The 72,089-nt window shown below is 45.9% G+C and overlaps 1 long non-coding RNA gene and 1 other non-coding gene across 2 annotated transcripts; both read left to right on the top strand.

Moving 5' to 3' along the window:
- The first annotated feature begins 18,511 nt into the window (after positions 1 to 18,511).
- Positions 18,512 to 30,532, top strand: LOC114817939. The gene is made up of 3 exons (XR_003765776.2): positions 18,512 to 18,623; positions 20,495 to 20,607; positions 30,116 to 30,532. It is a non-coding gene; the product is annotated as an uncharacterized LOC114817939 (long non-coding RNA).
- A 36,546-nt stretch (positions 30,533 to 67,078) lies between these two features.
- LOC114818096 lies at positions 67,079 to 67,216 on the top strand. The gene has a single exon (XR_003765917.1). It is a non-coding gene; the product is annotated as a small nucleolar RNA SNORA7 (small nucleolar RNA).
- The last annotated feature ends 4,873 nt before the right edge of the window (positions 67,217 to 72,089 follow it).

Here is a 72,089-nt window from a genome sequence, read left to right on the forward strand (position 1 = left end):
TCTTGAATCCAATTTCTGCCTGTTGACAACATTGTTCTCATTTTCAATGAGTGCATTTTGACAAATTCCTCTTCCTTTCAGATCTTATATGTTGACCTTATTTTGCTTTCCAGAAGAGCAACTGCCATATACCTCTCTGAGAGTCCCTCATAAACGAGACACCAACATTCCATCCTCGACTCCTCCTCCTGGTACTGTATTCTCTTCCAGAGACATTTGAACTTCCTCTTTACCTAATTTGGTGTGTTTTGAAGAGAGCAAGGGGGTGGAGGAGATGTATTAATGTTATAGAGCAAATGGAAATTTTCTTGAAAGTTTTTATCTGCTTTTGTTATAGATTGCGGCTCATTGTGGCTTTGGGAAGAAAATGTTTGTATAATGTAAAAGGGGCTGCTTCAGAAAATGGCTTTTGGTTTGTCTAATTATCCCAAATTAGTTAGTTCAAACTACTTGTTAACACAGGGAGAAACAGTGACTTTTTAAAAATGAATAGAAATAAAAATAAAGGGACATACCTTCACTCAGAAGCCTCATTAACACTTTGAGTTCTCAATAATAATGTCTGAGGCCATGGCAGAGACCATTTAGAAAATGGGTCCTGTTGGTCAGCAAGAATAAATCTGATGATGAATTACATCATGATTCGGTTTGTCCTTGGGAAATCTCCCTACTATCTGTTACCAAAAAGACTCTAGACAGCCTTTCAGAAGAGATTTCTGTAGAATGCAGTCCACTTCGAGCTTTCCTGCATCTCACTATGGTTTCAGACCAAATTGCAACTCAGTAGAGTGTGGGCTTCCTGGTCAGGCTGATATATTATATAATAATTTTTTTTGTCTACCATTAACCCCTAATATATGACTGATTCAGCAAAGACTGTCTTTCACATATCTTCTTAAATGTGTACTCTTAGGGTGCAGTCATCTGCACACACTATACAAGTGTCCCATGCTTTCAAAGATGACTCTACAGGTGATGTATGTAAAAGATACAGAAAAATCCCAGAGAACCACACCGATATATTTGTATTACACTTGTTCTCGCAAAAGCTCGGTGTTGACCAAAGACCAGGTCTTTGAAAACCTGGCTAATTAGAGTGTCTTGACAAGTAGGAGTAGCAGCAAATTCAGCAAGATCCATAGGCAAGCTTCAGCAAGATCCCGTGATGGGATGGGTGATTGAGTTGGAGTTCAAGGAACCCTCTCTCACCCTTTCCCTGTCATTGTCAGTGTGAACTAGAACTGTTTGATTGGTCCATTCCTGTTCAACCTATTCTATGCTTTCATGAGTGAGAATGAAAAGTGTGCCACCACAATACATTTGTAATCTTCCAGGAAACTCTTCCAGCTCAGCAAGTTGAAAGCATCATCAATCTTTGATACAGTGGTTCAGGAACTTCCAAATGAAGATGACAGTGAGTTAGAGGCCTCACACCAGAAGGCCTGCAAATACTTATGAATCTCTTTGAAGATGTAGTGCAGCTTTATGAACTAACAATAAATCTGAAGAAAATATATTTAATGTATAATAATGTTGGTATTTGTTAAGCGTTTACTCTGTGCAGAACTCTGTTCTCTTCTCTGTTCTCTTAGAACTCTGTTCTAAGCACTGGAGGAGATACAGGGTAATCAGGTTGTCCCACGTGAGGCTCACAGTTAATACCCATTTTACAGATGAGGGAACTGAGGCACAAAGAGGTTAAGTGACTTGCCCACAGTCACACAGCTGACAAGTTGCAGAGCCGGGATTCGAACCCATGACCTCTGGCTCCCAAGCCCGGGCTCTTTCCACTGAGCCATGCTAATGTACCAGCCTACATCTGAGAGAGCTTGCATGCAACTAAAGGTTTTTATTGGCAGCCTGCAATTCAAGTCAGTCAATGAATTCTTCTACCTAGAAGTCCATTATTTAACAAGGCACTAAGCGAGAAAAAGATAAAATAAGTCAGAAATTCCAGCCTGGCCTTCAGAAGACTGCAGGACAGAATGTGGTAACAATGGGGTATCCAGTTTCAATCTTGTAGTAATGTCCAGTGCTCTGAAAGTCTGGGATACCTGGACTTGTTGCAAGTCCAGGTCACATTTCCAGAAACTGGAGCAGTTTCATTTATAAACCATGCTCAACATCAAATAGCAGGACTAGGTCACTCACAATGAGGCCTTGAACTGGGCAGCTCATCAGCACCTAAGCCAAGCTCACAGAACCCTGCTCAGATGGGTGGGTGGGACAAGTGATGTGAGTGGATGACAGCAGGATACCCGAACAACTGCACTCTGGGAAACTGGATGGAGGCACCCTCTACCCAGGAGGCCATAAAATTATTATAAAGATCTAAGGAAGCACAATCTCCATCAAAACAACCTCTCAATAGAATGTGGGAGAACACAGTAGAGAGAGAAGCCTGATGGATGGTTGGCTCTCCTAAAGCAGAGGCTTCCTTAAAAGCAGAACATAAAAAGGCAGTGTTGAAAATGGAGACAAGACAGATGTGGGATAAAGTAGCACAACAGGAATGGTGTAGCAATTTTCATCAATCTTCAGCCATGTGGGATCAATACATCACCTGTAGCATCATCTTTGAAAGCACGGGACACCTCTAAGAGTACACATCTAAGAAGATATGTGAAAGACAGCCAACTTCTTTGCTGAATCAGCCATATATTAGGTGTTAATGGTAGACTAAAAAAAAATTAGAGAACATAGCCTGACCAGGAAGCTCACACTCCCTACACAGGAAACTCAGAAACAACTTCCATCAGAGTTCTATTACCTAGGCATATAACTCTACTATTGACCAACCTTTCAAAGACAGATAAGGAACCTGAAACTTGAATCAGGAAGATCAACACATCCTTTAGAGTCTATTAGAGTGTGGTGAGAATGTGGTTTCAGGTTAAGTGTCTGCAGAGTTGTAATGCTCCCCAAGCTCCTCCATAACTGGGAGACCTTTACTTCCATCAGATGCCGCATTTGAATCTTTGAGCCATACCTTCAGGGTCACTGACGGGCTATATTCAAGATCAGATGGCAAAGTAAGATCACAAGCAATGAAGTCTTAGAATTGAAGCGGTGTGTGGAACCATAGTGCTGGGTGGGAGTAGGCAAGGAGAATGGTGGTTATTGCCGTTCCCACCAAATTAATCCTACAGCCTGATGGAGGTTTGTGAAAAGCCAAAAGCCTTGGCAACTAAAAAGTAGAGATTTCTGAGAAGCAAGAAACTAGAAGGAGAGCTGGGATCTTGTCTACTAACTTTATTGTAATAATAATAGTAATAACACTGTTGGTATTTGCTAAGTGCTTACTAATAATAATAATGTTGGTATTTGTTAAGCGCTTACTATGTGCCTAGCACTGTTCTAAGCGCTGGGGTAGACACAGGGGAATCAGGTTGTCCCACGTGGGGCTCACAGTCTTCATCCCCATTTTACAGATGAGGTAACTGAGGCACCGAGAAGTTAAGTGACTTGCCCAAAGTCACACAGCTGACAAATTGCCGAGCCGGGATTTGAATCCATGACCTCTGACTCCAAAGCCCGTGTTCTTTCCACTGAGCCACGCTGCTTCTCAGCGTGCTACTATGTGCAGAGCACTGTTTTAAGCACTGGGGTAGACACAGGGGAATCAGGTTGTACCACGTGGGGCTCACAGTCTTCATCCCCATTTTACAGATGAGGGAACTGAGGCACAGAGAAGTTAAGTGACTTGCCCACAGTCACACAGCTTACAAGTGGCAGAGCTGGGATTTGAACTCATGACTCTGACTCCAAAACTCGTGCTCTTTCCACTGAGCCACTCTGCTTCTCTCTCAAGCACTTGGTATAATGCCATTCATAGAGTTAATGCTCAGATAATACTACGATTGAGTAACTGAGTCACTTAGAAGTGAGGTGAAGTATTTCCAACCAAATCCCCAACCCAGTTTAACAGGATTACATAGAGTGAGTTTTAGGCTGAAACAACAGAAAATCTTGGGAAACCATTTCTTAAAAGCAGATTTTATTTAGAGAAGCAGTATGGCCTAGTGCAAAGAGTATAGGACTCGGACTCAGGGGACCTGGTTTCTTTAGTGAGCTCCTCCACTTACCTACTGTGGGACCTGGGGCAAGTCTCTTAACTTTTCTGTGCCTCAGATTTTTCATCTGTAAAATTGGGATGAAATACCTATTCTCTCTCCCTTTTAGACTGTAAGCCCCAAATGAGATGGGCTTGTCTGAGCTGATTATCTTGTATCTACCCTAGGGCTCAGTAGAGTCTTTGGCTCATACTAAGCATTTAACAAATGCCACAGTCATTGTTATTGATAAGATGAGATGGCCCACAGATAAAAGAGAAGATGGAGGAACATAAATCTGCCAAGGAGAACTTATACTAGGTGCCAAACTAGTGACCTCTGGACACTCCAGAACTATCAGGGGAGACCCAATCAGAAGGAAGAGGCAAGCACTAGCCAGCAGGAAAAAATTTTAACAGGATGTATGTACTGAGACAGAAAAGTAGTTTCTTGAGGCTTTCAGCTCTTGCACTAAAGGAGTAAAGTGTGGTCACTGTACTCTGGGACCCTGGATGGGATCAGTAACTGAAGCAGTCTAAGCGAAGTATTTCTTGAAAGCTGTTAAAGGGTCTAACCAGTTCCAGAGCTGAACTGGTTAAATCTAAGGTAAAGTGGTTCACAAAGAGCTCACAGTCTAATGCGGTTTTTCCCCACCCTTCTTGCCGTCCTCTCCCCCCCAGAAACCTACCACAGCTGAGGCCTGAGGACTTCAAGCTCCATCATGGGGAAGCTTCTATTCATCCTTGGCCGTTTCCTGATCCATTCACTCATTCATTCATTCATTCATTCAATAGTATTTATTGAGCGCTTACTATGTGCAGAGCACTGTACTAAGCGCTTGGGATGAACAAGTCGGCAACAGATAGAGACAGTCCCTGCCATTTGACGGGCTTACAGTCTAATCGGGGGAGACGGACAGACAAGAACAATGGCAATAAACAGAGTCAAGGGGAAGAACATCTCGTAAAAACAATGGCAACTAAATAGAATCAAGGCGATGTACAATTCATTAACAAAATAAATAGGGTAATGAAAATATATACAGTTGAGCAGACGAGTACAGTGCTGTGGGGATGGGAAGGGAGAGGTGGAGGAGCAGAGGGAAAAGGGGAAAATGAGGGTTTAGCTGCGGAGAGGTAAAGGGGGGATGGCAGAGGGAGTAAAAAAAGTATTTGTTAAGCGCTTAGTATGTGCCGAGCACTGTTCTAAGCGCTGGGGTAGACAGGGGAATCAGGTTGTCCCACGTGGGGCTCACAGTCTTAATCCCCATTTTACAGATGAGGGAACTGAGGCACAGAGAAGTTAAGTGACTTGCCCACAGTCACACAGCCGACAAGTGGCAGAGCTGGGATTCGAACTCATAAGCCCTGACTCCAAAGCCCATGCTCTTTCCACTGAGCCACGCTGCTTCTCAGCGTAGAGGGAGAAGAGGAGCTCAGTCTGGGAATGCCTCTTGGAGGAGGTGAGTTTTAAGTAGGGTTTTGAAGAGGGAAAGAGAATCAGTTTGGCGGAGGTGAGGAGGGAGGGCGTTCCAGGACCGCGGGAGGACGTGACCCAGGGGTCGACGGCGGGATAGGCGAGACCGAGGGACGGTGAGGAGGTGGGTGGCAGAGGAGCGGAGCATGCGGGGTGGGTGGTAGAAAGAGAGAAGGGAGGAGAGGTAGGAAGGGGCAAGGTGATGGAGAGCCTTGAAGCCTAGAGTGAGGAGTTTTTGTTTGGAGCGGAGGTTGATAGGCAACCACTGGAGTTGTTTAAGAAGGGGAGTGACATGCCCAGATCGTTTCTGCAGGAAGATGAGCCGGGCAGCGGAGTGAAGAATAAACTGGAGCGGGGCGAGAGAGGAGGAAGGGAGGTCAGAGAGAAGGCTGACACAGTAGTCTAGCCGGGATATAACGAGAGCCCGTAACAGTAAGGTAGCCATTTGGGTGGAGAGGAAAGGGCGGATCTTGGCGATATTGTAAAGGTGAAACCGGCAGGTCTTGGTAACGGATAGGATGTGTGGGGTGAACGAGAGAGACGAGTCAAGGATGACACCGAGATTGCGGGCCCGAGAGACGGGAAGGATGGTCGTGCCATCAACGGTGATAGAGAAGTCTGGGAGAGGACCGGGTTTGGGAGGGAAGATGAGGAGCTCAGTCTTGCTCATGTTGAGTTTTAGGTGGCAGGCCGACATCCAGGTGGAGACGTCCTGGAGGCAGGAGGAGATGCGAGCCTGAAGGGAGGGGGAGAGGGCAGGGGCGGAGATGTAGATCTGCGTGTCATCTGCGTAGAGATGGTAGTCAAAGCCGTGAGAGCGAATGAGTTCACCGAGGGAGTGAGCACTCCTCCTCACCATCACTGAAACTTGATTCTACCCAGAGGACGCAAGTCTCTCCTGCTGCTCTTTCCCAAGGGCACCTCATCTTCTCCCACTCCCTCAGACATAGAGGGAAAGGGGAAGGTGGTGACTTCCATCTGGTGCCCCAGTGCTGCTTTTGCACCATTTCACTTTCCCCTTCTCTTTCTTTCCCTTCCTTTGAAGCCCATATCATTTGCCTCTACCACCTACTCCACACACTAGAAATGGTCATCCACCACCCCCAAGGTCCGACCACCAACTTTCTGAAATATTTTGATTTTTTCTTTCATTCTCTTGCTTTCTTAATCCCCATGTTGATCCTTGGGGACTTCACTATTCATGTAGATATTACTGATGACCCTTATGCTGCCTGCTTTCTCCATTCCTCAATTCCACTGAACTTCCACTCCACCCCACCCCGCTCACTCACTGACTGGGACACATACACTCCGTCTCATTATCTCTAGCTACTACACAATCTCTACTCATCAATTGTAAAATCCTTCTATCTGACCACAACCTGCCTTCTCTCCCACACACCTCCTCTCCACAAATCTGCAGTGTTCCTCCACAAAGTTCTCCGAGTTTTAGCCCCCATCCAATTTTCTCCAGTCATCATGCCCCATTTAGCCACAATACCCAAACTACATTCCAATGATGTCCAAATTGATGCTCTCAGCAACCACTCTCTGTACTCAACTCAATTCATTTGCTCCTCTACCTTTCATCAAACCCATACCACTAACCAGCCCTGGATCACCTCTACCGTCCACCTCCTTCACTCTTGTTCACAAGCTGTAGACTGTCATTGGCAGAAATCGGGATATCAAACCAACTTCATCCACTTGAAGCTTATCCTTGCATGCTTAATTCCGTCCTCTCCTCCATCTGGCAAAATTATTTCTCCATCCTTATTGACACCCATGCCCATTGCCCTAACCAGTTGTTCCAGATGTTTAACTCCCTCATCAAACCCCCTGTCTCCCCCACTTCCCCTATTTTCTCCTAATGATCTAGCCACATAATTTATTGAGAAAATTGAGTCTATCCGACATGATCTCTCTAAAATCTCTCTGATCCTCCTCCTCTCCAGTTCCTCCCTTCTCCTGTCCCTTCTTCAACTCTCCCATCATACCCAGCATTATCTCAAGTGGAGATCTCCTGCCTTCTCTCAAAATCCATCCCCTCCACCTGAGCATCCTACCTCATCCCTTCATACATTATCAAAGCACCTGTCCCCTTTCTTCTTCCCTCCCTGACTACCATCTTCAACTGTTTGCTCTCCCGTGGTTTCTGCCACATTATTTTGAAACATGCTTATCTCTCTCCTAGTCTTAAAAAAACTTCTCCCTTGACCCCATGGCTCCCTCCAGTTATTGTCCCATTTCCATTCTACCATTCCTCTCCAAATTCCTTGAATAAGTTGTCTACATCTCTTCCAATTCTCTCCTTGACCCCTTCCAATCTCGCTTCTATCCCCTCCACTCCCCAGAAACAGCCCTCTTAAAGGACACCAATAATCTCTTTCTTGCCAAATCTTATGGCCTCTACTTCATCTTAATCCACCTCAACCTCTCAGCTGCTTTTGTCACTGTCGATCACCCTCTTCTTCTGGAAGTATTATCCAACCTCAGCTGCACCGACACTATCCTCTCCTGGTTCTATTCTCAGTCTCTTTTGCAAGCTTCTCTTCTACCTCCCACCTCCGAAGTGTGGGTGTCTCTCAAGGTTAAGTTCTATGACCCTTTCTATTCTTCATCTACACCCACTCCCTTGGAGAATTTATTTGCTCACATGACTTCAAACTACTTCCTCTATGTGCCAATACCCAAATCTACATCTCCTGTTCTCATCTCTCTCCCTGTCTGCAGTCTTGCATTTCCTCCTGCCTTCGAGGATGTCCTCCCATCACCACAAACTTAACATGTCTAAAACTGAACTTCCTATCTTCCCACCCAAACCCTATCCTCATGCTGACTTTCCCACCACTTGAAACCACAACACAATCCTTCTTGTCTGACCCATAATCTAGGCATTACCCTTGACTAATTTCTCTCATTCGACCTACATAGTCATTCCATTATTAAATCCTGTCAGTTCAGCCTTCACAACATTGCTAAAATCTGCCCATTCATTCATTCATTCATTCATTCATTCCTATTTATTGAGCTCTTACTGTGTGCAAAGCATTGTACTAAGCACTTGGGAGAGTACAATACAACAATAAACAGTCCCATTCCCTGCTCACAATGAACTTACAGTCTAGAGGTGGGGAGACAGACTTTAATATTAGTACATTACAGATATATACATAAATGCTGTGAGACTAGGAGGAGGAATGAACAAAGGGAGAAAGTCAAGACAACACAGAAGGGAGTGGGAGAAGAGGAAACGGATTCTTAATCGGGGAAGTCTTCTTGGAGAAGATGTTCCCTCAATAAGGCCTTGAATAAGGGGAAAGTAATTCTCTGTAGGATATGAGGAAGGAGGGCATTCCAGGCCAGAGACAGGATGTGGGCGAGCGGTTGATGGTGAGCTAGATGAGAACAAGGACTGGGGAAATATGTCCTGAGCACTTTTGTAGAAAAATGACCCAGGCAGCAGAGTGAAGTATGGAGAGGGTTAGGGAGAGCCAGGAGTCTGGGAGGTCAGCAAAGGAGGTTGATGCAGTAGTGCAGGTGGGATAGGATGAGTGATTGTATTACCATGGTAGCAGTTTGGATAGGAAGGAAACAGTGGATTTTAATGATACTGTGAAGGTTGGACCAACAAGACTTAGCAATAGATTGAATGTACGGGTTGAATGAGAGAGAGGAGTCCAGGATAACACCAAGGTTACGGGCTTGTGAGACAGGCAGGAAGAATGGTGGTGTCATCTACAGTGAAGGGAAAGTCATGAGGAGGACATCCTCTCCATCCAATCTGCTACCATGTTAATCCAAGAACTTCACCTACCCCATCTTGATTACTGTATCAGCCTCCTTGCTGACGTCCCAGCGCCCTGTCTCTCCCCACACCAGTCCATACATCATACAGCTGCCCAGATCATTTTTTTACAAAAGTTTTCAGGCCATGTTTCCCCATTCCTATGAACCTCCAGTGATTGTCTCTCCCAAGCACTTAGTACAGTGCTCTGCACCCAGTAAGCACTCAATAAATATGATTGAATGAATGAATTAATGAATGAATGAGAGGGCAGCAGGGAAGATTATGTCTTTTGGGGACAGCCAGGTTGCAGTGTTGGAGAGGAGGAGTGAACACATTAGCAGCTCAATGAATACATTATATGTGTTTATTGATGGGGTGGAGGAGCAGATTCAAGACTAGAGAGGCAGGAGCTCTCATGGGAACTATCAGGAAAGAACACTATGCTGGCAGTTGTTGAAAAAGTTAAGTAGAAAAAGAAAGCGACAACACTGAGCAGGTCTGGGATAAACCCTCCATGTGTAAAAGAGGGGAATGGAGGTAAAATGGCCTCGAGACAGGGAAGCTTGATGGAGAGTTTTCAATTACCTAGGAGGGAGAGGTAACAGAGCAGGCACTGGGAAGGGGACAGCAAAACTGAGAGGGACCAGGGATGACTGGGGATTTAAGCTGCAGATGCCAGAGTCAAGTTAAATTTGCAGTGCTTTTGGATCACCCTGCTATCTGCTGGTACCACCTAGGGACAATAATAATGTGGCTCATGCCAAGCACTGCATTATGCTCAATGCAAGAAGCAGACCCATTTTCTGTCTTACACAGGTTTCACATTATAAGGGGGTGAGAGAATAGGTATGTTAAAGCCCCATTTTTACAGATGAGACACAGAGTAGTTGTGACTTGCCCAAAGTCACATAGGAGGCACATGGGGAAGCTGCAATTAGAACCCACGTCTCCCGGCTTCCAGACCTGTGCTTTTTCTACTGTGCCTTGCCACCTTTTACCTAATGGTATCCAACTATGCAGCAATGTGAAATCTCTGCTTCATGGTACCTAACATTTATTCTGTCCTCTGTTTTGCTTCTACTATTTCTCCCCATGATTACTGCCCCTGCCCCCACCAAATTCCCACCCATTGCCCATTGAACTGATGAAATAATATATAAACCCAATTCCATCAACTCCTTTCCAGGATCATTTCTTAGGCGTGTCAGTTCACCTTCATAGCCTTTTGGACCATCTTACTGCATGCAGCACATGAAAGCAGGGAAATCTCTGATACAGTTTTGATCTTCTTCCACTGTAGGTCTCAGGTTTCGGCATCATGGATGGTGTGTGGCCTCAGTTTTCCTGGGGATTGCTATGCTTGTGTTGCTGGTCTACATTTCGTTTTTGGTGGTGAAAGGTAAGTGCTTCTGCCTGAGACACACCACAGCAGCTCTAGATTAATCTGTTTTCTCCTTCAATCTTGATCTTTTGGTCTTCTCAGTCAATTAATTAGTCAGTGGTATTTATTGAACACTTACTGTGTCCAGTGAACTGACTAAAATTAATTATCTTCCCTTCTTCAAAGCCCTACTGAGAGCTCATCTCCTCCAGGAGGCCTTTCCAGACTGAGCCCCCTCTTTCCATCTGGTCCCCCTTGCCTCCCCTCCCCGCGACCATCTGCTCTTCCCCCTTCCCCTTCCCTCAGCACTGTGCTCATTTGTATATATTATTTATTATCCTATTTATTCTGTTAATGAGGTATACATCTTCTTGATTCTATTTATCTTGATGATATCTTGTTTTTGTTTTGCTCTGTTTTGTCTTGCTGTCTGTCTCCCCTGTTTAGACTGTGAGCCCGTCACTGGGCAGGGACTGTGTCTATCTGTTGCTGAATTGTACATTCCAAGCACTTAGTACAGTGCTCTGCACATAGTAAGTGCTCAATAAATACTATTGAATGAATGATGAATGGGAAAGTACAAAGCAACGGAGTTGATAGACCTGATCTCTGCCCACAGAGGAGACAGACAGTACAATAGATTAGGGATAAAATGGATTAGAGATAGGGAAAAGAGTAGAGTATAAAAGCACTTGAGTAAGGCCAGTAAGTATTGGCCCCCATACTGAATAACCCCTAGCCCCTTTAGTGGAGCAGGGAACAGGGGGATGGTGAGCCCTGTTCTCTAGCTACAAGCCGCTGTCCTTCCCGGCACTGTGAAGGCCAGGAGACCAGTACCTGAGGTTACTGGGTAGGAAAGAGGGTAGGGACTGCTGGGGAGTGGGGAGAAGGAGAATAACAGGACAAGGGAAAGGGAAGACACAGAGAGAATTGTGGGGAGAGACTGGGATAGCAATGCCTAGTGGAAGTAGGAAATAGGCAACAAGACAAAGGCTGTTCTTTGCCACCTGGTGAGTTATCTTGTACCTACTTCAGCACTTAGTACAGTTTGGTACATAGTAAGCATTTAACAAATGCCATAATTACTATAAAAGGATCTGATTCTATCCCAACCCACTACGTTCAGAGAGCCTAGTGTTGTCATGGTGGAGGGAATCACCCAGGGGACCTGAGGCCTCAGGAGCCTGAGCAGAGCCGGAGTGACTCAGTCTCCTATGGGACCAGAGCTTTTACATTTCACATTCTCCCAAACACGGCAGGCGAGTCTTGAGCTCCAGGCTGAGCTGGTAGGATCTGAGAGCCGGGGGAGGAGGGCTCTCCTAGGATGGTGGGTCCTGAAGAGGGAGGGAGGGAGGAGGGTCATGTGGGACCAAGGATAGGGAGAAAGGGAAAGGGTGGGGGAAAGCTGTCTTGACCAGGCCTGCCCACCCCCGAGGAAATAGAGGGCAATATACTGAGATGCATCTCCTTCTCCTCTTCCTGTTCTCCTGTTCATTCATCTCCTCTTCCTCCACGACTCTCACTCCATGAACTCAGCTGATGCTGTCATCACCACCACCACCACCAGCCCCACCACCATCATCACCACAAGTAGTCACCACCAGCACCTCCACCACCATAATCATCATCACCACTACCACCCTCTTAGCTCCCCCCTCCACATCAGTGGCAGCAGCAGCAGCTCACTGCTGCACTGTGGATTGGCCTCAAAATGGCAGGAGTCAGACCCTGAGCTAGGCCACCCCCCTCCCCCCGGCCACTGAGGCCCATACTCTTGGCCTGGGAGAGGACGGAGGTGCCATTGGAGGCCTCCCACATGGGGAAGAGGTAGTACTCTCAGTCATAACCATTTCATGGGGTAGCCAACTCCCTTGCTGACCTAGAAACCATTCTATTTTGTCCCAAGCAAGCGCTCTCCCTACCCCCACCCCTGGAAACTCCTCCCACCACCTGCTTGCCCAGTCCCCAAGCAGGAGCATAGACTGGGGAAGATGAATAAACAGCAGATGATGTTTCCCCCTCCCCGCCCCACCAGCCTGAGGCTCTGGACTGCAGCTCTAAAACCTCTGCGTTAATCCAGCCCAGGGGCTTTACCGGCCATGCTGTCATTGCACAGGGCAGCCCAGGATCCTCATTCAAAATTCATTCATTCATTCATTCACTCGTATTTATTGAGCACTTACTGTAAGCAGAGTACTGTACTAAGTGCTTGGAAAGTACAATTCAGCAATAAAGAGAGACAATCCCTGTCCACACCAGGCTTACAGTCTAGATTTGGGAAGACAGACATCAAGTGAACAGGCATCACTGTAAATAAATAGAATTATACTTATGTTCATATATATATACAAGTGCTGTGGAGCATGGAGGAGGGTAGAGCAAAGGGAGCAAGTCAGGGAGACGCAGAGGGGAGGAGCTAAGGAAAAGGGGGGCTTAGTCTGGGAAGGCCTCTTGGAGGAGGTGAGCCTTCAGTAGGGCTTTGAAGAGGGGAAGTGTGATTATTTGGTGGATTTGAGGAGGGAGGGCATTCCAGGCCAGAGGTAGGACATGGGGCAAGGGTCGATGGCTGGACAGGCGGGAACGAGGCACAATGAGAAGGTTGATCAAGATGGATTCATGGAACTGGAAATATGATAAAGGTCCCTTTGAAGACCTAAATGGGGCCTTTATGTCTGGAAAATTTTCAGGCCTGGTCAGAACTCTGGGATCCACTGCCCAGGGGCACTGGCTGGTCTAGGTCAGATTCATTCATTCATTCAATCGTATTTATTGAGTGCTCACTGTGTGCAAAGCACTGTACTAAGCACTTGGTACAGTACAATATACAAGTACAATATAACAATAAACAGGCATATTCCCTGCCCATGACGACCTTAATTCCAAACCCAAGGAGTTCAGGGTTGAACATACTGGACCCACAATCCAGAGAAGGATCCTGGGAACCTAGACTTTGTTTCCCCAGATCCATAGCCTGAAGTGGGGGTGAAGGTTGAAGGAGAGAGGAAAGAAGGAGAATTTTTCTAAATTTTAGTCACGATTTCTTCCTCAATCTGCAAGTCAGTATTTCAATATTGCTTTTATTTTATCAACCTGCCAGAGAAACGAGCATGACCTAGTGGAATGAGCATGGGCCTGGGAGTCAGAGGACATGGGTTCTAATGCAAACTCTGCCAATTGCCTGATGTGTGATTTTGGAGAAGTCACTTAGCTACTCTGTGCCTCAATTGCCTCATCTATAAAATGGGGATTAAATGCTTGTTCTCCCTCCTACATAGACACATAGTAAGCGCACCCTTATTGACACCCATGCCCAGTTCCCTTGCCAGTTGTTCCAGACATTTAACTCCCTCCTTAGGCCCCCTGTCTCCCACCTCCAATATTCCTTGCCCCCAGTGACCTGGCTACCTACTTCGTTAAGAAAATTGACACTCAGTCACGAGCTCCCTAAAATCTCCCTTGCCCCTCCTCAGTCCCTCCGCCCTCCCACACCTTTTCAACTCCCCCATCTTTCCCAGAAGTATCTCTAGAAGAGATCTCCTGCCTCCTCTCAAAATCCACCCCCTCTGCCTGCGCATCCTACCCCATTCTTTCACACCTTATCAAAACACTTTCTCCTCCATTCATTCTTCCCTCCCTATCAGCCATCTTCAACTGCTTGCTCTCCAATAGCTTCTTCCCCACAGCTTTCAAACATGTCCAAGTCTCCCTTATCCTAAAAAAAAAAACTCTCCCTTGATCCCCAGCTCTCTCCAGTTATCACCCCAGCTCCTTCATACCATTCCTCTCCAAACTCATTGAGAGAGTTGTCTAAACCCGCTGTCTCAAATTCTTCTCCTCCAATTCTCTCTTTCAACCTCTCCAACCTGGCTTCTGCCTCCTTCACTCCACAGAAACCACCCTCTCAAAACTCAATGATATCCTTCTTGCCAAACCCAACAGTCTTTATTCCATCCTAGTCCTCCTCAACATCTCAGCTACCTTTGACACTGTCTGCTGCCCGCTTCTCCTGGAAACATTATCCAACCTCAGCTTCACTGACACTGTTCCCTCCAGGTTCTCCTGATCTCTCTATCCATTCATTCTCAGTCTCCTATGAGGGCTTCTCCTCTGGCTCCCCCCCCCCCCCCCAACTGTCGAGGGTCCTTCAAGGTTCATTTCTGGGTCTGCTTCTATTCTCCATCTGCACCCACTGCCTGGCAGAACTCATTCACTCACATTGGTTCAGCTACCACCTCTGTGTGGATGATACAACTCTGGCCCTGATCTCTCTCCCTCTCTGCAGTCTCTTATTTCCTCCTGCCTTCAAGACATCTACTCCTCCCATTAACTCAAGTTGAATATGTCCAAAACAGAATTCCTTCTCTTCCCAACCAAGCCCTGTCATCTTCCTGACTTTCCCATCAGAGTAGGTGACACCACCACACTTTCTGTCTCACAAGTTTGTAACCTTGGTGTTATCCTTGACTCCTCTCTCTCATTAAACCTACATATTTAATCTATCACTAAATCCTCCTGGTCCCACCTTATAAGACTGCTAAAATCCTCCCTTTCCTCTCCATCCAAATTGCTACCGTGTAAATACAATCACTCATCCTAACCTGCCTGCATTACTGTAACAGTTTCCTTGCTGCCTCTCCTCCTCCAGTCCATATTTCACTCTCTTGCTTGGATAATTTCTCTAGAAAATATTCAGGACATGTTTCCCCACTCAAAAAACTCCAATGGTTGCCCATCCACCTCCACATCAAACAAACACTCCTCACCATTGGCTTTAAACCATTCAATCCCCTTGCCCCCTCCTACTTCACCTCATTATTCTCCTATTACTACCCAGGCCGCATACTTAACTCCTCTAATACCAATCTTGTTATTATACCTCCAGCTATCATCTATCTCACTGATCACTCCTCACCCACATCCTGTCTCTGTCCTGGAATACAGTCCTTCCTCAAATCTGACATACAGTTAAGGTTCCCCACTTCACAACTTTATTGAAAGCACATCTCCTCCAAGAACCTTATCTCCTAAGCTCCCTTTTCCTCTTCACCCACTCCCTTCTGTGTCACCCTCTCTTGCTCCCTTTATTCTTACCCTTTATTAGTCCCAGCCCCAAAGCATGTTTGTAAATATCTGTAATTTATTTATTTATATTGTCTCCTAATTTATTTATATTGTTTGTCTCCTCCTCCCCACCCCCTATGCTGTAAGCTGATTGTGGACAAAGAGTGTGTCTGTTTATTGTTATGCTGTACTCTCTCAAGTGCTTAGTATGGTGTTCTGCACACAGTAAGCACTCAATAAATATGATTGAATGAATGAAAAACAAAAACATCCCTGGATCTCACAATGTGGCTGGTTGGAAAAGGGTTTCTCTCCCCCTGGGGGCATAATTCCCCTCCCATGGGATCCAGGAATCCTCCCTTCCCAAACCAGCCACACTCAACCTCTTCCATGCCCACACTCCACTCTGAGACATCACAGACTCGGTGTTTCAGGGGATTGAGATGACTCCCTTTCCATCTTACTATTCATTCTAAGTTTCTCTCTTGTTTCATTTGCAGTCAGTGGGGAAAATAACTGTGAGAATGATATGGTCCCAAAGCTTACCTGTGAAGATGATCCTAGCAACAAGAGCTCAGCAAAGCTTGATGCCTTGAAAGAAAAGCTGTGTATTGGACAACAGGGTGAGGAGAGACGGTGAAATGCTTGGAAATTTCTGCTCAGACACTCCAAAAGTACAGCTTGAATCATCTAAGAGAAAACATGGAAGGCAGATACTCCAGGAACTCTTTATTGAACTGGAGGAAATATCTTCACTCTCTTCTTCAGAAAATGTTTCAATGGGGAAATTTCAATCCCAGGGTAGCAGGGTCCCTGGAAAAAGGAGGGGTCAGTGGCAAAGAGGGAGACTGTAGGGGTGAGAGGAAGCAGGGGCACTGGGGGATGTGCAAGAGGGCACAGACAAGAGACAGGAAGAGATCTGCTGCTTCAGCCCCTGGAGTAGTCCCATTCCCCAAGGGCCTAACAGCTCCTTAGGTCAGGGGATGGGTCTACCAACTCTATTGTATTGTCATTTCTCAAGTGCTTACTTGAGGGCTCGATGCACAGTAAGCACTCAAGAACTAATAATAATAATAATAGCATTTTTTAAGCACTTACTATGTTCCAAGCATTGTTCTAAGTGCTGTGGGGGGATACAAGTTACTCAGTTTGTCCCATATGGAGCTCACAGTCTTAATCCCCATTTTACAGATGAGGTAACTGAGGCATAGAGAAGGTAAGTGACTTGCTCAAAGTCACACAGCTGACAAGTGGCGGGGCCAGGATTAGAAACCCATGCCCTCTTACTCCCAAGCCCTTGCTTTTTCCACTGAGCCATGCTTCATGGCTCAGTGCTTTGTTTTGTGACTTCAATGTTTCAGTGCTATACCACTGTTTGATCATTCAACTGACTGATTGATCAATTGATTGAAGAGGCAGGGGGTGGAGAGACAGGTTCCAGGTCAGAGGTACTGGAAATCACTTCCTTTCTAATTGGAATTGGAATTGGTGTCTTCCTAGCCCAGATGTTCTCCCTGGAAGTCTCCTGCATCTTCTGGAAGGAGAGGACTCAGGGGAAAAGTTGTCTCTGCACCCTCCCTTTTCCACCATTGCCTACTTCCCTCCCCACCCACCAACCCCACTATGGCCCTCCAAGCTTGCTATCTCACGGTGAAACTTTCAATGGGATCCAGAGCCATTCACCTGGAAGAAGCTCTTCCTCTTCCAGTCAGCTGCAGAAAGCCATCAGCCATTAGCAGGGTCAGTGGTTTAGGTTACATGGAGAGGGTTCAGAGGTCAGAGGTCTCCTTAATAAAAACAATAATTACTTTGGTACTCAAGTTTTTACTATATGCCAAACACTATACAAAGCACTGTGGTAGATACAAGATAATCAGGTCCAACATGGGGCTCACAGTTTAAGTAGGAGGGAGACAGGTATTGAATTCCCATTTTGAAGATGAAGGAATTGAGGCACAGAGAAATTAAATGACTTACCCAAGGTCACACAGCAGGTTTGTGGCGGAACTGGGATTAGAACCCATGGTTGTTTGACTCCCAGGCCTGTGCTCTTTGCATTAGGTCATGCTGCTTCTCTCCTTGGAGCCAGAGCAGAGTTTAGCAGGGGAGGTAGGTGAAAGTTAAGTAGCAGTTTAGGAGGTTATGGACAAAAAGCTTTAATACAGAGTTGGAGGTGGGGAGCATGACATCTGTGACATCACAGGAGGTGCAGGGCCTGGTAAAGATGAGATCCAGTTGGGAAGTGTTCAACATGAGCTGGAGCTGAGTGGGTAATTTGTGTAAGGGAGCAGTGGGAAGTCAACAGGGTAACCAAAGAGAAGGGCTGTGCGGTGCCCTCTCAGTGCGGTGACAGGTTGAAAGGAAGAAGGTGAAAAAGGCAGTAAACTCCCACCTGCTCTGGACTATAAGGTCAACTCATTGTGGGCAGGGAATGTATTTGTTTATTGCTGTATTCTACTCTCCCAAGTGCTTATTACATGCTCGGCACAGAATAAGCACTCGATAGATACGATTGAATGAATGAGTGAATAAACTCACCCAACAGGTCTGAAAATGCAGAATGGAGGACAGTAGATGAGGACGGCTGGTGGACAGTGAGTGCAGAGCCATATCCATCTCAGAATACAGATGGCTTCATTACTTGTCCATTTCTGTAATGTGCTACCATCCCAATCACCTGTTCTTGTCCTTCCCCCAGGTGCCCTGTTTGAGCTCTGCCCCTCAGGGGTGGCAGCTGGATAGCAGCAGGTGTTACTATTTTTCAGAAGAGTGGTGGAACTGGGAGGTCAGTGTCAGAGACTGTGCTGACAGAAAATCCTGGCTCCTGGTCCTGGAGGATGAGGCTGAAGCAGTGAGAACCGAGGTGACCCCAGGGTTCCACATGGGGAAGAAATCTCCCTTGAATAGCCATGTTTAACCCCAATATGAGCCAATTTCCCTGTGTTGTAGTTGCTTACTTCTGGAATGACCCCGACCTGAGGAATTCCATCTCTTCCTGGAAGTGGATTTAGGAGAATCAGATCTTAGTGTCATTGGTCCAGGCATTCAGCATAACCTGACAAAAATAGAGGATCAGCCTCCTCCTTGGCTCCCTGGTTCCAGTCTCTCCCCTCTCCAACATGCATTTTGCTTTGCTTCTTGTACCACTTTTCCAGAGGGCCATTCTGTACAGGTCTTTCTCACTCCTCAAAACCAATCAGGTAGGACCCATCCACTGCATCTAGCAGAAACTCCTGACTATAGACAACCATTAGTCTCAGTCAACAACATACCGGCGTCCCTGAAAGAGAAACCCACCACAAAACACACAATTCTCCTGCCCCAGTGTCCCAGAACTGGATCCATCCACATTCCCAGAAGTCCAGAGCAAACCCAGGATCTGGGGGTAAAGGTGTTATTCCTGAAACCTCCTTTTTGGCCCATCCAACATCCCACACTTCTCCCCGGTTCTGTTATAAAGACGAATGTCCCCATCTCTGATGTCTTCTTGAGTGGGTCAGGATATTTCTGGGGTATTTCAATACTGTCTAGAATTTCCCAGCTGAGGTTCTGCCAAGTCCTTATAATAAGTCATTGTCATTTCGACTGACATAACCTCTGGGTTTGAAAATTCTTATTCGATCATTCCGGGAGGGGAAGAGGTCATCTTTATTCTCTCATCACTTTGTGGCTGCTTCAAAGCCACCTCCCCATTTTTCTCTTCTTCTCTTTTGTGTTCATGGTTTTGACCTGTTCTTGAAGGTGCCCTTGTGCTCTTCTCCGTCTATTTAGCATTAAAGATAATCTTCTCTTGCTTCCAGCAATTGCTCTGTTTGGATCATCTGGCCCTATTTGCTCCTTTTACTCTTTTGTCCCCACCAGTAATTGTTCCACCCTGTCTTTTTGCTCCATTTATCATTTTCTCCCAACAATGTTGGGAATCACAAACCACCTATAACAGCTCTACCCACTGGCTTTTTGGTCCTCCACCATCATCAAGTCTCTCCCTTCTACTCATCCACCTTCTTCTTCGACTCCACCCTATCTTGCACTCTTGCTCTCCATCAGCTCACCTACTCACTGTGCCTGTGCTTACTCAGAGTTCTCAACTTTCTGGCCTCCAAACCCTTGCTCATATCCTTTCTCCTTCCTGGTACTCCCTTCCCCTTCAAATTAACCAGATTGCAGTTCATTCCATCTTCCTAGCTTTTCTGAAATCCCACCTGTCAAAGATGTCCCCAGTTAAATTTTCTTTTACCTAGGATGTAGTAATAGTAATAGTGTTTATTTAGCTCTGTGTGCTGGGGGAGATTACCCAAGTAGGTATTAGACACAGACCCTGTCCCTCGGGGAGCTGACAATCTAAGACCATTCTAACCACCATCTAAGTACTTTTGTGCCAGCTCTGCATTTATTGCATTCTGCACATAGCGAATTACATACTCTATTATTTTACATAATTTATTATTTTGCTCATAAACATATGCATCTTAAACTCTCTTCATCCTTCCATTTCAAATTTATTTTGTGAGTTTCTTCCCTTCTAGATTATTAACTCCTTGAGGGTGGGGATCATGACTACTTACTTTATTGTACTGTTCTCTCACAAACACTTGAAACAGTGCAGTAGGCATTAAAAAAACTACTACTAGAAACTTTATTTCCCCTAATGGTCAGCATTTAGTCCTGAATTGGGTGGGGGCAATGTTGGCTGAGGGACTGTCAAGGCTGAGCCTGTTTCCATTGACTCCACAGGACTTGGTCCATGAAGGGATGTGAAGAGATGAGTTCTTCTGGATTGGGTACAAGTATAACACAACCCAGTGACAGTGGACATGGTTGAACAACTCTGGATTCTCCGGATACAGGTGGGTACTGATGCAGGTCTGGAATGATGCACTAAACAAGGGCAGTGTAAGAAACACAGTAGTGGGGACTTGCACAATGAAAACTTCAATGTACATTTCCTTTTAAACATCTAAATCCATTTCTAACAGCACCAGACCAGCACTCAATTGCTCCCAGTTCAGCTGACCTCTAGGAGTTGGTAATGGGAGAAGGAAGGTCCAGAGAGAGGCTTCCTGGCTGAACCTGAATTAAAGGCATGAGAACAGACACCCTTCCATATGCCAGGCTGGGTGCAGTCTGTGGGAGGAGTCTATGGTCTAATATGGTCTCTGAGAAAGGCCTAGGAGTTGGTGAACTTGGGTTTTAATCCCATTTCCACCACTTGTCTGCTGTGTGGCCTTGGGCATATCATCACCATCATCATCAATGCTATTTACTGAGTGCTTCCTGTGTGCAAAGTACCGTACTAAGTACTTGGGAGGGTTCAAAACAACAGAGTTGGTGGAAATGTCCCCTGCCCACAACAAGCTTACAGTCTAGAGGGGGAGATAGACACTAATGTAAAAATATAATTTACAAAGTATAATGGACAATATTTAGTGATTGACTGAATCTGTTTTTCGGAGAGAGAGCTGAGTCAACAATAATGGCAAGGTTGCAGGTTTGTGAGGTAGGAAAAATGGTGACTACAGTGATGGGAAAACTGTGGGGAGAAGATAATTTATGAAGAAAGATGAGATGTTGAGTTTTAGACATGTTTGTCCTGTGAGTCAGAGAACCTGGTTCTTATGCCTGCTCTGCAATTTGTCTGCTGTGTGACCTTGGGCAAATCAGTTCATTTCTCTGTGACTCAGTTCCCTCATCTGCACAATGGGGTTCCATTACCTGTTCTCCCTCCTATGACAATCTTGTACCTCCCCCAGTGCTTACTGCAGTACTTGGCACATACTAGGTACTTAACAAATACCACAATCATTATCTTGTATCTACCCTAACACTTAATACAGTGCCTGGTACATAGTAAATGCTCAACAAATACCAAAAAAAAAAAAAGATGCTGCCCACCTGTGTCCCTCAGACACATTTACTCTCTTGTCCTCTCTCTCAAGCATCTCCTTTTCCCCTACTTTTTAACAGTGCTTTTCATTACTGTGGTTCAACATCACAGTACGTCACGTAGACCAAGAATACAAAGATGAGAAATTTGAACTATTGAGCTCCAAGAGAAAAATTTAAGGATCTTAGGAGGTTTCTCCCTAACCATGAGAATGCATATCCATGAGAGAAGCAATTTCCCATTTTCTCCACATATTGTGTTTCCACTGTCAGGGCCCGAATCCTGGGCTGGATGAAGCATTGGCCTAAACCAGGAATGTGATTTCTTATGTTCTTAAAGGCATTCATCCAAGAGCTCATTCAAATTTACCAGAAAAATGGGACAAAGCTGAAGGATGAGGTTAAAGTAAAGGAACAAATGTGTAGGAGTGTGGAAATGCTCTTCCATGTTGTCAGGGAAGACAACAGGGAAGACAACAGGGGTATGAACCAAGGCAGGGAGCTGGAAGAGGGGCTGCCTGTATAATAATGTTGGTATTTGTTAAGCACTTACTATGTGCAGAGCACTGTTCTAAGCGCTGGGGTAGATACAGGGTAATCAGGTTGTCCCACGTGAGGCTCACAATTAATGCCCATTTTACAGATGAGGTCACTGAGGCCCAGAGAAGTTAAGTGACTTGCCCACGGTCACACAGCTGACAAGTGGCAGAGCCGGGATTCGAACCCATGACCTCTTACTCCCAAGCCCGGGCTCTTTCCACTGAGCCACGCTGCTTCTCTAAACCATATAAAAACCATCGCCCCTGCCCTCCTCCCTTCCTTGACTTTTATCTTTAACCACTCAATCTCCAATGGTTCCTTCCCCTCTGCCTTTAAACAAGCCATGTCTCCCTATCCTAAAAAAACCCTCTCTCGACCCCACTTCCCCTTCCAGTTATCTCCCTATCTCCCTACTACCCTTCCTTTCCAAGATCCTAGAACGAGTCGTCTACACTCGCTGTTTAGAATTCCTTAACTTCCATTCTCTCCTGGACCTCCTCCAATCTGGCTTCCGTCCCCTCCACTCTACCGAGACTGCTCTCTCTAAGGTCACCCATGACCTCCTTCTTGCCAAATCCAATGGCTCCTACTCCATTCTAATCCTCCTTGACCTCTCTGCTGCCTTTGACACTGTCGACCATCCCCTCCTCCTCGACACCTTATCTCACCTTGGCTTCACGGACTCTGTCCTCTCCTGGTTCTCCTCTTATCTCTCTGGCCAGTCATTCTCGGTCTCCTTCACAGGCGCCTCCTCCCCCTCCCATCCTTTAACTGTTGGAGTTCCTCAAGGGTCAGTTCTTGGCCCTCTTCTGTTCTCCATTTACACTCACTTCCTTGGTGAACTCATTCACTTTCACGGCTTTGACTACCATCTCTATGCAGAACATGCAGATCTACATCTCTGCCCCAGTCCTCTCCCCGTCCCTTCAGGCTCGCATCTCCTCCTGCCTCCAGGACGTCTCCACCTGGATGTCTGCCTGCCACCCAAAACTCAACATGACCAAAACTGAGCTCCTCATCTTCCCTCCCAAACCCGGTCCTCTCTCTGACTTCCCTGTCACCATGGATGGTACGACCATCCTTCCCGCCCGCAACCTCGGTGTCATTTTTGACTCGTCTCTCTCGTTCACCCCACACATCCAATCCATTACCAAGACCTGCCGGTCTCACCTTTATAATATCGTCAAGATCTGCCCTTTCCTCTCCACCCAAACGGCTACCTTACTGCTACAGGCTCTTGTAATATCCGGCTAGACTACTGTGTCAGCCTTCTCTCTTATCTCCCTTCCTCCTCTCTCGCACCACTCCAGTCTATTCTTCACTCTGCTGCCTGGCTCATCTTCCTGCAGAAACGTTCTGGGCATGTCACTCCCCATCTTAAAAACCTCCAATGGTTGCCTATCAACCTCCGCTCAAAACAAAAACTCCTCACTCTAGGCTTCAAGGCTCTCCATCACCTTGCCCCTTCCTACCTCTCCTCCCTTCTCTCTTTCTACTGCCCACCCCGCATGCTCTGCTCCTCTGCCGCCTACCTCCTCATCATCCCTCGGTCTCGCCTATCTCGCCATCGACCCCTGGGCTATGTCCTCCTACGGTCCTGGAATGCCCTCCCTCCTCACCTCCGACAATCTAATTCTCTTTCCCTCTTCAAATCCCTAAAGCTCACCTCCTCCAAGAGGCCTTCCCAGACTGAGCTCCCCACTTTTTCCCTCTGCTCCCTCTACCTCCCTTCACCTCTCTGCAGCTAAACCCTCTTCTCACCCCTTTCCCTCTCCTCCTCCCCCTCTCTCGTCCCACCCCCTCAGCCCTGTACTCGTCCTCTCATCTGTATATATCTTCATCACCCTATTTATTTTGTTTAATGAGATGTACATCACCCTGATTCTATTTATTTGCCATTGTTTTTATGAGATGTTCTTCCCCTTGACTCTATTGCCATTGTTCTTGTCTGCCTGTCTTCCCAGATTAGACTGTAAGCCCATCAGAGGGCAGGAACTGTCTCTATCTGTTGCCGATTTGTACATTCCAAGCACTTAATACAGTGCTCTGCACATAGTAAGCGCTCAATAACTACTATTGAATGAATGAATGAATGAAGTTTATGTGTGACCACTGAAGATCCACATGGCTGGGGTCAGCTACTTCAGTCTCTTTTAGAATTGGCTACCCAGAGGTATTTCCAGGGTTTGAATACCATCCCTCTTTTATAGCTAAGGCTGGAACATTTTCAGAACCCCACACTAGTGTATCCTGAGCTTGTCCCTTAGTTTGCTGGCCCCACTCCATGGATCTAGGAGCCTCCCCACCTCTATATGACAAGGGAAGCACCCAGGGTTTAGCTAAGCAGTCCTCACTCTCCAAGTGCTGGTTCACTGGGGCAGGGAAGACTACATACCCCTCCCCCCTTCTGGTTCCCCGGGAGAGTGATTTCTCCTAAATTATTGTGAGTTCCCCAGGCACATGAACACAACTGGGAGTGCCAGGGGTTATGAAAGGATAACCGATATTTACTTTCTTAAAGAATCACCACTTGTTACCCCTTCACCACTTGAATAGCCAGAAGGTGTTGGTGATTGAGTGCCTAGCCCTGATTCTAGCATTTCTCCTTCCAAATATACTTCTCCATAACCATTCTGTGGGTTGTCTAGTGAACAGGATTTCCTGTGGTGGATGGGGGAGGGACAAGGCAGGGGGTGGTTCCCTCCCAAGCCACTCCCTCCTCACTGTCTGCAGATGTGGAAGGAGTCAAATGCAGCAGTGGAACAAGATTTCATAAAAGAAAAGAGAGGAGAAGAAATGACCCAGAGAGGGCTCATATTTGGGGGCAAAGGGAGGGATGGGCGCATAAGGGAGACACAGGGAAATAGGAAAGCAACTTTTAGAGCCTTGGGGAATTGAGGCTGGTGGTGGGATTGATCAAAAAATCAATTATTGATTGAATGCTGCATGCAGAGCACTGTACTAAGTGCTTTGGAGAGTACAATGCAGTAATGTTGGTAGACACTATCCCTGTCTACAAGGAGCTTGCAGTCTAGAAGGGGTGGTAGACATTAAAATAAATTACCGGTATGCACTTAAGTGCTGTGCGGCTGAGAGTGAGGTGAATATCAAGTGCTTAAGGGTCTCCCCTATAGGCTACATACTCATTGTGGGCAGAGAATGTGTCTTTTCGTACTTTATGCTCCTAGTGCTTAGTACAGTGCTCTGAACACAGTAATCACTCAGTAATACCATTGATTGATTGATTGATTGATTAAAGGATGCAGATTTAATTTCCTGGGCGACAGATGAGAGAGGGAGAAATGAAACCTAAATCTGGAAAGGCTTCTTGGAGGAGATGTGATTTTAGTAAAACTTTGAAGGTGGGAAGGAGTGGTGATCTGTCATACACGAAGAGGAGGGAGTTCCAGGACAGAGGGAGGACAAGGGCAAGGGGTCGCCAAGGTGTCGGTGGTGAGATAGAGGAACAGTGAATAGTTTGGCATTAGAGGTGTGACTTGAGTGGCCTGGGTTGGAAGTCAGCGGCATAAAATAGGAATGGGAGAGCTAATTGAGTGCCTTAAACCCCTGATGGTAAGAAGTTTCTAATTAATGCAGAGGTGGATGGGGAACTACTTGAGGTTCTTAAGGAATGGCGAAATGACTAAATTTTTTTCATCTCTAGGCAGCGATGCCAGGAAAGGATAAAAAGACTATGTTACTTTGGCTGAAGTATTTATTGAGCCCTATTTTGTGCAGAGCACTGTACTAAGTGCTTGGGAGAGTATAGTAGCAGAGTAGAACAAGCAGAGCCTCCTAGGATTCAGGAGGAGAGATGAACCCATGATTCCTGAACTTGTCTTCTCCACCCAATGCATCTTCCACAGGGGGAGTGAGGATGCCCCTGATGGAGCAGGAGGGCTCTGCCTGTCTTTGTGTGTACCCCTGCCCTTTTCCCTGGCTTGGCCTACCTACTCTCACCCCTCCCTACTCCACCTTCCCACTTTGCTCCCCATCCCTGATTTCTCCAGGAACTGGGCTAGGTGGGGCTGAGATTTTCCCGATGGAAAGTCTTCCTGAAAAAGCACCAGAGTGAAGAGGTTTCCTTGGTTTCAGGGAAAATCTCTGGGGACCACCTTTGTCGTAGTTTTCCCCTACTTAGTAATAACGGCTAGTTCTGATTCCTGGGCAGCTCCCCATTAGCCTTTCATAGTCTCTCCTCACCCTGTTGGCTAGTGCACACCTCCTCTTTCAGGGCAGCAAATCTTGCTGAGTTTTCATTCCCAGGACCATCTCCACAGGAAAATATGATTTCTGTCATTGAGTTTCAGCTTCCCTGATATTAGATGACTGGATTTATTCATTCAAACATATTTATTGAGCTTACTGTGTGCAGAGCATTCATTCATTCATTAATTCAATCATTCAGTCGCATTTATTGAATGCTTATTTTGTGCAGAACACTGTACTTGGTGCTTGAAAAGTACAAATCAGCAACAGAGATAATCCTTACCCAACAACTGGCTACAGTTGCTTCTGGAGGAGACAGAAAACAAAACAAGTAGACATGCATCAATGGCATCAAAATAAATGAATAGAATTATAGCTATGTATACATCATCAATAAAATTAATAGAATAATAAATATATACATATATACACAAGTGCTGTGCGAAGGTAGAGCAGAGGGAGGGAGTAGGGGTGATGGAGAGGGGAGGGGAGTAGGAACACAGGAAAAAGGGGGCTCAGTCTGGGAAGGCCTCCTGGAGCAGGCGAGCTTTCAGTAGGGCTTTGAAGGGGGAGGAAGTGTGCTAGTTTTGCAGATGTGAAGAGGGAGGGCATTCCAGGCCACAGGTAGGACGTGGGCCAGGGGTCGAAGGCGGAACAGGCAAGAATGAGGCACAGTGAGGAGGTTAGCGCCAGAGGAGAGGAGTGAGTGGGCTGGGCTGTAGAAGGAGAGAAGGGAGGTGAGATAAGAGGGGGCAAAGTGATGGAGAGCTTTGAAGCCAATAGTGAGGAGTTTTTGCTTGATATGAAGGTTGATAGGCAACCACTGGAGATTTTTGAGGAGGGGGGTGACATGCCCAGAGGGTTTCTGTAGAAAGATAATCCAGGCAGTGATGTGAAGTATAGACTGAAGTGGGGAGAGACAGGAGAGCTTGGAAAGTACAACTGGGCAACAAATAGAGTCAATCCCTACCCAACAACCGCTCATAGACTAGAAAGGGGCAGACAGATAACAAAACAAAGTAAGTAAGCAGGAAATAGAAAAGATATTTTTAGACTGAAGAGAGAAATAGGAAATGGTGATCCAACCATTACTTAGAAGTAGAGCTCAAGCCTCTCATATCAACATCATGAGGATAAGTTGAAACTTGTACTGTGTACACAGAACACTGAACTAAGCACTTGGGAAAGTACAATGTAACGGAGTTGGTAGACCTGTTCCCTGCCCACAGTGAGTTTACAATCTAGAGGAGGAGACAGGAATTAAAATAAATAAATTATGGATATATACAGAAATGTTGTGAGGAAGGGGTGAATTGAAGGTCCAAATCCTAGTGCAAGAATGCCCCAGAAGAGAGTGGGAGAGGAAGAAATGAGGGAAAAGTCAGGGAAGACCTCTTGGAGGAGATGTCCTTTTAATAAGACCTACTGAAATAAATTGCTGGGGAGCCCCCCAAGTTCAAATTTATCCTATTTACTCTCCCCAGAGTGAGTGTGCCTCTAACTCCTTTGTGTATTTTCCTCCCCATCATACCAACATTACTTTCAGTCCAGAGTGAGCTACAGAGGAGGTCAGGTACTGTTTATTCAGTCATGGTGAGTTGCTTGGTCCTCCTGGAGACCTGGGGGTGGCTCTTTTATAAGTATGAAAATTGTGGAAGGGGAAGTATTAAAAGAAGCAGAAAGATGGGTTAGGGAAGTTGCTTACAGGGGAATCTGATCTTCAAGTCCAAAGAGCTTCTCTTGTGAAGTACAACATTTCTAGAATCGAGAGAAAGACATTGTTATATTTAGAGTTAATACAAGATTGTCGTGAGACACTTTATGATCAGATATATCAGAATATCATTCTCAATAGCAGCAGTCCTCCTTTAATTAGAATCCTTCTTATCAGGCTGGGCAGTGAGGGTGGTTGATTAAGGAATCACTCACTGATCTTGCCTCTGCAGTTCACAGGGCTAACTGAGGACTTACGGAAGTTATATTCCAGAATGGAGTTCCAAAGGCCAAAGAGCAGTTTCTGACATTCTCATTAGTTTCCCTGCTCTGCCTACCCCATCTTGCCCCATCCAGCCCTACCTACCTCATCCTATTCTGAAGGGATTACTTAGTGCAAAGACCAGAGAGGTGACTTAACCACCGAGGTAACTTAACCACCATTTACAGAGTTATTCTGAGAGTTACCAGAAGATTTCCTGGCTTTAGCTTGAATAAAAGATCAGCTTAAAGCCAGAGAGACAGACATATTTGGAATAGGGAGATGGATCTGACCAGCAGGATGAGCAGAGCAATCCCCAGAATAATAATAATAATGTTGGTATTTGCTAAGCGCTTACTATGTGCAGAGCACTGTTCTAAGTGCGGACGTAGTTACAGGGTAATCAGGTTGTCCCACATGGGGCTCACAGTCTTCATCCCCATTTTACAGATGAGGTCACTGAGGCATAGAGAGGTTAAGTGACTTGCCCACAGTCACACAGCTGACAAGTGGCAGTGCAGGGATTCGAACCCGTGACCTATGACTCCCAAGCCTGTGCTCTTTCCACTGAGCCACGCTGCTTCAGAATGACCATGGCCGCATGCTAGCCTGGGTGCAGAGAGTGCAGGCCTAAAGTAGAGACTGTTTAGAGCTGTCACAGAGGCTTCATGGTTAGAATCCTTAGAATGCTTCTTACATACGCAAATAACAAATCTCAGTGTATAGCTAAGAAATGACTCAGGAAATTTAAAATTAGGAAAAGACTTTAGAATTATTTGTCTATTTAATATGATGATTTTATTTGTTCTATTTTATAAGCAGCGTTCAGGTCTATTAAAGGCCAATTAATCACTCCATCAATGATATTTATTGCATGCTCTCTGTGTGCAGAGCATTGTCCTGGGTACATGGCAGAGAACAATACGGTTGACTTGATAGACACATTCCCTGACCACAAGGAGCTGACAGTCCAGAGGGGGAGATGGACATTAAAATAAATTACAGATAGGAGAAAAACTAGAATATAAAGATATGTGCACAAGTGCCGGGGGACTGAGGATGAGGTGAATAGTAAGTGATTCAGGAGTACAGATTCAAATGCAGAAACAGTGCAAAAGGGAGAGCAAATAGAGGAAATAATAATCTCATCAGGGAAGGTTTCCTGAAGGAGTAGTAATTTTAATGGGGCTTTGAAGATCGGGAGAATTGTGTTCGGTCAGATATGAGTGGCAGCGAGTTCCAAGCCAGGGAGATAGAACATGGGCAAGGAGTGGTGACAGGAGTAAGGAAAGAAGTAGATAGGCTGAGTTGTAGTAGGAAGTCAGCTAGTGTGGGGGATGTTGTGCACCGGCTCTGACCCCCCCAGAGTTTCAAGGCCAAGGTTGTGTTTTCACGGTTATGGTATGAGCACTGGACATACGCAGATCGAGCTGGTAAACACCTTATCTAAGCTGTTTTGCTTTTGTAGTGATGTCATGAGTCACATAAAAGGGTGGCTCTAGTTAGGGGGGGTGTGGTGTGTCTCCTGTGCCCTGCCGCCACCCACCAAATAAACCACTTTTATATAGATCTCACTAAGCCTGACTGGTGTGGTCTGCTTCCTTTTCCGAAATCTGGGCAACTCGACGGCATGTGCCGTTACAATTGGCATAGTCGGCAGGATTCCGAAAAAGGAAGCATGGGGAAAGGGACGTTGCACCGGGGCAGAATGTACCTTAATCCATGGTAATATGTTTTGTTTTCCACAGGACCCGGAGCAGCCATACCCTTAAACTCCGGGTTTCAGGACCAGTTTGCCTTCACGTGGGAAGGGTGACAATGGACTTTCCAAGTTCTCTCCCAAAGATATGTCCATAGCCCCACCATTTGCCGTAAGTTGGTGGCCAGAGATTTTGAAAGGTTCCATTCCATAGTGATGCACCATGGGTGCGTTATATTGTTGACATCATGCTAACTGCAGACAGCACTTCTGTGTTTACAGGATGTATCGAGCGTCCTCATGGCACACCTGCGAACTCGAGGATGGGAGGTAAAACCTGGACCAAATCCAGGGGGCCGGAACATCGGTCAAGTTTCTGGGGGTTGTCTGGTCTGGTAAGACGCGGGTGATGCCACAGGTTGTCATTGATAAAATACAACAATATCCGATCCCTACAACTGTCAAAGAGGTATAAACATTCTTAGGTTTAGTGGGATTCTGACGGAGCTTTGTCCCTCATCTAGCGCAAACCTCCCTCCCCCTGTATCAACTGGCAAAGGGGGGAGCCCAATGGGACTCAACACAGCAGCAAGCATTTGAGAAGGTTGAAGTGCCAGTAGCAGAAGTACAGGCCTTAGGCACCAATATGCCCGGAGTCCCATTCTCTCTGGATGCCCATGTCGATGATGCTGGCATGGGCTGGGCCCTATTGTATACCGTCCCAGAGGGCCGTATCCCCTTAGGGTTCTAATCACAGGTATGGAAGGGGGCCGAGGGACGGTATACTGTCATTGAGAAGCAGTTGTATGCCGTATACCTGGCCTTACAACATGTAGAGCCCTTGACTGGGGCTACCGAAGTCACCGTGTGCACAACCTATGCCATAGCTGGGTGGGTACATGCCTTATCTGGACATCTTTCATCAGCCGTAACTCAGTCACAGACACTGTTAAAATGGCACGCATATTTACAGTAAAGAGGACAATTATCATGCAGTCCCCTCTCCATGGAATTACAACGCCTACTGGGGCCCGTGCGGTTTGTAGACCTGGAGGTGCCATCCACTCCAGGGGATATAGAGCCTCCACCTCGGGTCCATGAGGGTATTAGGGACTATTCCTGAGATGGCATGGTATACTGATGGGTCATGTAGAGGTAACACCCCGCGTTGGTCAGCTGTAGCCATACAACCCTGCACTGATATCGTGTGGTTGGAAGAGGGCGATGGTAAAAGTCGGTGGGCCGAGTTGCGTGCTGCTGGGTTGGTTCTTACCCACGAGCCATTACCCTTATCTCTTTGTACGGATGGCTGGGCAGTGTATCGAGGTCCTACTATGTGGATGGATCAGTGAAAGCGTGAGGCCTGGTCGATTGGGAGTAAGCCCTTGTGGGGAGCAGATATTTGGAGCGACATTTGGGCCCAGATAGCCGCTGCCACAGATGATCTCACGGTGTATCATGTCCTGGCACACTGTAATACAACACCCCCGGTAATCAGGAGGTGGATGCAGCGAGAAGCAGCGTGGCTCAGTGGAAAGAGCCTGGGCTTGGGAGTCAGAGGTCATGGGTTCGAATCCCAGCTCTGCCACTTGTCAGCTGTGTGACTGTGGGCAAGTCACTTAACTTCTCTGTGCCTCAGTTACCTCATCTGTAAAATGGGGATTAAGACTGTGAGCCTCAAGTGGGACAACCTAATTACCCTGTATTTACTCCAGTGCTTAGAACAGTGCTGTGCACATAGTAAGCGTTTAACGAATACCAACATTATTATGCTATTGCCCCGGTGCACACTATAGTGCCCTCTAGCCCAACAGAAATGGCAGACTGGTTCCACCATCATAGTGAACATAGAGGAACCAAAGCGGGTTGGTGGATTACACAGGCCTCAGGCTTACTGCTCACTCTCGGCAAGCTGGAAGAAGCGGTTGCGGAATGTCCAGTGTGCTCTAGTCTGAGACCTAGAACTGTCCCCAGGGGCATGGGCCATATCTACCGTGGTGATACACCTACTCAGGCCTGGAAAGTTGACTACATAGAGCCCCTCCCGATTAGTGAACAGCAGAACTATGCCTTTACTTATGTGGACACAGCCACTGGACTTCTACAGGCATTCCCTTGTGGGAAACCTAATCAAAATGCTACCATTCGGAGACTCTGCTGGGTCACCCCTCATTCAAGGGGTGGACCAAAGTGTTGCCTGAAGCACTGCAGGTCATCAATATGGCCCCTAAGGGGGATAAGTCAGCATATCCCTTGTTGCACCAGTCAGCTCCCCCACTGGACATGGCAGTCGAAGTAATTCCGACAACAAATCCTGATAGATGGGAAAGACAGCCCCATTCGGGTTCCATCTAACATGTTGTCTTTTCACCCTTAAGCTTAGCACTCCTTGTGGCTGGACTTGTGCTGGCTACAGGGAACATCTTTCTTCACTGGGTAAGCATCATGGCCTCTGTGATGAACCAATCTGATTGTTGGGTGTGTGCCCACCTGCCAGTGTCCACTGTTTCAGGTATCCTGTGGTGGGTATCCCCTCTGCATGGGACCGGCTGGACTGCGGTGCAAGCCTGGGATGGAGTGGTGGCCGCCAGCCTGTGGCCAGTGGAGAGCCAAGGACCCGGACATAATCGCATCTTCAGCAGTGGCCAGACCCGTTCCAAGGCTCGGCTGCGAGCCTGAGACCTGCTCAACACCACTCGGAATTTGGACACGTACCAGCTCTGGTTGGTCGGATGTGGGTGACAGTGGGGTCTGGGCAATTAGCAGCCTCTGCCACACTCTGTTGGGAACAGCAGGAGGACCCGGTACGGTGTTTAAGTGTAGCAGGGTCACCCTGTTGCCCCATGCCTCCAGCGTGGCTCAGTGGAAAGAGCATGGGCTTGGGAGTCAGGGCTCATGAGTTCAAATCCCAGCTCTGCCACTTGGCAGCTGTGTGACTGTGGGCAAGTCACTGAACTTCTCTGGGCCTCAGTTCCCTCTTCTGTAAAAGGGGATTAAGACTGTGAGCCCCACGTGGGACAACCTGATTCCCCTATGTCTACCCCAGCGCTTAGAACAGTGCTCGGCACATAGTAAGCGCTTAACAAATACCAACATTATTATTATTACAGGTGGGTTGGACCCCCAGGTGCTGTGCAACTACACCTGGCAGGTGAATGGTGCACATTGGCCCGGTTCAAAGAACATGTCTGAGTTGACTTTGGTCCATTTGGCCCCAAATGGGACACAGTGGAGCTGCAGACCATATCTGTGGCTATGGCTACCTTCAGGTTGGGTAGGCCGATGCACCATAGGATACGTTTTTTCCCAAGGGCAGGTACATAGGCACCTGCCAGCTGTAGTTTCAAACCTGCCCCTTGTATGGACTCGTTGCACCAGGGAGGTATTCCACTGGTATAACCACCTCCTAAATGTATTTACTCCCGGGTTAGGTCTAGAATTAGTAATGACCCAAGTAGAAGCTTTGAACGCTTTTACGCAAGCTGCTATAAATGATAGTTACCACGGTCTGTCCCTCTTTAACGTCGAGGTGGCACATATGCAAAAGGTAGTGCTACAGAACTGCATGGCCCTCGACAATCTAAATGCGGCCCAAGGGGGAACTTGCGCTATAGTACATACCACATGCTGTGTATACATTCCAGATGAAGAGGGTAATGTGACTCATTATTTAGACCACATGCAGCAGGAAATAGAGTACCTTTCTGCCCCCCAGGACAGCAATGACAAGTGGTTGCAGGCATGAGGAGTGGACTGGAGGTGTTACATGCTTCATGTCCGCTGCACTGGAGGTATCCTGCTCCTCATTTGCATAGGTGTATATTGTTGTTGTGGTATGTACCTCCAATGTGTCAACTTTTGTGGGGCACACATTGCCTTCCTGACGGTGAAGCCCCTTGTGAACTGCTCAGGGACCTCTGCGGAAGACTATCAGGCTAAGATTGTATGAGCGGGTCAGAAGGGGTGGAGTGTAGGGGATGTTGTGCCCCAGATCTGACCTGCCAGAGTTTCAAACCAAGGTTATGCTTTCGTGAGTATGGTATGCACCCTGGATATGCACAGATCTAGTTGGTAAACACCTTATCTAAGCTGTTTTGCTTTTGTAGTGATGTCATGTGGCGTATAAAGGGGTGGCTCTGGTTAGGGGGGGTGTGGTGTGTCTCCTGTGCCTTGCCACCACCCAGGGCTGTCCCATAAGTAACTGCCCCAAATAAACCACTTTTATATAGATCTCACTAAGCCTGACTGGCGTGGTCTGCTTCCTTTTCAGGAATCTGGGCAACTCGACAGCGTGTACCATTACAACAACCTAGCCTATCTTTTAAAAAAAAGTAAAGAGAAGGATGAACTGATTGGAGGGAGGGTATTAAGGGGGCATGGTGAGCTCAGAGAAGTTTAAGAGTTGTAGAAGAGGTTATCAATAGTAATAACTGCTTAATCTAGTGGTTTACTGGGTAAATTGCTCAACTGTATTCAGGTCCCATGGAGCCTTGAGAGTGAAGAGGCTAACGTTTAGAAGTAAAAAGAAGGTTTGGTTGAAGTAAAAGCAGGCAAATGTTGATATGTCAGACTCTGGGCCCTTAACACCAGGGTGTCAGACAGCCACGCATGTTCTCTGTTCTCCCTTGTGGATTCAGGCCAGGCTGCAGGGAGAGGGAAGACGAAGGAATGACCACTTCTCAGCGACAGGAGTTCAGCAGAAGTGGCTCAGCAGAGAGATCTCAGTGCTCTTAGGTAGCTCTCTGCCCTGACTGAAGCAGCTCGTTGGAGAGATCTCCATGTCTTCAGTCAGGTTCTATCCTGGCTAACACTGTTCAGGAGAGAGAGATCTCAGCATCATCGGGTACGTCTCTGTCCTGACTGAGGCAGGTCAGCAAAGATATTGGGGTTCTCCATCCAACCCACCTCTTGGGCTGCCCCAACCCTCCTCTCCTACCCCATCCCTGTTATCCTGTCCCTCCCCCAAAGCCTGCAAGTTTCAGCTCACTCCCATCCAACCCCTCTTCACCTTCTGAGCCATCCCCGCCGCACAATACACCCTCCTGCTACAGTCTCAGCCAAGTGTGGCCAGTGGAACCCCTGCTTCATTATGGGAAAGCTTCCCTTCATCCTTGAACTATCCCTGACCCCATCACTGCTCTTCCTTGCCATTGCTGATACCTGTCTCTTCCCAGATGACACTGTCTCCCCTGTTGCTCTCTCTAGAGGAGGCTTCATCTTCACCCACTCCTCAAGACTGACTGGGAAAGAGGGAGGAGTTGACTTCCTTCTCACTCCGCAATGCAACCTTTGCACCATTCCATCTTCCCCATCCCTCTCTTCAAATCCCATATCATCTGCTTCCAGCAATCATTCCAGATACTAGTTACAATCATCTACTGCTTCCACAGGCCCCACCTCCAACTTTTTGAACCATTTGGATCCCTTTCTCACATTCCTTCTCTCCTTCTCCATCCCTTCATCGATCCGAGGGGACTTCAGTAGCCATGTGGATGTTCTTAACTACCCTTCCATTACTCACTTTCTGTCACTCCTCAACTCCACTGACCTCCTGTTCCTTACCAGCTCACCCACTCCTCAACAGGGACACACATTTCATGTCATCATTTCTAGTCACTGTAAAATCTTTATACTCACCAACTCTGAAATCCCTCTATGCAACTATGGACTCCTCACCTGTCTTTTCTCTCACACATTTCCTCCCCCAAAATCTGTCCTGTTCCACTACAGGGACCACAAAATTCTTGACTACAACCAATTTTCTCAAGTCATTACACCCCATTTTGTCTCCATACCCCAATTACCTTGCCTGGATGACCAAATCTATGCTGTCATCACCACCCTCTCTACAGAACTCAACTCACTTGCTCCCCTAACCCTTCATTGATCTCATACCACTAACCCACAGACCTGGATCTCCTCCACAGTCCACTTCCTTTGCTCCTGTGCACCAGCCACAGAGCACCTCTGGGGGAAATATTAGCTTGACCTTGTCCACCTTAAGTTCATCCTTGCATGCTTTAACTCTGTCCTCTCCTCTGCTCCAAATAATATTTCTCCATCCTTATTGACTCCCGTGATCATTGCTCTCACCAGTTTTTCCAAACTTATAACCTCCTCCTCAAAACTCTGTCCCCCAATTGCCCCATCCTTCACCCCTAATGACCTGGCCACGTACTTTATTAGGAAAATTGAAACCATCAGGTGTGAATTCCTTAAAATTTCCCATGCTCCTTTCTAGTCCCTTCTTCCTCAGGGCCTTTCTTCAACTTTCCCATCTTTCCAGCAGTATCGCAAGTGGAGATCTCCTACATTCTCTCAAAGTCTGCTCCTTCCACTTGTGCCTCTGACCCCCTGCTTTATACCTTACCAAAGCACTTCCCCCATCCCTTCTTCCATCCCTGATTGCCATCTTCAAGACCTCACTCTCCGAGGCTTTTGCCTCACTGATTTCAAACACACTCATGCCTCCCCTTTCCTCCCTCAGGATAACCATGTCCAAAACAGAATTTATCTTCCCACTCATACCCTGTCCTTCATCTGACTTTCTCATCAATGTAAAAGTCCCCACCATCCTTTCTGTCTTACAAGCCTGTAACTTTGACTTTTCTTTGACGCTTCTCTCTCATTTATCCTGCATATTCAATCCAACTCTAAATCTTGTTGGTCCCACCTCAAAGTGTTGCTAAAATCCATCCTTCCCTCTCCATCCAAACTGCTACCCCATTAATACACTCATTCATCTTTTCCCGACTGGATTACTGCATCAGTCTCCTTGCTGACCTCCCTGCCTCTTGTCTCTCCCTACTCCAATCCATACTTCTTTCTGCTGTCCAGATCATTTTCCATAAAAAAACTTTCAGTCCATATTACCTCACTTTACAAGAACCTCCCGTGGTTGCCAATCTGTGATTGGTCAGGCCTTGGCCAGATCTACCAGTCCTCAACGTGGCCGACCTACTGCTCCACTTCACCACCCCCACTCTCCAACTTGAACACACACTCCATCTCATCTCTAGCCACTGCACAATCTCTAGCTTCACCAATTCTGAAATCCCTTTATCTGACCACAGCCTTCTCACTTGCCTCCCCTCCCAGACTCCTCCTCCCCATAAATCTGTTCTATTCCTCCACAGATACCTCCGATCTCTCTACCCCATCCAACTCTCTCAACTAATAATGCTCCACTGATCCTCCATGCCCAATCTACCCAACCTTGATCAACAAAATTGACATTCTCAACACCACCGTCTCTACTGAACTCAACTCACAATCTCTCCCATCCTTTCATCATTCTCTTACCAATAATCCACAACCTGGAACACCTGCACAGTCCACCTCTTTTGCTTGAGCTGAATTTGTCCACTTCAAGTTTATCCTTCCTTGTTTAGCTCTGTCCTCTCTTCTGCCCAGCAAGACTATTTCTCTTCTCTTATTGACACCCATGCCTATCACCCTCACCAGACATTTAATTTCCTCCTCAGGCCTTCTGTCCCCCTGCCTCCCCCATCCCTTGCCCCTGATGACCTGACCATCTACTTTATTAAGAAAATTAACACCATCAGGTGTGAGCACCCATTTTAGCACCCATCCCCATTCTCGGTCCCTCCCCCTCCTGGCCCTCTCTTCAACTTTCCCATCCTTCCCAGCAGTATCTCCAGAGGAGATCTCCTGCCTCCTCTCAAATGCCAGCCCCTCCATATGAGCATCTCACCCCATTCCCTGGCACATTATTAAAGCACTCACCCCCCTCCTTCTTCCCTCCCTAACAGCCACCTTCAACCTTTCAGTATCCAATGACTTCTTGACTCCACTGCCTTCAAACATGCCCATGTCTCCCCCATCTTAAAAAAGCCTTTCCTTGATCCCACAGCTCCCTCCCGTTAACTCCCCATCTCCCTCTAAACATTCCTCTCCAAAATCCTTGAGCAAGTTGTCTACACCCACTGTCTCAAATTCCTCTTCTCCAATTCTCTCCTGGACACCCTCCATTCTGGTTTTCATCCCCTTCACTCGCCTGAAACCACCCTCTCAAAGGTCATCAGTGATGTCTTTGTTGCCAAATCCAATGGCTTCTTCTCCATCCTAATCCTCCTCGACTTCTCTGCTGCCTTTGACACTGAGGAACATCCCCTTCTCCTGGAAACTTTATCCAATCTTGGCTTCACTGGCTTTGTCTTCTGGTTCTCCACTACTCTCTGGCCATTCATTTTCAGTCTCCTCCAAGGGCTCCTGCTCTGCCTTCCACCCCCTAACTGTGGAGGTCCCTCAAGATTCAGTTCTTGCTCACCTTCTATTCTCCATCTACACTCATTCCCTTGAAGAAGCCATTCTCTCCCACGACTTCCACTACCATCTCTATGCAGATGATACCCAAATCTACATCCTCCCCTGACCTCTTTCCTTCTCTCCAGGCTCGCATCTCCTTCTGCCTTCAGGACATCTTTACTTGGATGTCTTCCCAACCTCAAACTTAACATGTCCAAAACAGAGCTCCTTATCTTCCCACCCAAACCCTCTCCTCTCCTGAACTTTCCCATCACTGTAAATGGCACCACCATCCTCCCCATCTCACAAGCCCATAATCTTGGCATTATCCTTGACTTCTCTCTCTAAAGACTCTGGGCCCCTTGATTCTGAAAACCTACAAGGTCACTGATGCTGGAGGGTTAGTAGAGAGTGATAAAGAACAGTGGGCCCCTCAATTCCGAAAACCCATAAGCATTGATGTTGGAGGACTAGTAATGAGCAATAAAGAAATGGGGGCCCTCAATTCTGAAAACACACAATGTTGCTGAAAGGAAACAATAGAGAAAATTCTCAATTGGTCTTGCCACATGATCTTCCCAAATATGACCACCAAGTGGGGATGGATTAGGAATTTGCAGGGTTTATGTGGAGGGAAGCCTCTATGAACTCTTTGTAGTAGATTGGAATTCTGTCACACTGATGTGGTGAGTTGCCTCTACCCAGAGTCAGGGATGCTCGCTCTGTCAGAGAGTGTGTGGTGCCGAGTGACTGATTGGACTTCCTTGGGGAGAGTCCTCACACATGGGCTATTGGAAGGTAGCCCGTGTTGGAGGGGTACCTCTATGGGAGACTAAAGGCATTTATTTCCCCTGTTCCCCAGATGTTAGAAATCGGGGACTGTGTTGGTCAGTGTATTTGCTGCTTACTAGAGTAACTCATAAAGATGTTCTTCCTGGACTGGGAAGAGCTCATGGTTGGATACTAGGTACCTGTGCCAAGGTGGTCCTGGGCATCGGCTACCCCAAGGTCAAAATGCCATCGGTGATGTAACCTCTCTGGCCAGAGGGGGCGGGACGGGAAGATAGGTGTCCCTCACCTCCGCGCCCACCCAATAAGGTATGGAAGGGAAGGGAGCAGAAGGGGGAGAGATTGAACAGGAGGGAAGTTGGGACCACCCAAACCACAGGTAATAAATACTTGTCGCCTCTGATGCTCTGGTCTCTCTTGAAGGATCACAGCGGTAGCAACAGCCACCCACGTGTCTTTCCCTGCCCAGAACACCAGACGCCATTCTGCCACCAGGAACAACACACAGAGGCAAAGGTTGTGGGACGGGTGAGTGTAACGCATAAGTGGGTTTAATGCATAAGTGGGTAATGTATGAGTGTAACACATATGTGAGCTTAGTGCATAAGCGGGCAATGTATAAGTGAGTATAACATACATGTGAGTTTAGTGCGTAAATGTGTAGCGTATAAGTGAGTGTAATGCACAAGTGAGTTTAACGCACGCGTGAGTGTCTGGCACTGGCCTCCCAGCTCCGCTGCTCTCCTGAGAAATAGTAACACCTGCTGCTGTTCAGTTGCCACCCTGAGGGGCAGAGCTCACACAGGGCATCTGGGCGAAGGACAAGAGCAGATGACTGGGATGGTAGCACAATATGGAGATGGACAAGTAATGTAGCCATTTGTATTCTAAGATGGATATGGCTTTGCACCCACTGACAACCAGCCATCCTCATCTATTATCCTCCATTCTGCATTTTCAGATATGTTTGATGAGTTTATTCATTTATTCAATCGTATTTATTGAGTGCTTATTCTGTGCTGAGCACTGTAATAAGCGCTTGGGAGAGTAGAATACAGCAATAAACAAACACATTCCCTGCCCACAATGAGTTGAGCTAATAGTCTTATAGTCTAGAGTGAGTGGGAGTTTATTGCCTTTCTCACCTTGTTCCTTTCAACCTCTCCCCGCACTGACTCCACGTCCCTTCCCTTTGGTTACCCTGTTGACTTCCCACTGCTCCCTTACACATATTACCTACTCAGCTCCAGCTCATCTTAGACACTCCCCAACTGGACCTCATCTTTACCAGGCCCTGCACCTCCTGTGATGTCACAGATGTCATGCTCCCCACCTCCAACTCTGTATTAAAGCTTTTTTTTCCATAACCTCCTAAACTGCTACTTAGCTTTCACCTACTTCCCCTGCTAAACTCTGCTCTGGCTCCAAGGAGAGAAGCGGCATGGCCTAATGGAAAGAGCACAGGCCTGGGAGTCAGACAACCTTGGGTTCTAATCCCAGTTCCACCACTAACCTGCTGTGTGTCCTTGGGTTAGTCATTTAATTTCTCTGTGCCTCAATTCCTTCATCTTTAAAATGGGAATTCAATACCTGTTCTCCCTCCTACTTAGACTGTGAGCCCCATGTTAGACCTGATTACCTTGTATCTACCACAGTGCTTTGTACAGTGTTTGGCATTTAGTAATAACTTCAGTACCACAGTTATTGTTGTTTTTATTAAGGAGACCTCTGACCTCTGAACCCTCTCCACATAACCTAAACTACTGACCCTGCTATGGCTGATGGCTTTCTGCAGCTGACTGGAAGGGGAAGAGCTTCTTCCAGGTGAATGGCTCTGGATCCCATTCTGCAGCTGACTGGAAGGGGAAGAGCTTCTTCCAGGTGAATGGCTCTGGATCGCATTGAAAGTTTCACCCCAAAGTAGCAAGCTTGGAGGGCCATAGTGGGGTTGGCGGGTGGGGAGGGAAGTAGGCAATGGTGGAAAAAGGAGGGTGCAGAGACACCTTTTCCCCTGAGTCCTCTCCTTCCAGAAGGTGCAGGAGACTTTCAGGGAGGAGAACATTTGGGTTAGGAAGGTTACTTTCCAGATCTACCTGGTGAAGACACCAATTCCAATTCCATTAGAAAAGAAGTGATTTCCAGTACCTCTGACCTGGAACGCTTCTCTCCACCCCCGCCTCTTCAATCATTCGATCAATCAATCAGTAGAATGATCAATCAGAGGTATAGCACTGAAACAGCGGAGCCACGAAGCATGGTTCAGTGGAAAAAGCAAGGGCTTGGGAGTCAGAGGGGATGGGTTTCTAATCCCGGCCCCGCCACTTGTCAGCTGTGTGACTTTGAGCAAGTCACTTAACTTCCCTGTGCCTCAGTTACCTCATCTGTAAAATGGGGATTAAGACTGTGACCCCCATATGGGACAAACTGAGTACCTTGTATCCCCCCACAGCACTTAGAACAATGCTTGAACATAGTAAGAGCTTAAAAAATACTATTATTATTATTATTAGTTCTTGAGTGCTTACTGTGCGTCGAGCACTCAAGTAAGAACTTGAGAAATAACAATACAGTAGAGTTGGTAGACCCATCCCCTGACCTAAGGAGCTGTTAGGCCCTTGGGGAATGGGACTATTCCAGGGGCTGGAGCAGCAGGTCTCTTCCTGTCTCTTGTCTGTGCCCTCTCGCACATCCCCCAGTGCCCCTGCTTCCTCTCACGCCTACAGTCTCCCCCTTTGCCGCTGACCCCTGTTTTCTCCAGGGACCCTGCTACCCTGAGATTGAAATTTCCCCACTGAAACATTTTTCTGAAGAAGAGAGTGAAGATATTTCCTCCAGTTCAATAAAGAGTTCCTGGAGTATCTGCCTTCCATTTTTCTCTTAGGTGATTCAAGCTGTACTTTTGGAGTGTCTGAGCAGAAATCTCCAAGCATTTCATGGTCTCTCTTCACCCTGTTGTCCAATACACAGCTCTTCTTTCAGGACATCAAGCTTTGCTGAGCTCTTGTTGCTAAGATCATCTTCACAGGAAAGCTTTGGGACCATGTCATTCTCACAGTTATTTTCCTCACTGACTGCAAATGAAACAGGAGAGAAATTTAGAATGAATAGTAGGATGGAAAGGAAGTCATCTCAATCCCCTGTAACACCGAGTCTGTGATGACTCAGAGTGGAGTGTAGGCATAGAAGAGGTTGAGCATGGCTGGTTTGGGGAAGGAGGATTCCTGGATCCCATGGGAGGGGAATTATGCCCACTGGGGGAGAGAATCCCTTCTCCAACCAGGCACAGTGTGAGGCCCAGGGATGTTTTTGTTTGTCATTCATTCAATCATATTTATTGAGTGCTTACTGTGCGCAGAACACCATACTAAGCACTTGAGAGAGTGCAGTATAACAATAAACAGACACAATCTTTGTTCACAATCAACTTACAGTATGGGGGGTGGGGAGGAGGAGACAAACAATATAAATAAATAAATTACAGATATTTACAAACGTTTTATGGGGCTGGGACTAATAAAGGGTAAGAATAAAGGGAGCAAGTGAGGGTGACACAGAAGGGAGTGGTTGAAAAAGCAAAGGGAATTTAGGAGATAAGGTTCTTGGAGGAGATGTGCTTTCAATAAGATTGTGAAGTGGGGAATCTTAACTGTATGTCAGATTTGAGGAAGGAGTGCATTTCAAGACAGAGACAGGATGTGGGCAAGGGGTGAAATAGATGATAGTTGGAGGTACAATAAGAAGATTGGCATTAGAGGAGTTAGGTGAGAGGGCTGGGTAGTAGTAGAAGAGTAATGAGGTGAGGTAGGAGGTGGCAAGGGGATTGAATGGTTTAAAGCCAATGGTGAGGAGTTTTTGTTTGATGTGGAGGTGGATGGGTAACCATTGGAGTTTTTTGAGTGGGGAAACATGTCCTGAATATTTTCTAGAAAAATGATCCAAGCAGAAGAGTGAAGTATGGACTGGAGGGGGAGAGGCAGGAGCCAGGGAGGTCAGCAAGGAGACTGTTACAGTAATCCAGGCAAATTAGGATGAGTGATTGTATTTACACGCTAGCAATTTGGATGGAGAGGAAAGGGAGGATTTTAGCAATCTTATAAGGTGGGACCAGCAGGATTTAGTGATAGATTAAATATGTAGGTTTATGAAAGAGAGGAGTCAAGGATAACACCAAGGTTACAAACTTGTGAGACAGAAAGGGTGGTGGTGCCATCTACTGTGATGGGAAAGTCAGGAAGAGGACAGGGCTTGGGTGGGAAGAGAAGGAATTCTGTTTTGGACATGTTCAATGTGAGGTAACGGGAGGAGTAGAGATGCCTTGAAGGCAGGAGGAATTACGAGACTGCAGAGAGGAAGAGAGATCAGGGCCAGAGATGCATCATCCACACAGAGGTGGTAGCTGAACCATTGTGAGTGAATGAGTTCTCCAAGCCAGTGGGTATAGATGGAGAATAGAAGCAGACCCAGAAATGAACTTTGAAGGACCCTCCACAGTTAGGAGGTGGGAGCCAGAGGAGAAGCCCTCATAGGAGTCTGAGAATGAACGGATAGAGAGATCAGGAGAACCTGGAGAGAACAGCATCAGTGAAGCTGAGGTTGGATAATGTTTCCAGGAGAAGCGGGCAGCAGACAGTGTCAAAGGTAGCTGAGAGGTTGAGGAGGACTAGGATGGAATAGAGGCTGTTGGATTTGGCAAGAAAGAAATCACTGACCTTTGAGAGGGTGGATTCTGTGGAGTGAAGGAGACAGAAGCCAGGTTGGAGAGGTTCAAGGAGAGAATTGGAGGAGAAGAATTTGAGACAGCGGGTTTAGACAACTCTCTCAATGAGTTTGGAGAGGAATGGTACGAAGGAGCTGAGGTGATAACTGGAGAGAGCTGGGGATCAAGGGAGAGTTTTTTTTTAGGATAAGGGAGACTTGGACATGTTTGATAGCAGTGGGGAAGAAGCTATTGGAGAGCAAGCAGTTGAAGATGGCTGATAGGGAGGGAAGAATGAATGGAGGAGAAAGTGTTTTGATAAGGTGTGAAAGAATGGGGTCGGATGCGCAGGCGGAGGGGGTGGATTTTGAGAGGAGGCAGGAGATCTCTTCTAGAGATACTGCTGGGAAAGATGGGGAAGTTGAAAAGGGGCAGGAGTGGGGAGGGACGGAGGAGGGGCAGGGGAGATTTTAGGGAGCTCATGCCTGAGTGTCAATTTTCTTAACAAAGTAGGTGGCCAGGTCACTGGGGTCAAGGGATAGGGGAGGTGGGAGACAGGGGGCCTGTAGGGGATGGTGTGCTCCGGCTCTGACCCACCAGAGTTTCAAGGCTAAGGCTGTGTTTTCACGAGTATGGTATGCGCCCGTGCACATGCGCAGATTTAGCTGGTAAACACCTTATCTAAACTATTTTACTTTTGTAGTGATGTCATGCGGCATATAAAGTGGCGGCCCTGGTTTGACAGGGTGTGGTGTGTCTCCTGTGCCCTGTCGCCACCCAGGGCTGTCCCGTAAGTAACTTCCCCAAATAAACCACTTAATAGATAAGCAAGCTGGCGTGGTCTGCTTCCTTTTTCGGAATCTCTATGCCGTCCCATTACGGCGGGTTGGTGCAACTTGACGGGATTTTCCCTTACAGGGCCTGAGGAGGGAATTAAATGTCTGGAACAACTGGAAAGAGAAATGGGCATGGATGTCAATAAGGGTGCACTTACTATGTGTCTATGTAGGAGGGAGAACAAGCATTTAATCCCCATTTTATAGATGAGGCAATTGAGGCACAGAGTAGCTAAGTGACTTCTCCAAAATCACACATCAGGCAATTGGCAGAGTTTGCATTAGAACCCATGTCCTCTGATTCCCAGGCCCATGCTTATTCCACTAGGTCATGCTCGTTTCTCTGGCAGATTGATAAAATAAAAGCAATATTGAAATACTGACTTGCAGATTGAGGAAGAAATCATTACTAAAATTTAGAAAAATTCTTCTTTCCTCCTGCCTTCAAACTCCATCCCCACTTTAGGCTATGGATCTGGGGAAACAAAGTCTGGGTTCCCAGGATCCTTCTCTGGATTGTGGGTCCAGTATGTCCAACCCTGACCTCCTTGGGTTGGGAAATAAGGTCATCATGGGCAGGGAATATGCCTGTTTATTGTTATATTGTACTTGTATATTGTACTGTACCAAGTGCTTAGTACAGTGCTTTGCACACAGTAAGCACTCAATAAATACGATTGAATGAATGAATGAATCTGACCTAGACCAGCCCAGTGCCCCGGGCAGTGGATCCCAGAGCTCTGACCAGGCCTGAAAATTTTCCAGACGTCTTCACAGGGACCTAATCATATTTCCAGTTCCAGGAATCCATCTTGATCAACCTTCTCATTGTGCCTCGTTCTTGGCTGTCCCATCATTAACCCTTGCCCCACGTCCTACTTCTGGCCTAGAATGTCCTCCCTCCTCAAATCCACCAATCACATTTCCCCCTTCAAAGCCCTACTGAAAGCTCACCTCCTCCAAGAGACCTTCCCAGACTAAGCCCCCCTTTTCCTTAGCTCCTCCCCTCCACGTCTCCCTGACTTGCTCCCTTTGCTCTACCCTCCTCCATGCCCCACAGCACTTGTGTATATATTAACATAACTATAATTCTATTTATTTATATTAATGTCTGTTTACTTGTTTTGATGAGTACATATCTATAATTCTATTTATTTATATTGATGCCTGTTTACTTGTTTTGATGTCTGTCTCCCTCCTTCTAGACTGTAAGCCTGGTGAGGGCAGGGATTGTCTCTCTTTATTGCTGAATTGTACTTTCCAAGCACTTAGTACAGTACTCTGCACACAGTAAGTGCTCAATAAATATGATTGAATGAATGAATGAATGAATGCATTTTGAATGAGGCTCCTGGGCTGCCCTGTGCAATGACAGCATGGCCGGTAAAGCCCCTGGGCTGGATTAACGCAGAGGTTTTAGAGCTGCAGTCCAGAGCCTCAGGCTGGTGGAGCGGGGAGGGGGAAACATCATCTGCTGTTTATCCATCTTCCCCAGTCTATGCTCCTGCTTGGGGACTGGGCAAGCAGGTGGTGGGAGGAGTTTCCAGGGGTGGAGGTAGGGAGAGCGCTTGCTTGGGGACAAAATAGAATAGTTTCTAGGTCAGCAAGGGAGATGGCTGCCCCATGAAATGATTATGACTTAGACTACTACCTCTTCCCATGTGGGAGGCCTCCCATGGCACCTCTGTCCTCTCTCAGGCCAAGGGTATGGGCCTCAATGGCCGGGCGGAGGGGGTGGCCCAGCTGACTCCTGCCATTTTGAGGCTAATCCACAGTGCAGCAGTGAGCTGCTGCTGCTGCCACTGATGTGGAAGGGGGAGCTAAGAGGGTGGTAGTGGTGATGATGATTATGGTGGTGGTGGAGGTGCTGGTGGTGACTGCTTGTGGTGATGATGGTGGTGGGGCTGGTGGTGGTGGTGGTGATGGCAGCATCAGCTGAGTTCATGGAGTGAGAGTCGTGGAGGAAGAGGAGATGAATGAACAGGAGAACAGGAGGAGGAGAAGGAGATGCATCTCAGTATATTGCCCTCTATTTCCTCGGGGGTGGGCAGGCTTGGTCAAGACAGCCTTCCCCCAACTTTTCCCTTTCTCCCTATCCTTGGTCCCACATGACCCTCCTCCCTCCCTCCCTCTTCAGGACCCACCATCCTAGGGGACCCCCTCCTCCCCCGGCTCTCAGATCCTACCAGCTCAGCCTGGAGCTCAAGACTCGCCTGCTGTGTTTGGGAGAATGTGAAATGTAAAAGCTCTGGTCCCATAGGAGAGTCAAGACTCGCCTGCTGTGTTTGGGAGAATGTGAAATGTAAAAGCTCTGGTCCCATAGGAGAGTCACTCTGGCTCTGCTCAGGCTCCTGAGGCCTCAGGTCCCCTGGGTGATTCCCTCCAAAATGACAACACTAGGCTCTCTGAATGTAGTGGGTTGGGAAAGAATCAGATCTTTTTATAGTAATTATGGCATTTGTTAAATGCTTACTATGTACCAAACTGTACTAAGTGCTGAAGTAGGTACAAGATAACTCACCAGGTGGCAAAGAACAGCCTTTGTCTTGTTTCTTATTTCCTGTTTCCACTGGGCATTGCTAGCCCAGTCACTCCCCACAGTTCTTTCTCTGTCTTCCCTTTCCCTTGTCTTGTTATTCTCCTTCTCCCCACTCCCCAGCAGTCCCTACCCTCTTTCCTACCCAGTAACCTCAGGTACTGGTCTCCTGGCCTTCACAGTGCCGGGAAGGGCAATGGCTTGTAGCTAGAGAACAGGGGTCTGCAGAGAGCAGGGGAGGGGGTGTCCCTGGGTGACTCTCCAGCATGGAGACCTCTGGTCCTAACACTCCTAGGATGTGGAGGGGGACCAGCAGCCTCCAATGCAGTGGTCCAGAGAATCGGACATCTGGTGGGACAGGGCTAATTGGCCTGCCCTGCTCTCCTTTCACCATCCCCCTATTCCCTGCTCCACTAAAGGGGCTAGGGGTTATTCAGTATGAAGGCCAATACTTACTGGCCTTACTCAAGTGTTTTTATACTCTACTATTTTCCCTATCTCTAATCCATTTTATCCCTAATCTATTGTACTGTCTGTCTCCTCTGTGGGCAGAGATCAGGGCTATCAACTCGGTTGCTTTGTACTTTCCCATTCATCATTCATTCAGTAGTATTTATTGAGCACTTACTATGTGCAGAGCACTGTACTAAGTGCTTGGAATGTACAATTCAGCAACAGATAGACACAGTCCCTGCCCAGTGACGGGCTCACAGTCTAAACAGGGGAGACAGACAGCAAGACAAAACAGAGCAAAACAAAAACAAGACATCATCAAGATAGATAGAATCAAGAAGATGTATACCTCATTAACAAAATAAATAGGATAATAAATAATATATACAAATGAGCACAGTGCTGAGGGAAGGGGAAGGGGGAAGAGCAGATGGTCACGGGGAGGGGAGGCAAGGGGGACCAGATGGAAAGAGGGGGCTCAGTCTGGAAAGGCCTCCTGGAGGAGATGAGCTCTCAGTAGGGCTTTGAAGAAGGGAAGATAATTAATTTTAGTCAGTTCACCGGACACAGTAAGTGTTCAATAAATACCACTGACTAATTAATTGACTGAGAAGACCAAAAGATCAAGATTGAAGGAGAAAACAGATTAATCTAGAGCTGCTGTGGTGTGTCTCAGGCAGAAGCACTTACTTTTCACCACCAAAAACGAAATGTAGACCAGCAACAAAAGCATAGCAATCCCCAGGAAAACTGAGGCCACACACCATCCATGATGCCGAAACCTGAGACCTACAGTGGAGGAAGATCAAAACTGTATCAGAGATTTCCCTGCTTTCATGTGCTGCATGCAGTAAGATGGTCCAAAAGGCTATGAAGGTGAACTGACACACCTAAGAAATGATCCTGGAAAGGAGTTGATGGAATTGGGTTTATATATTATTTCATCAGTTCAATGGGCAATGGGCGGGAATTTGGTGGGGGCAGGGGCAGTAAGCATGGGGAGAAATAGTAGAAGCCAAATATAGGACAGAATAAATGTTCCAAAGCTTCCACACTGCTGCATAGTTGGATACTGTTAGGTGAGAGGTGGGAAGGCACAGTAGAAAAAAGCAGAGGTCTGGAAGCCGGGAGACCTGGGTTCTAATTACAGCTTCCCCATGTGCCTCCTATGTGACTTTGGGCAAGTCACAACTACTCTGTGTCTCATCTGTAAAAATGGGGCTTTAACATACCTATTCTCTCACCCCCTTATAATGTGAAACCTGTGTAAGACAGAAAATGGGTCTGCTTCTTGCATTGAGCATAATGCAGTGCTTGGCATGAGCCACATTATTATTGTCCCTAGGTGGTACCAGCAGATGGCAGGGTGATCCAACAGCATTGCCAATTTGACTTGACTCTGACATCTGCAGCTCAAATCCCCAGTGTTCCCTGGTCCATTCCCTCTCAGTTTTGCTGTCCCCTTCCCAGGGCCTGCTCTTAGTTACCTCACCCTCCTAGGTAATTGAAAACTCTCCATCAAGCTTCCCTGTCTCTAGGCCATTTTACTTCCATTCCCCTCCTTTGCACATGGAAGGTATATCCCAGACCTGCTCAGTGCTGTCACTTCCTTTTTCTATTTAACTTTTTCCAAAACTGCCAGCATAATGTTCTTTCCTCCCAGTTCCCATGAGCGCTCCTGCCTCTCTAGTCTTGAATCTGCTCTTCCACTCCATCAATAAACACATATAATGTATTCATCGAGCTTCTAATGTGTTCAAGTCCACCTCTCCAACACTGAAACCTGGCTGTCCCCAAAAGACACAGTCTTCCCTGCTGCCCTCTCGTTCATTCATTCATTCAGTCAGTTAGTCAATCATATTTATTGAATGCTTACTGGGTGCAGGGCACTGTACTAAGTGCTTGGGAGAAACAATATAGCAATAAACAGACAGATTCCCTGCCTACAACAAGTTCATAATCTAGAGAAGGAGGCAGACATCAATATAAATAAATAAATTACAGATACGTACAGAAGTCCTGTGGGGCTGGGATGGGGGATGAATAAAGGAAGCAGGTCAGGGCAGTGCAGAAGAGAGTTGAAGAGAAGGAAAAGAGGGCTTAGTTAGGGAAAACCTCTTGGAGGAGATATGCCTTCAATAAGGCTTTGAAGAGGGGGAGAGTAATTATTCGTCAGATATGAGGAGGGAGGTCTTTCCAGGCCAGAGGCAGGATGTGGGAGAGATGTCAGTGGTGAGATAGTTAAGACTAAGGTATAGTGAGAAGATTAGCATTAGAGGAGCAAAATGTGCAGTGTCGGTCATAGTAAGAGAGTTGCAAGGTGAGGTAGGAGGGCGCAAGCTGATACAGTGCTTTAAAGCTGATGGTGAGGAGTTTCTGTTTGCTGCAGAGGTAGATGGGCAATCACTTGAGGTTCATAGGAATGGGGAAATGTGGCCTGAAAATTTCTGTAGAAAAATGATTTGGGCAGCTGTATGAAGTATGGACTGGTGTGGGGAGAGACGGGGGCTGGGATGTCAGCAAGGAGGCTGATACAGTAATCAAGATGTGGTAGGTGAAGTTCTTGGACTAATATGGTAGCAAATTGGATGGAGAGGATGTTCTCCCCATGACTATCCCTTCACTGTAGATGGCACCACTATTCTTCCTGCCTGTCTCACAAGCCCATAACCTTGGTGTTATCCTTGACTCCTCTCCTTCATTCAACCTGCACATTCAATCCATTGCTAAGTCTTGTTGGTCCTACCTTCACAGTATCATTAAAATCCACTATTTCCTTCCCATCCAAACTGCTACCATGTTAATACAATCACTCATCCTATCCCACCTGCACTACTGCATCAACCTCCTTTGCTGACCTCCCAGACTCCTGTCTCTCTCCCTAACCCTATTCATACTTCACTCTGCTGCCTGGGTCATTTTTCTACAGAAGTGCTCAGGACATGTTTCCCCAGTCCTCAAGAAATTCCCGTGGATGTCCATCCACATCCCTCATCAAACAAAAACTCCTCACCATTGGTTTGAATCTCTCAGTCACCTTTGCCCTCTCCTACTTCACCTCACTACTTTCCTACTACAACTCAGCTGGCACACTTCGCTCTGCTAATGTTAACCTTCTCAGTGTGCCTTGGTCTCATCTAGCTCACCATCAACCTCTCGTCCACATCCTGTCTCTGGCCTGGAATGCCCTCCTTCCTCATATCCGACAGAGAATTACTCTCCCCTTATTCAAGGCCTTACTGAGGGAACATCTTCTCCAAGAAGCCTTCCCTGATTAAGAATCCCTTTCCTCTTCTCCCACTTCCTTCTGTGTCATCTTGACTTTCTCCCTTTGTTCATCCCCCCTCCTAGTCTCACAGCACTTATTTACATATCTGTAATTTACTTATTTATATTAATCTGTCTCCCCACCTCTGGGCTGTAAACTCATTGTGACCAGGGAATGTGACTGTTTATTGGTGTATTGTACTCTCCCAAGTGCTTAGTACAGTGCTTTGCACACAGTAAGAGCTCAATAAATAGGAACGAATGAATGAATGAATGAATGAATGAATGAATTAATTAATTAATTAATGACTGGGCAGATTTTAGCAATGTTGTGAAGGCTGAACTGACAGGATTTAATAATGGATTGAATATGTAGTTTGAATGAGAGAAATTAGTCAAGGGTAGTGCCTAGATTATGGGTTTGTGAGACAAGAAGGATTGTGTTGTGGTTTAAAGTGATGGGAAAATCAGCAGGAGGATAGGGTTTGGGTGGGAAGATAAGAAGTTCAGTTTTAGACATCCTTGAAGGCAGGAGGAAATGCAAGACTGCAGACAGGGAGAGAGATGAGAACTGGAGACGTAGATTTGGGTATCAGCACATAGAGGAAGTGGTTTGAAGCCATGTGACCAAATAAATTCTCCAAGGGAGTGGGTGTAGATGAAGAATAGAAATGATCATAGAACTTATCTTGAGGGACACCCACACTTAGTAGATGGGAGGTAGAAGAGAAGCTTGCAAAAGAGATTGGGAATAGAACCAGGAGAGGATAGTGTCATTGCAGCTGAGGTTGGTTAATACTTCCAGTAGAAGGGGGTGATTGACAGTAACAAAAGCAGCTGAGAGGTTGAGGTGGATTAAGATGGAGTAGAGGCCATAGCATTTGGCAAGAAAGAGATTATTGGTGACCTTTAAGAGGGCTGTTTCTGGGGAGTGGAGGGGATAGAAGCCATATTGGAAGGGGTCACGGAGAGAAATGGAAGAGATGTAGACAACTTATTCAAGGAATTTGGAGATCAATGGTAGAAAGGAGATGGGACAATAACTGGAGGGAGCCATGAGGTCAAGGGAGGGTTTTTTTAGAATAGGAGAGAGATAACCATGTTTCAAAATAATGGGGCAGAAACCACTGGAGAGCAAACAGTTGAAGATGGTGGTCAGCGAGGGAAGAAGAAAGGGGACAGGTGCTTTGATAATGTATGAAAGGATGAGGTAGGATGCTCAGGTGGAGGGGATGGATTTTGAGAGAAGGCAGAAGATCTCCACTTGAGGTAATGCTGGGAATGATGGGAGAGTTGAAGAAGGGGCAGGAGAAGGGAGGAACTGGAGAGGAACTGGTGTTTGTTAGAGAGATCACGTCTGATAGATTCAATTTTCTCAATAAATTATGTGGCTAGGTCATTAAGAGAAAATAGGGGAGGATGGGGGGACAGGGGGTTTGAGGAGGGAGTTTAACATCTGGAACAACCGATTAGGGCAATGGGCATGGTGTCAATAAGGATGGAGAAATAATTTGGCCAGACAGAGGAGAGGACGGGGTTAAGCATGCAAGGATAAGCTTCAAGTGGATGAAGTTGGTCAAATATCCAGATTTCTGCCAATGACAGTCTGCAGCTTGTGAACAAGAGAGAAGGAGGTGGACGGTGGAGGTGATCCAGGGCTGGTAGTGGTATGAGTTTGATGAAAGGTAGAAGAGCAAGTGAATTGAGTTGAGTACAGAGAGTGGTTGCTGAGAGCATCAATTTGGACATCAATGGAATGTAGTTTGGGTATGGTGGCTAAATGGGGCATGATGACTGGAGAAAATTGGATGGGGGCTAAAACTCGGAGGTCTTTGTGGAGGAACAGTGAAGATTTGTGGGGAGCATGTGTGTGGGAGAGAAGGCAGGTTGTGGTCAGATAGAAGGATTTTACAATTGGTGAGAGTAGAGATTCTGTAGTAGCTAGAGATAATGAGATGGAGTGTATGTGTCCAAGTCAGTGAGTGAGCGGATTGGGGTGGAGTGGAAGTTCAGTGGAATTGAGGAGTGGAGAAAGCAGGGAGCGTAAGGGTCATCAGTAACATCTACGTGGATATCAAAGTACCCATGGATCAACATAGGGATTAAGAAAGAGAGAAGGAATGAAAGAAAAGATCAAAATGTTTCAGAAAGTGGGTGGTGGGACCTTGGGGGTGGTGGATGACCGTTACTAGTGGGTGGATTGGGTGGTAGAGGCAAATGATATGGGCTGCAAAGGAAGGGAAAGAAAGATATAGGGAAGTGGAATGGTGCAAAAGCAGCATTGGGGCATCAGAAGGAAGTCAACACCTTCCCCTTTCCTTCTAAGTCTGGGGGAGTGGGAGAAGATGAGATGCCCTCGGGAGAGAGGAGCAGGAGAGACTGTGTCTTCTGGGGAGAATCAAGTTTCAGTGACGGTGAGGAGGAGTGACTGGATCAAGAACAGGTCAAATATGAATGGAAGCTTCCCCATGATGGAGCTTGAAGTCCACAGGCCTCGACTGTGGTAGGTTTCTGGGGGGAGAGGATGGCAAGAGGGGTGGGGAAGAACCTGTGAGTCCATTGTGAACCACCTTACCTTAGATTTAACCATTTCAGCTCTGGAACTGGTTAGACCCTTTTACAGCTTTCAAGAAATACTTCGTTTAGACTGCTTCAGATACTGATCCCTTAGAGGTCCCAGAGTGCAGTGACCACACTTCACTCCCTTGGGAAGCAGCGTAGCTCAGTGGAAAGAGCCTGGGCTTGGGAGCCAGAGGTCGTGGGTTCTAATCCCAGATCTGCCACTTGCCAGCTATGTGACCTCAGGCAAGTCGCTTGACTTCTCTGTGCCTCAGTTACCTCATCTGTAAAATGGGGATTACAACTGTGAGCCCCACGTGGGACAACCTGATCACCTTGTATCTCCCAGTGCTTAGAACAGTGTTTTGCACATAGTAAGCACTTAACAAATGCCACCATTTATTTATTTATTTTTAGTGCAAGAGCTGAAAGCCTCAAGAATCTACTTTTCTCTCTCAATACATACATCCTGTTTAAAATTTCTTCTGCTGGCTAGTGCTTTCCTCATCCATCTGATTGGGTCTCCTGTGATAGTTCTGGAGTGTCCAGAGGTCATTAGTTTGGCACCTAGTATAAATTCTCTTTGGCAAATTTATGTTCCTTCATCTTCTCTTTCATCTGTGGGCCATCTCATCAGTAACCATGATTCTGGTGTTTTTTTAATGCTTAGTATGTGCCAAAGACTCTATTAAGCTCTAGGGTAGATAAAAGATAATCAGCTCAGACAAGCCCATCCCATTTGGGCCTTAAAGTCTAAAGGGAAGAGAGAATAGGTATTTCATCCCAGTTTTACAGATGAAAAACCTGAGGCACAGAAAAGTTAAGAGACTTGCTTCAGGTCCCATAGTAGGTAAGTGGAGGAGTTCACTAAAGAACCCAGGTCCCCTGATTCCTAGACTTATACTCTTTGCACTAGGCCATACTGCTTCTCTAAATAAAATCTGCTTTTAAGAAATGGTTTCCCAAGACTTTCTGTTGTTTCAGCCTAAAACTCACTCTATGTAATCCTGTTAAACTGGGCTGGGGATTTCCTCTTCCCCCAGATTTGATTGGAAAGACTTCACCTCACTTCTAAGTGACTCAGTTACTCAATCAGTAGTATTATCTGAGCATTAACTCTCTGAAAGGCATTATACCAAATGCTTGAGAGAGTACAGTAAAGTTAGTAGACAAGATTCCAGCTCTCCTTCTAGTTTCTTACTTCTCAGAAATCTCTACCTTTTAGTTGCCAAGGCTTTTGGCTTTTCACAAACCTTCCTCAGGTTGTCGGATTAATTTGGTGGGACCAGCAATATCCACCATTCATTAAATAGTATTTATTGAGCTCTTACTATGTGCAGAGCACTGTACTAAGTGCTTGGAATGTACAATTTGGCAACAGATAGAGACAATCCAATCCCTGCCCATGGACGGGCTTACAGTCTAATGGACTCCATGCTCATTGCCTACTCCCCCCAGCACTATGGTTCCATGCATCGTTTCAATTATAAGACTTCATTGCTCATGCTCTTGCTCTGCCACCTGAGGTTGAACATAACTCGTCCGGGACCCTGAAGGTATGGCTCAAAGATTCAGATGTGGCATCTGATGGAAGTAAAGGTCTCCCGGTTATGGAGGAGCTTGGGGCGCATTACAGCTCTGCAGACACTTAACCTGAAACCACATTGTCACCACACTCTAATAGACTCTAAAGGATGCGTTGATCTTCCTGATTCAAGTTTCAGGTTCCTTGTCTGTCTTTGAAAGGTTGGTCAGTAGTAGAGTTCTGTGCCTAGGTAATAGAACTCTGATGGAAATTGTTTCTGTGTTTCCTGTGTAGGGAGTGTGGGCTTCCTGGTCAGGCTGATATATTATCTATTTTTTTTTAGTCTACCATTAACCCCTAATATATGGCTGATTCAGCAAAGAAGTTTGCTGTCTTTCACATATCTTCTTAGATGTGTACTCTTAGAGGTGTCCCATGCTTTCAAAGATGACGCTACAGGTGATGTATTGATCCCACATGGCTGAAGATTGATGAAAAATTGCTACACCATTCCTGTTGTGCTACTTTATCCCACATCTGTCTTGTCTCCATTTTCAACACTGCCTTTTTATGTTCTGCTTTTAAGGAAGCCTCTACTCTAGGAGAGCCAACCATCAATCAGGCTTCTCTGTCTGCTGTCTTCTCCCCACATTCTATTGAGAGATTGTTTTGATGAAGACTGTGCTTCTTCAGATCTATAGTATTTTTATGCCCTCCTGGGTAGAGGGTGCCTCCATCCATTGAGAAGCAGCGTGGCTCAGTGGAAAGATCCTGGGCTTTGGAGTCAGAGGTCATGGGTTCGAATCCCAGCTCATCCACTTGTCAGCTGTGTGACTTTGGGCAAGTCACTTAACTTCTCGATGCCTCAGTTACCTCATCTGTAAAATGGGGATTAAGACTGTGAGCCCCACATGGGACAACCTGATTCCCCTGTGTCTACCCCAGCGCTTAGAACAGTGCTCGGCACATAGTAAGCGCTTAACAAATACCAACATTAATCCAGTTTCCCAGAGTGCAGCTGTTAGGGTATCCTGCTGTTATCCACTCACATCACTTGTCCCACCCAGGTGAGCAGGCTTCTGTGAGCGTGGCTTAGGTGCTGATGAGCTGCCCAGTTCAGGGCCTCATTGTGAGTGACCTAGTCCTGCTATTTGATGTTGAGCATGGTTTGTAGATGAAACTGCTCCAGTTTCTGGAAATGTGACCTGTACTTGCAGCAAGTCCAGGTCTCCTAGACTTTCAGAGCACATTGGACATTACTACGAGGTTGGAACTGGATACCCCATTGCTACCACATACTGTCCTGCAATCTTCTGAAGGCCAGGCTGGAATTTCTGACTCAGTTTATCTTTTTCTCACTTAGTGCCTTGTTGAGTAATGGACCTCTAGGTAGAAGGATTAACTGACTGACTTGAATTGCAGGCTGCCAATAAAAAGCCTTTAGTTGCATGCAAGCTCTCTCATATGTAGGCTGGAACATTAACTCTATTTTCTTCAGATTTATTATTAGTTCATAAAACTCAGCTACATCTTCAAAGAGATTCATAAGCATTTGCAGGCCTTCTGGTCTGAGGCCTCTAATTCACTGTCATCTTCATTTGGAAGTTCCTGAACCACTGTATCAAAGGTTGATGATGCTTTCAACTTGCTGAGCTGGAAGAGTTTCCTGGAAGATTAGGAATTTATTGTGGTGGCACACTTTTCATTCTCACTCATGAAAGCATAGAATAGGTTGAACAGGAATGGACCAATCACACAGTTCTGGTTCACACTGGCAATGACAGGGAAAGGGTGAGAGAGGATTCCTTGAACTCCAACTCAATCACCCATCCCATCACAGGATCTTGCTGAAGCTTGCCTATGGATCTTGCTGAATTTGCTCCTACTCCTACTTGTCAGAACACTCTAATTATCTTGGTTTTCAGAGACCTGGTCTTTGGTCAACAGCGAGCTTTTGCGAGAACAACAAGTGTAATACAAAGATGTTGGTGTTGTTCTTTGGGATATTTCTGTATCTTTTGCGTCACCTGTAGACGCAGGAAAGCTCAAAGTGGACTGCATTCTACAGAAATCTCTTCTGAAAGACTGTCTAGAATCTTTCTGGTAACAGATAGTAGGGAGATTTCCCAAAGACAAACCGAGTCATGATGTAATTCATCATCAGATTTATTCTTGCTGACCAACAGGAGCCATTTTCTAAATGGTCTCTGCCATGGCCCCATACATTATTATTGAGAACTCAAAGTGTTAATGAGGCTTCTGAGTGAAGGTAAGCCCCTTCATTTTTATTTCTATTCATTTAAACAAGTCATTGTTTCTCCCTGTGTTAACAAGTAATTCAAAATAACTAATTAATTTGGGATAATAAGATAAACCAAAAGCCATTTTTTGAAGCAGCCCCTTTTACATTATACAAATATTTTCTTCCCAAAGCCACAATGAGCCTCAATATATAAGAAAAGCAGATGAAAACTTTCAAGAAAATTTCCATTTACTCTATAACATTAATACATCCACTCCACCCCCTTGCTGTCTTCAAAATACACCAAATTAGGTAAAGAGGAAGTTCAAATGTCTCTGGAAGAGAATATAGTACCAGGAGGAGGGCTCGAGGATGGAATGTTGGTGTCTCATTTTTGAGGGACTCTCAGAGAGGTATATGGCATTTTCTCTTCTGGAAGGTAAAATAAGGTCACTGTATAAGATCAGAAAGGAAGAGGAATCTGTCAAAATGCACTCATTGAAAATGAGAACAGTGCTGTCAGCAGGCAGAAATTGGATTCAAGAACAAGATGAAGTCAAATGCTGGACTTGACAGCTCTATAAATATTAACCACTTAGGTTGATTACTTTTATAGTAGAATCTCAGGTTTCACTGTATATGGTAACTAAGATGTCATTTATCATTCTTAAAATCAAATCCACTGGTTTTTTGAATTTTTTCCATAGTGGTCATATGAATTGCAACAAACCTTCTCTCCATGAATCAGGAAAGCAAGAAAGCAACATTGGCTTCCAGCCCGAGGCAAATCAAGGAGGGCAACCAGCACGGGGCTCCTCCAAGCAACCTGTTGTCCCTGGAATGGATGGCCACACCTTTGACCCTGGAATGGTGTTAATATTGGTGTTATATTATTTTTTTAGGGAAGGCACTTACTCTATTGAGCACTTCCAAGTACATAGAACAGTGCTGGGCATACTATAAGTGCTTTACATATATCATAGACCGCCAACATCTTTATGGCACTCCATCAGCCCTCCTCCCCCTACCTTACCTTGTAGATTTACTACAATACAGCTCATGCCATGGACTCATCCAATTCCAACTTACTCCCTGTACCGTAAGCTCACTGTGAGCAGGTAATGTGTCTGCTTGTAGTCACCCAAGCGCTTAATACACTGCTCCATACACAGTAATTGCTCAATAAATATGATTGAATGAATGAATCTCTCTCATCACTGACTCTTTGCCTAGTCCTCCCTCTGGATTGGAAGTCTTTATCTCTTCATAACTGACAGGCCACTATTCTCTACACCTTCAAAGTCTTATTAAAGCCACAACTCCAAGAGGCCTTCACTGACAGGCCACTATTCTCTACTCCTTTAAAGTCTTATTAAAGCCACAACTCCAAGAGGCCTTCCCTGATTAAACCCTCTTTTTCCAGACTCCCTCTCCCTTCTACATCACATAGGCACTTGGATCTGTATACTTTAAGCACTAGATTCATTCATTCATTCATTCATTCATTTAATTGTATTTATTGAGTGCTTATTATGAGTAAAGGACTAGATATTCACCCCACCTTCAGTTGCACAGCACTTAAGTACCTATCCTTTTACCTTGCCATCCATTCATTCATTCATTCATTCAATAGTATTTATTGAGCGCCTACTATGTGCAGAGCACTGTACTAAGCGCTTGGGATGAACAAGTCGGCAACAGATAGAGACAGTCCCTGCCGTTTGACGGGCTTACAGTCTAATCGGGGGAGACGGACAGACAAGAACAATGGCACTAAACAGCGTCAAGGGGAAGAACATCTCATAAAAACAATGGCAACTAAATAGAATCAAGGCGATGTACAATTCATTAACAAAATAAATAGGGTAACGAAAATATATACAGTTGAGCGGACGGGTACAGTGCTGTGGGGATGGGAAGGGAGAGGTGGAGGAGCAGAGGGAAAAGGGGAAAATGAGGCTTTAGCTGCGGAGAGGTAAAGGGGGGATGGCAGAGGGAGTAGAGGGGGAAGAGGAGCTCAGTCTGGGAAGGCCTCTTGGAGGAGGTGATTTTTAAGTAAGGTTTTGAAGAGGGAAAGAGAATCAGTTTGGCGGAGGTGAGGAGGGAGGGCGTTCCAGGACCGCGGGAGGACGTGACCCAGGGGTCGACGGCGGGATAGGCGAGACCGAGGGACGGCGAGGAGGTGGGCGGCAGAGGAGCGGAGCGTGCGGGGTGGGCGGTAGAAAGAGAGAAGGGAGGAGAGGTAGGAAGGGGCAAGGTGATGGAGAGCCTTGAAGCCTAGAGTGAGGAGTTTTTGTTTGGAGCGGAGGTCGATAGGCAACCACTGGAGTTGTTTAAGAAGGGGAGTGACATGCCCAGATCGTTTCTGCAGGAAGATGAGCCTGCAAAAGTTTAATCCAAATGTTTAATCATAAAATCCAAAGTTTAGTACAATGCTTGGCATATTGTAAGCACTTAGCAAATATCATTATTATTATTATTATCATTATCATTGTTATTATTTCCCCTTTCTGTAGTTAGTTTTAATGTCTTTCTCCCCTCCTAGACTCTAAGTTTGTAAAAACTGTAGGTAGGGATCGTGTCTATGTTTGCCTGTTTACTTGTTTTGATGTCTGCCTCCCCCCTTCAAGACTGTAGGCCTGGTAGAAGCAGGGATTGTCTCTCTTTATTGCTGAATTCTATTTTCCAAGAGCTTAGTAGAGTGCACTGCACACAGTAAGTGCTCAATAAATATGATTTAATATATGAATGAATGAATGTCTACCAGTTCTATTTTATTGTACTCTCCCAAGAACTTAGTTCAGTCCTCTGTACATACAAAGTACTCAGTAAATATCAGTGACTAATTCACTGACTAAGTCCCTACTGCCACAATGCACTGTACTATGTGCTTGGGAAGTAAAACACAACACAGGGTATGATCCCTTTGGACACGGGGTTTACACTTTAATTTTGTTCTTTTGTTCCTTGACTCATCCAAGGTCCTCTCTATTCCTGACTCCTATCTAACTCAGTCCAAGGAGTTCAAGGATAGAGCTGAAAATGGGGACAAGTGAGTAAAGATCAGCGTCATGGGCTGCTTTGAAATATGGCTCATGGGTTAGTTAATCCATTTTCTTGAAAATACATAACTGTCACTAGTCTTACATAGCAATAACCTTATTCCCTCATAGTTTCAAATGATTAGGAAAGCAGCATGACTTAGAGGATAGAGCACGGGCCTGGAATCAGAAGGACCTAGGTTTCAATCCCACCTCTGCCACATGTCTGCTGTGTGACCTTGGGCAAGTCACTTCCCTTCTCTGGGCCCTAGTTACCTCATCTATAAAATGGGCATTAAGAGTGTGAGCCCCATGTAGGACAGGTACTGTGTCCAACCTGATTAACTCGTATCTGTCCCAGCACTTAGAATAGTCCTTGGCACATAGTAAACACTTAACCAGTACCATAATATCATTATTATTAATAATAATCCAAAATAAATACTTCAAAATTAGAATATAGGCACAATCCCTCTCATTCTTGCTGAAAATGGAAATTTCTGAATATTCCCAAATGAACATAGGAATAGGCTTGGGAAAGCTCAAATAGGAAGTTGGGAATATGCTCACTTCCCATGCTCGGCTCTAATGGGAAGCAGTTTGGCTAAATGGATAAAGCAGAGGACTTGGCTTCTAAACCTGGCTCTGCCATTTACCTGCTCTATGACCTTGGGCAAGTCACTTGACTTCTGTAGGTCTCCATCTGCTCAATTGCAAAATGGGGATTCAATACCTTTTCTCTCTCCTATTTAGACTGTGAGCTCTTATCCAACATGATGAACTTGTGTCTACTCCAGGGCTTAGAACAGTGCTTGATTCATATTAAGCATTTAATGAATATCATTGAAAATGATTTTATAATTTATAAATTACAGTGCTGCTTACTGTGTTAGTCCCTTGAGAACAGTTTTGATACTAAAGAAACCTCTCCTCAGAGATCGGGGCAGTCTATACATATCAAACAAAGTTCATGTCTTTTATCTTCACACAAAACTAATTAGCACAAAATCTAACATGGACAACACTGAATTGACCTCCCAAAATATACTGCAACAAAATGCATTTCAAATTACATCTCACTCACTCCTTCGTACCAAATTAGATGAAATTAAGATTAACACAAAACTAATTAGCACCAAATCTACATGGACCAAATTATATTAACCTTCCAAAATATACAGCCACAAAATGCCTTCTAAATTGTACTTCACTCCTTCATATCAAATAAGATATATTAAGATAAAATAAAAATTAACATGAAACTAACTAGAATCAAATCCAACATGGACAAAATTAAGTATTAAATTTTTGAAAATCTTGAAGCTACTACCAAAGAGTTATTTTAAACCCTATCTCATCAAGCAGGAAAAAAGCCATACAAATAATGAGGCGATTTTACCTGGAGAAGGACGACGGCGTTTTCCCTTGGATGCAATCTTTACATCCACATAAGTGACTTCACCCTCCATGGCTGATGGTCAATTCACAGTCAACCTTTTCTTACCTCTGTTCCTCCCCACCACCTGCTCAGTCCTATCCCGCTCACCTTTTCGAGTTTGGGACCCTTGATCAGGTTGAAATGTGTTACAGGCTTCACTATTTCCTTTGAGGTTCACCTTTCAGCCTTTTTTATTAGTATCTCTGCTGTTAAAGAAGTGCTGGAAGACCCATTTCAACTCCATTCTCTGGAGTGTTTACTAAATAGGTCAACATTTAATTGTTTTTACCAATTCTGGTCAAGGCCTGAGTAAAAATTTGCACCTAAAGTTGTGATCTGCCAGAGTATCCTATCTCCCCCACAGGAGGGTTTTATGGCTTAGAAATAATGTGAAGTTTCCTTTGACCCTCCATGCCGTTTCCATCAGAAGTATCCATTTCTAGCTCACTAGCAGTTCACTGAACAGATCTACACAACTAGAGAAGGAGTAGAGAAAGTCAGAGCCAAGAACGTTGATCTAGTACAGGAAGGTTTAATCATATTCATTATGGGAATAAGTGTTACCGGGATGGCTGAGCTGTCCTCAATGGGGGAAGCTGCCCTTCCAGATCAGTCTTCTCCCTACATGACCATTCCACTTTCATTATCGAGCTCAGCCTCAGATCTTTCCCTTAAGTTCCTTTCTTCTGCTGGCTCAGTGTCTCTCTCTCTGACCCCATCTTCTGCAGCTTTAGCTGCAGAGAGCCACGTCAATCTGAACTAATTAGTCAGTACCGTTCACCACTGCTGGATGACTTGCAGGAGAGGGGACCAAACATGGGAAGTGAGCACATTCCCAAGTTCCCAACGTCCTGTTGGGTCCTCACACTGAGTGAGCAGCCGCGTGCATCCTTCAACTGTGGCTGAGGGCTAAGTAGGAGGTGTCTACATCACCAGGCCAGGGATTCTCCCTGGGCACAGCTCAGACTGGGAAGACCTATCGAAAGGGCTCCAGGGCCCATTGTTTCCTGGTGGTGGCTATGGCTGCTGATGGTTGTCTGCAGGCTGCTCTAAGGCCTGGCCCTGCTCACCGCACGACAGCTATCAACACGTGCCTCTCACCCAGTCTGCTGCCAAGCTGCCTCTTCTGCCCGATGGAGTCCTTACCTGATTCCCACGGAAATAGGAGGAGGAGAAGCCACAGCAGTAGTCATAGCAACAGGAGTAACAATAATAATAATAGTGGCACCAGCAGTAGAAATAGAAGTGGTAACATAACAGTAGTAATATCGGGAGAAATAAAAGTCGTAATCCAATAATAACAGTAACAATTAGTAGCAGTCATAGCATCAGTGGAGAAGTAACATGGCCTAGCAGAAAGAGCATGGGCCTGGGAGTTGGCGGACTTGGGTTCTAATCCTGACTCTGCCACTTGATTGCTCTGTGACCTTGGGCAAGTCACTTGCTTTCTCTGTGCCTCAGATTCCTCACCTGTAAACCAGGGTTTAAATACCTATTCTCCCTCCTACTTAAACTGTGAGCTCTATGTGGGACAGGGACTGGGTCCTTCTTGATTAACTTTTTTCTATCCCACTGCTTAGACCAGTGATTGATCCATAGTATGCAATTAAATACCAAATATTTATTATTAGTAGTAGTTATGGTGCTGTTTATTGAGTTCCAGCTCAGTGCAATGCACTGGTCTCAGTGCTTGGGAAAGTGCAATGAGGAGGAGTGATACATTCTCTGTCCACAAGGAGTTTACAAAAGGGAAGACACACCTAAAAATGCTTACAACTAAAGTAATCAAAATGAATATCAAATGTACAATCAATGAATAAACATTTCTACACAAATGGTGATGATGAGTGAGAATAAATACCAGTGCTAGAAATGGCTGGTTGGCTTTTATAGTTTGAGGTGTTCAAGATAAGTAGTGAAGGCTTCTTGAAGGTGGCATGATTTCCTGTCAGACCTGAGAAGCTTCAGATTTCTTCTCACAACTAACAGGGAAATGCTTCTGGGAGCAGAAACACTAACCTCTCATGCCAATTGCACATTAGACATGTTGTGGGCCATACTTTGCAAGACATAGGCATGGCCAGAAAAGTTTTGATAAATACTTAGCACAAAAATTAGCACTTAGCAAAGACCATAGTTATTCTTAAGCATTCTTTCTATTTTCAAAGCCCTACGTAAATCATATCTCCTCCCGGAAGCCTTCCCTGACTAAACTCTCATTTCCCCACCTTCCTTCTGCATCAGTAATGCCCTTGAGTTCATATCCTCTAAGAACTTAGGTTCTCATGCACCTTTATATCCACAACACTTTTGTACATAGCCTTATATTCTTACGCTTCTTCTATCTGTGATATAATATAATGTCTGTCTCCCTTGCTAGCCTGTAAGCCCCTTGAAGACAGAGATTGTTTTTACCAACTCTATTGTCTTCTGCTCTCCCAGAAGCTTAGTACAGTGCTTTGTACACTGTAAAGGCTTGATAAATGCTTCCTCGGTGTAAGAGGCGAGGAGGGAAGGAGAGATGGCGTACCCAAGGGATTGCACATGGCTCCATATTATTTCTCTATCAGTGACACTGGTTCTGCTGGAAACTTATCACTTGGCAGTCATCCCCTGCTCCTTTTTTGGAGAACCATACATTACTTTTGGTTTTGTTCATTCTTAGGTGCTTTGTCAACACCATGCTCTTAGGTCTTCACACCCACATTGTAGCACTTAAATGCATAGTTTTGCACTCTGTTGTTTCCTCCAACTGTGTGTGTTGTTAATGCTGTCTCCCTCCAATTAGATTAGAGAATTATGCTAATTCTAATTCTAATGATTATTCAACAAACGCTTGAATGCTTGATTAGGTCTGAATTTTGACAATAGTCTTCTTTCTCCTCTATCTCCACCTCAAACAGAAACTCCATATCAATGGCTTTAAGGCACTCAGTCATCTCTCCCACTCTTATCTCACCTTACTGATTTCCTATTCCAACTCAACCCACAGACTCTGCTCCCTGAACCCCAATCTTCTCACTGTATCTCAGCCTGTTCCCAGCCTGTCTCATCAGCAGGTCTCCAGCACTGAGGAGCAGAGTCCGGGCAGCTCGGCCTAGGACTCCACCCCCAGGTGAATCTGCTATGTGCTCAGAGCCAGAGCCCCTTGGCCCACCTGGGGCCTGGGACACAAATGCAGCAGGGGCAGCAAAGTGTAGCAGCCAGTTCCCTCCAACACCTGTCTTTCCTGCTCCCCCCGTCCCTGCCCCTGCCTCCTACCATTCCTCCCACTCTCCTTCATTTATTGCCTACTTGGGGCTCTCCTCTGGCTCCCCCATCTTACAGTGCAAATCCAGTGTGAGTCAATTGTCCAGGAACTATTCTCACCCCTCTGTCGGAGGCAGCCTGTGCCTGGACAGGAAGGTGAAGCCTGGGCAGTGAGCTTGGGTGTGGAAGAGCCAAGAGTGGAGGATAAGCGGTGGAGGAGGCAGTTAGGAACAGGGAAGAGGTCATGGAATAGAGACCATGAAAACAGGCTGGCAGGGCCTGGTACAGATGGGAAATCTTTCTATGGAAAGAGCCTTCATGTCCAGATGCCTGTTCCTACCTGGAACACTTAGCAATTTGAACTGGGTTTTAGCTCATTCATTTATTCATTCATTCAACTGTATTTATTAAGCACTTACTGTGTGCAGATAAATGCACTAAACACTTGGGAAAATACCATACAACATTAAATAATGATAGTCCTTGCCCACAGTGAGCTCATAATCTAGGGTGAGGAGACAGACATCAATAAAAATAAATAAAATTAAGGATATATACATAAAAGCTATGGAGCTTAAGGGGGTGAAGGCAAAAGGGTGTGTGAAATGAGGAAAAGTGGGGCTTAGTCTGGGAAGTCTTCTTGGAGGAGATGTGCCTTCAATAAAGCTTTGGGTGGGGGGAGAGTAATTGGCAAATTTGAGGAGGGAGGGCATCCCAGGCCAGCAGGACATGGGCCAGGGGTCAGCGGCAAGACAGGTGAGATCGAACCCAGTGAGAAAGTTAGCACCAGTGGGTGAAGCTTGTGAGCTGGATTGTAGAAGGAGAGAAGGATGGTGAGTTAGGAAGAGGCAAGATGATGGAGTATTTAAAGCCATTGGTGAGAAGTTTTTGTTTGATATGGAGGTGGATAGCTCCTCCTGCCTCCCCCACCTTTGGACTGCACCATCCAGTGACCTTGAGGATTGTACCCCAAATGCTGTGGGAAGCATCTGGGGGGAAGCTAGCTGGTTCTGCTTCTTGCCCCTGCTCCCCCATATCCCCGCCTCTGCACCCTGCCACTCCCCCAATTCCCCTTCACTTACTGCCTACTCCGAGCTCTCCTCTGCCTCCCCGATTCTACAGCACAAATCTAATGTGAGTCAACTGTTCAAGAGCTATTCTCACCCCACTGTAACAGGTAGCCTATGCCTGGACAGGAACAGGAAAGCCGGGGAAGTTAGGTGGGGAGTGGAAGAGCCCACTCGGGGCTCTTACAGATTACAGATGTAATTTTTCACTTTGGTTCTGGGCTGGTTCTTGGGACATGGGGAGCTGTATCTTTCCCAGCTCTGCCCTGTGGATAAGATTTTCTTATCCAAACAAGAATCTCACACAAACTTTGGTGGCTAATCGTCATAAATGATTTTTAATTAAACTATTAAATGTTAGGGGGCAGCTTTAAATAAGTCCCTGATTTTGTTCTCTCCCTAAAGCTGAAGCTTCTACAAAAGGGGAAACTTCCCCTACCATCAGAAGTCCTGGGCTTCTCTGCAATTTAATAATAATGATAGTATTTGTTAAGTGCTTACTATGTGCCAAGCACTGTTCTAAGTACTGGAGTAGATACAAGGTAATCAGGTTGCCCCACCTGGGGCTCACGGTCTTAATCCCCATTGTACAGATGAGTTAACTGAGGCACAGAGAAGTGAAGTAACTTGCTCAGAGTCACAAAGCTGATAAGAGGTGGAGTTGGGATTAGAACCCACAACTTCTGACTCCCAAGCCCGTGCTCTTTCCACTAAGCCATGCTGCTTCTCTGTTATCTTTGGCACTTAACTTAGCTTCTCTTGTCCTCAGTTTCCTCATCTGTAATGGGGGTTTTAATAACCATTCTCCCCTCTCCACCTTTGATTGTGAATTCCTTGTGGGACAGTGACTGCCTGACCTAACAATCATGTATCTACCCAGTACTTAGTACAGTGTTTGGCACATAGCAAGTGCTTGACAAATGAAACCTAGAAGGAACAAGAACTTCTTCTCCAAATAACAGACTTCTCCTGCTTTTCCTCATCTTCAAGATGGCACTATCAGGGAAATGATTGACACCTTAGATAAATGAATTTCTCTTTTGGGACCCCTTTCAAGGTCGCACCTGTAGAGTTTCCAGTACTCCACCAGTCTCAGCTATGGGAGGGAGAGTCAAGCAGAGGCCTACTCATTCCATTCCTAGCTTGGGCAGTGGCTAGTGAGTGGAAGGCAATCTGCTACAAGTCAAAACTTACCTGGGCTGGGCAGCAGTGGCATGAGAGAGAGTCAAGGGTGGAGATTCAAGTTTACTGCCCGGAAGGAGTAAACAACTTCCATATTTTTACCAAGAAAACTCTATAGATTCATTACCAGAACGATTGTAGACGGAGAGCGGGGCATTCTGGGAGAGATGTGTCTGTGGTCTAGCTGTGGGTTGGAAATGACTCGATGGCATAAGACAAGACTCAGGAGTAAGTAACGAAGGAGAAAAAGGAAGGGAGGGGCAGAGAATAAAACAGCAGGGACGGCAGCATTGGCAGGAACAGTGAGATCCTCTATATGACTCTGCCTCGTTGAAGATGGGGGCGAATTTCGGGTGTGGAGAAGGAAGACAGGGAAATAAAAAGTCTTGGAAACCAGGTAGGTCTGGGCTAGGGGGAATGGGGCAGAGTTACCTCCCTGGTAACTTTACAAAAGCAGAGACTGAAGTGGCCAACAATTGGAGAGGAAGTAATTTCCACCAGGGTCACACGGAGCATTCCAGAGTCATCAAAATTGTAAAACATCCCTGGATTTGAGTGGGGTCTATCAGAGTTTGAGAAAGGTTGTGCCAAGTTTATTATTCAAACAGTTCTTGACCGCATAGCCACCTTCCCCACTGCTGAGCATTCTCCACTCCTGGAAGCGCTGATTGAACATTAGTTTGGTTTTCTGCTACCTCTCTGGAGACTCCTTCTCAGGTCTATAAACTGACTCTACTTCCACCTCTCAACCACATGCTGAGGCTGCCCTACATCCTGAACTGGTCCCCTGTACTGCCCACTTTTTACACTCACTCCATTTTATCTGTTCACATATCACCCATCTATCATTCAATAAATAATATTTTTCATTCAATCATATTTTCTGAGTGCTTACAGCTCACAGAGCAGAGCACTCTACTAAGCTCTTGGGAAAGTGTTATAGAATAAGAAGACATGCTCCCTGTCCTCATGGAACTTACAATCTAGCAGAGAGGACAGACATTAAAATAAATTACAGGTAGTGGAGGAGCAGATTATAAGGATATGCACGTAGATGTTGTGAGGGAATGGAAGCAGCGTGGCTCAGTGGAAAGAGCCTGGGCTTCAGAGTCAGAGGGCGTGGGTTCGACTCTCGGCTCTGCCACTTGTCAACTGTGTGACTGTGGGCAAGTCACTTCACTTCTCTGTGCCTCAGTTCCCTCATCTGTAAAATGGAGATTAACTGTGAGCCTCACGTGGGACAACCTGATTACCCTGTATCTACCCCAGCACTTAGAACAGTGCTCTGCACATAGTAAGCGCTTAACAAATACCAACATTATTATTATTACATGAGTATCAAAGTTCTTAGGGGTTATGGACTCAAGTGCATAGGTGACACAGAAGGGAGAGAAAATGAGGTGAAGAAATGATAGTCAAGAAAGACTTCCTGGAGAGATGTGATTTTAGTAGAGCTTTGAAAATGAGGGGAGTGGTGGTTTGTCAGATTTGTAAGGGGAGGAAGTTCCAGGCAGGGGGAAGGGCTTGAGGAAGGCAGTGAGAGAGAAGAGATTGAGGCACAGTGAGTGATGTTAGAGGAATGAAGTAGTTGGGGTGGGTTGTAGTGGGAGAGGAGTGAGGATAGATTGGAACTGGGGAGCTAATTGAGTGCCTTAAAGGCAATGACGAGGAGTTTCTGCTTGATGTGGAGATGTCTGGGCAATCACTGGAGATTTTGGAGGAGTGGACAGATATGCCCAGAAAATTATGTAGATTTCAATGTATGTAGATGACTCCCAAATCTACCTTGCTAACCCTGACTCTCCACCTCCCCTGCAAACTCACATCTTTCCTTGCTTCCAAGAAATTTCCACTTGAAAGTTACACTGAAACAATCAATCAATAAAATGGTATTTATTGAGGGCTTACTATATGCAGAGCACTGTATTATGCTCTTCAGAGAGTATAACACAATATGATTCAAAGACATAATCCCTGCCCTCAAGGAGTTTACAGTTTAGTAGGGAACACAGATATTAAAACAAATAACAGGTAGGAGAAGCAGCAGGAAAGATGGTAAGGAAACAGCATGACCTAGTGGAAAGAACATTGGCCTGGGAGCCAGAGGGCCTGGATTCTAATCCTGGCTCTGCCATTTACCTGCTGTGTGACCTTGGACAAGTCACTTAACTTCTCTGTGCTTCAATTCCTTCACATGTAAAATGGGAATTCAATACCCATTCTTGCTCCTACTTAGACTGTGAGCCCTGTGGGGGGACCAGATTACTTCAGGGTTTAGTGCAGTACTTGGTAAATACTTAGCACTTAACAGAAACCACAATTATTATCATTATTACTATTATTAGTAGTAGTATTGGTACGTAAGTGCTGTAGGGGTGGACAAGTATCAAAGTGCTTAAGGAATATAGACCAAAGCAATAGGCTATGCAGAAGGGAAGGAGAATAGGGTAGCAAGATGAGAGGTTAGTCAGGGAAGGCTTCTTGGAGGAGATTTTAGTAAGGTTTTGAAAATGAGGGTAGCGACGGTCCGTCAGAAATGAAGGAGGAAGGAATTCTAGTCTGGGGGATGATGGGAGCTAGGGGCAGGTGGCCAAAAGACAAGATCAAGGCACAGCTAAAGCAGAACTCTTCATCTTCTATTCAAAATCCATTCATTCTCCCAAATTTCCCATCACCATAGCTAGTAGTAGTAATGGGAGTAATAGAAAGAGTAATAGTAGTAATAATAATGATAATGGTATTTGTTAAGAGCTTAATATGTGCCAAGCACTGTTCTAAGTACTGGGGTAGATACAAGTTAAACAGGTTGTCCCAGATGGGGTTCACAATCTCCATTTTATAGATGACATAACTGAGGCACAGAGAAGTTAAGTGACTTGCCCAAAGTCACACAGCTGACAAGTGGCAGAGCGGGATTAGAACCCATGACCTCTGACTCTCAAGTCCATGTTCCTTCCACTAAGCCAGACTGCTTGATAATAGTATATTTGAAATACTTATTGTGAGCAGAGGGAATTATCTTCCCCGGAAGAGAATACACAGGTGGGAATTAAACATAGTTCCTGTCCCTCAGGGGGCTGACTGTGGACAGAACTGCCATCTTCTCTGCCCCAGAAGCCTGCAACCTCAGACTTGTCATCTTAAATCCTTCCTTCTTTTCAACTTTAAATTCAGCCTATTATAAATATTGCTAGATTTTCTTCTATAGCATTGCACAGATCCCCTCCTTTCTTTCAATGCGTATGTCCACTAATTTGTCATATTCATTTGATCATATTTATTGAGAGTTTACTGTGTGCAAATCACTGTACTAAGTGCTTGGGAGAGTGCAGTATAACAATAAACAGACCCATTCCCTGCCCACAACATATCCAGGCTAGATTATTGAAAAAACCTCCTCACTGGTCTCCCTGCTTCCAGTCTTATTCCTCTCCAGTTCATAGTTCTCCTATCTTAAATATCACTTATTTTCCCATTTCTTAAAAACTTTCAGTGGTTCCCATTTTTCCCCATAATGGCACCAAGTCTTGATCATTGGCTTCAACTCTCTCCCTCTTAGTTAGCAGCAATCTTCATACACTACAGCTACACCTTTGAAACTCACCCTACCCCCAACCCCCCCAGGATTTATATATACATCTGTCTGCAATTTACTTTAATACCTGTCCCCCTCTCTAGTCCTTGTGGGCAGGAATTGGGTCAACCAACTCCATTACATTGCACTCTCCCAAGTGCTTAGTACAGTGCTCTGCACACAGTAAGTGCTCAATAAATACAATTGAATGAATAAATGAATAAATAGCATTGATGGATTGATTCATCGGTTGATGGAATCTACTTGTGTTGGTGCTAAGGTTCAAAAAGCTAAGGAAAGTGCTGACTCTAGTGTGATCTGAGGTTTTTGATCTGTCTTTATTCCTGATCTGCTCAAGCAAATCACTTTCTGTTGCAATTGGTTAGGTGGTGGTAGGATTTCAGAGCAGTTACTATCTTCATGAGGACAGGTGTGTGAACTGACTGAAAAGTACCAGTGAAAGTCACTACTTTTCATTTCCAGCAAAATTTCAGCTAGCATGAGAAGCAGCATGGCCTAATGGAGAGAACATAGGCCTGGGAGTCAGAGGACCTGGGTTCTAATCCATACTCTCCCACTTGTTTGTTGTGTGACCTTAGGCAAGTCACAACTTCTCTGTGCCTCATAACCTCAACTGTAAATTTGGGATTAAGACTGTGAGCCCTATGTGAGACAGGGACTGTGGGTCCAATGTGATTATCTTGTATCTACCCAGAGCTTAGTACAGGACCTGTCACATAGTAAGCACTTTACAAATAACATTAAAAATAAATCTTTCCAGATAAACTATTGAAGAACACATTCTCCCATGCAGTACCTGAATTAGAATACGGCTTCAGGCTCAAACATAGCCTTGCAGTTATGATCCTGAGAGCAAGACACAGACAGAAAATGTGCAGGGAACACCACCGGACCTGTGTATTGTGTTCCATAGACTGGTCTGCATCTCGCTCAGTCTTTGGTGTGAACTGTGTGCCTTCAAAGCATCCAGAGATCAAGCTGGAAGTTGGCACGAGAATTGCAAGGAAGGAAAGAAAAAAAATGACATTTTCCAGGAAGCAAGAGACTGATTCCTTACCTTTTTTGCACCAGTTAGATATGGTACTTGCTTGAGCCAAACCACCCAGAGTTCTCTTTGGGTAAGAGGGGAGGGTAATAATAATGTTTTGTCTTCTTTCCCAGTACTTTTTAATAGCATTTCTTAAGTGCTATGTGTTAAACACTGTTCTAAGCAAAGGGGTAGATACAAGGTAATTGGGCAGAACACAGTCCACATGGAGCTTATAGTCTAAGTAGGAGGG

The sequence above is a fragment of the Ornithorhynchus anatinus genome, chromosome 17 (genome assembly GCF_004115215.2).
Source record: "Ornithorhynchus anatinus isolate Pmale09 chromosome 17, mOrnAna1.pri.v4, whole genome shotgun sequence".
Taxonomy (NCBI): Eukaryota; Metazoa; Chordata; class Mammalia; order Monotremata; family Ornithorhynchidae; genus Ornithorhynchus; species Ornithorhynchus anatinus.